Source organism: Saccoglossus kowalevskii, chromosome 4 (assembly GCF_978046115.1).
Source record: "Saccoglossus kowalevskii chromosome 4, keSacKowa6.1, whole genome shotgun sequence".
NCBI classification, from domain to species: Eukaryota; Metazoa; Hemichordata; class Enteropneusta; family Harrimaniidae; genus Saccoglossus; species Saccoglossus kowalevskii.
Window position 1 is genome coordinate 3,437,915 of NC_140644.1, and position 72,089 is coordinate 3,510,003.

Sequence of the window (72,089 nt, forward strand, 5' to 3'; positions counted from 1 at the left end):
TTCACTTTCGCGAACTTTTAACAATTGGACTTGATAATATCAGAGAATAGGTAACATGTCCATGTAAATCTGCCAACTTTGCACAAGCTTTTCACAACTTTGTAAGCACTTTGTTAATCACTTTGCGCTTGGGTCGTGGAACAATGTGCCAACATAAATAGCTGTTTTAGACTTTTACATAATTGTGTACTAAATTTAACTGCGGGGTTCTATATGAAATGACTTAGGGGGAATATACACGCAAATACACCAACTTTTCAATCCTTTTAACATTTTTAGTATGTGTTTGTTCATTTTACGGCCGGCTCATATGACAGTCTGCTAACAGGGGAGGTTTCAAATGGATTTTAGTCATTTTTCATACTTTATAACTGCATGGTTCGATATAACAACAACTTAGGTCAAATAAACAAACAAATCTAGCAACTTTGGAATCGATTTGGAGAACTTTGCACGCTGTTTTAACAGCTTGGACCAAATAGGTGCAGACTGCAAAAACTCAAAAAAGTGTCACCCGCTGGTTTTCCCAGGTTGTCTCCCATGCAAGTACTAACCATGACCGATTGAACTTTACTTCCATTATCGGTCGATCACCTGACCACACATCTATCAGTATCGTTTAAAAAGTATCGTAAATGGCGGCTATTTAATGTATGGAAATGTTTAAAAATTCTACATCTTTCGAGGGCCACTACGATATTCAAACGGCCTTTTATGACATATTCATTCACTTTCGCGAACTTTTAACAATTGGACTTGATAATATCAGAGAATAGGTAACATGTCCATGTAAATCTGCCAACTTTGCACAAGCTTTTCACAACTTTGTAAGCACTTTGTTAATCACTTTGCGCTTGGGTCGTGGAACAATGTGCCAACATAAATAGCTGTTTTAGACTTTTACATAATTGTGTACTAAATTTAACTGCGGGCTTCTATATGAAATGACTGAGGGGGAATATACACGCAAATCCACCAACTTTTCAATTCTTTTAACATTTTTAGTATGTGTTTGTTCATTTCCCGGCCGGCTCATATGACAGTCTGCTAACATGGGAGGTTTCAAATGGATTTTAGTCATTTTTCATACTTTATAACTGCATGGTTCGATATAACAACAACTTAGGTCAAATAAACAAACAAATCTAGCAACTTTGGAATCGATTTGGAGAACTTTGCACGCTGTTTTAACAGCTTGGACCAAATAGGTGCAGACTGCAAAAACTCAAAAATGTGTCACCCGCTGGTTTTCCCAGGTTGTCTCCCATGCAAGTACTAACCATGACCGATTGAACTTTACTTCCATTATCGGTCGATCACCTGACCACACATCTATCAGTATCGTTTAAAAAGTATCGTAAATGGCGGCTATTTAAGGTATGGAAATGTTTAAAAATTCTACATCTTTCGAGGGCCACTACGATATTCAAACGGCCTTTTATGACATATTCATTCACTTTCGCGAACTTTTAACAATTGGACTTGATAATATCAGAGAATAGGTAACATGTCCATGTAAATCTGCCAACTTTGCACAAGCTTTTCACAACTTTGTAAGCACTTTGTTAATCACTTTGCGCTTGGGTCGTGGAACAATGTGCCAACATAAATAGCTGTTTTAGACTTTTACATAATTGTGTACTAAATTTAACTGCGGGGTTCTATATGAAATGACTTAGGGGGAATATACACGCAAATACACCAACTTTTCAATCCTTTTAACATTTTTAGTATGTGTTTGTTCATTTTACGGCCGGCTCATATGACAGTCTGCTAACAGGGGAGGTTTCAAATGGATTTTAGTCATTTTTCATACTTTATAACTGCATGGTTCGATATAACAACAACTTAGGTCAAATAAGCAAACAAATCTAGCAACTTTGGAATCGATTTTGAGAACTTTGCACGCTGTTTTAACAGCTTGGACCAAATAGGTGCAGACTGCAAAAACTCAAAAAAGTGTCACCCGCTGGATTTCCCAGGTTGTCTCCCATGCAAGTACTAACCATGACCGATTGAACTTTACTTCCATTATCGGTCGGTCAACTGACCACTCATCTATAAGTGTCGTTTAAAAATTATCGTAAATGGCGGCTATTTAATGTATGGAAATGTTTAAAAATTCTACATCTTTCGAGGGCTACTACGATATTCAAACGGCCTTTTATGACATATTCATTCAGTTTCGCGAACTTTTAACAACTGAACTCGATAATATAAGAGAATAGGTAACATTTCTATGTAAATCTGCCATCTTTGCACAAGCTTTTCACAACTTTGTAATCACTTTGTTAATCACTTAGTGCATGGGTAGTGGAACAATGTGCCAACATAAATAGCTGTTTTAGACTTTTACATAATTTTGTACTAAATTTAACTACGGGCTTCTATATGAAATGACTGAGGGGGAATATACACGCAAATCCACCAACTTTTCAATCCTTTTAACATTTTTAGTATGTGTTTGTTCATTTCACGGCCGGCTCATATGACAGTCTGCTAACATGGGAGGTTTCAAATGGATTTTAGTCATTTTTAATACTTTATAAGTGCATGGTTCGATATAACAACAACTTAGGTCAAATAAACAACCAAATCTAGCAACTTTGGAATCGATTTGGAGAACATTGCACGCTATTTTAACAGCTTGAATCAAATAGGTGCAGACGGCAAAAGCTCAAAAAAGTGTCACCCGCTGGTTTTCCCAGGTTGTCTCCCATGCAAGTACTAACCACGACCGATTGAACTTTACTTCCATTATCGGTCGATCACCTGACCACTCATCTATCAGTGTCGTTTAAAAATTATCGTAAATGGTGGCCATTTTAATGTATGGAAATGTTTAAAAATTCTACATCTTTCGAGGGCCAATACGATATTCAAACGGCCTTTTATGACATATTCATTCACTTTCGCGAACTTTTAACAATTGGACTTGATAATATCAGAGAATAGGTAACATGTCCATGTAAATCTGCCAACTTTGAACAAGCTTTTCACAACTTTGTAAGCACTTTGTTAATCACTTTGCGCTTGGGTAGTGGAACAACGTGCCAACATAAATAGCTGTTTTAAACTTTTACATAATTTTGTACTAAATTTAACTGCGGGGTTCTATATGAAATGACTGAGGGGGAATATACACGAAAATACACCAACTTTTCAATCCTTTTAACATTTTTAGTATGTGTTTGTTCATTTTACGGCCGGCTCATATGACAGTCTGCTAACAGGGGAGGTTTCAAATGGATTTTAGTCATTTTTCATACTTTATAACTGCATGGATCGATATAACAACAACTTAGTTCAATAAACAAACAAATCTAGCAACTTTGGAATCGATTTGGAGAAATTTGCACGCTGTTTTAACAGGTTGGACCAAATAGGTGCAGACTGCAAAAAGTCAAAAAAGTGTCACCCGCTGGTTTTCCCAGGTTGTCTCCCATGCAAGTACTAACTCGACCGATTGAACTTTACTTCCATTATCGGTCGGCCAACTAACCACTCATCTATCAGTGTCGTTTAAAAATTATCGTAAATGGCGGCTATTTAACGTATGGAAATGTTTAAAAATTCTACATCTGTCGAGGGCCACTACGATATTCAAACGGCCTTTTTTGACATATTCATTCACTTTCGCGAACTTTTAACAACTGGACTCGATAATATAATAGAATAGGTAACATTTCCATGTAAATCTGCCATCTTTGCACAAGCTTTTCTCAACTTTGTAATCACTTTGTTAATCACTTTGCGCTTGGGTAGTGGAACAATGTGCCAACATAAATAGCTGTTTTAGACTTTTACATAATTTTGTACTAAATTTAACTGCGGGCTTCTATATGAAATGACTGAGGGGGAATATACACGCAAATACACCAACTTTTCAATCCTTTTAACATTTTTAGTATGTGTTTGTTCATTTTACGGCCGGCTCATATGACAGTCTGCTAACAGGGGAGGTTTCAAATGGATTTTAGTCATTTTTCATACTTTATAACTGCATGGTTCGATATAACAACAACTTAGGTCAAATAAGCAAACAAATCTAGCAACTTTGGAATCGATTTTGAGAACTTTGCACGCTGTTTTAACAGCTTGGACCAAATAGGTGCAGACTGCAAAAACTCAAAAAAGTGTCACCCGCTGGATTTCCCAGGTTGTCTCCCATGCAAGTACTAACCATGACCGATTGAACTTTACTTCCATTATCGGTCGGTCAACTGACCACTCATCTATAAGTGTCGTTTAAAAATTATCGTAAATGGCGGCTATTTAATGTATGGAAATGTTTAAAAATTCTACATCTTTCGAGGGCTACTACGATATTCAAACGGCCTTTTATGACATATTCATTCAGTTTCGCGAACTTTTAACAACTGAACTCGATAATATAAGAGAATAGGTAACATTTCTATGTAAATCTGCCATCTTTGCACAAGCTTTTCACAACTTTGTAATCACTTTGTTAATCACTTAGTGCATGGGTAGTGGAACAATGTGCCAACATAAATAGCTGTTTTAGACTTTTACATAATTTTGTACTAAATTTAACTACGGGCTTCTATATGAAATGACTGAGGGGGAATATACACGCAAATCCACCAACTTTTCAATCCTTTTAACATTTTTAGTATGTGTTTGTTCATTTCACGGCCGGCTCATATGACAGTCTGCTAACATGGGAGGTTTCAAATGGATTTTAGTCATTTTTAATACTTTATAAGTGCATGGTTCGATATAACAACAACTTAGGTCAAATAAACAACCAAATCTAGCAACTTTGGAATCGATTTGGAGAACATTGCACGCTATTTTAACAGCTTGAATCAAATAGGTGCAGACTGCAAAAGCTCAAGAAAGTGTCACCCGCTGGTTTTCCCAGGTTGTCTCCCATGCAAGTACTAACCACGACCGATTGAACTTTACTTCCATTATCGGTCGATCACCTGACCACTCATCTATCAGTGTCGTTTAAAAATTATCGTAAATGGTGGCCATTTTAATGTATGGAAATGTTTAAAAATTCTACATCTTTCGAGGGCCAATACGATATTCAAACGGCCTTTTATGACATATTCATTCACTTTCGCGAACTTTTAACAATTGGACTTGATAATATCAGAGAATAGGTAACATGTCCATGTAAATCTGCCAACTTTGAACAAGCTTTTCACAACTTTGTAAGCACTTTGTTAATCACTTTGCGCTTGGGTAGTGGAACAACGTGCCAACATAAATAGCTGTTTTAAACTTTTACATAATTTTGTACTAAATTTAACTGCGGGGTTCTATATGAAATGACTGAGGGGGAATATACACGAAAATACACCAACTTTTCAATCCTTTTAACATTTTTAGTATGTGTTTGTTCATTTTACGGCCGGCTCATATGACAGTCTGCTAACAGGGGAGGTTTCAAATGGATTTTAGTCATTTTTCATACTTTATAACTGCATGGATCGATATAACAACAACTTAGTTCAATAAACAAACAAACCTAGCAACTTTGGAATCGATTTGGAGAAATTTGCACGCTGTTTTAACAGGTTGGACCAAATAGGTGCAGACTGCAAAAAGTCAAAAAAGTGTCACCCGCTGGTTTTCCCAGGTTGTCTCCCATGCAAGTACTAACTCGACCGATTGAACTTTACTTCCATTATCGGTCGGCCAACTAACCACTCATCTATCAGTGTCGTTTAAAAATTATCGTAAATGGCGGCTATTTAACGTATGGAAATGTTTAAAAATTCTACATCTGTCGAGGGCCACTACGATATTCAAACGGCCTTTTTTGACATATTCATTCACTTTCGCGAACTTTTAACAACTGGACTCGATAATATAAGAGAATAGGTAACATTTCCATGTAAATCTGCCATCTTTGCACAAGCTTTTCTCAACTTTGTAATCACTTTGTTAATCACTTTGCGCTTGGGTAGTGGAACAATGTGCCAACATAAATAGCTGTTTTAGACTTTTACATAATTTTGTACTAAATTTAACTGCGGGCTTCTATATGAAATGACTGAGGGGGAATATACACGCAAATCCACCAACTTTTCAATTCTTTTAACATTTTTAGTATGTGTTTGTTCATTTCCCGGCCGGCTCATATGACAGTCTGCTAACATGGGAGGTTTCAAATGGATTTTAGTCATTTTTCATACTTTATAACTGCATGGTTCGATATAACAACAACTTAGGTCAAATAAACAAACAAATCTAGCAACTTTGGAATCGATTTGGAGAACTTTGCACGCTGTTTTAACAGCTTGGACCAAATAGGTGCAGACTGCAAAAACTCAAAAAAGTGTCACCCGCTGGTTTTCCCAGGTTGTCTCCCATGCAAGTACTAACTATGACCGATTGAACTTTACTTCCATTATCGGTCGATCACCTGACCACACATCTATCAGTATCGTTTAAAAAGTATCGTAAATGGCGGCTATTTAATGTATGGAAATGTTTAAAAATTCTACATCTTTCGAGGGCCACTACGATATTCAAACGGCCTTTTATGACATATTCATTCACTTTCGCGAACTTTTAACAATTGGACTTGATAATATCAGAGAATAGGTAACATGTCCATGTAAATCTGCCAACTTTGCACAAGCTTTTCACAACTTTGTAAGCACTTTGTTAATCACTTTGCGCTTGGGTCGTGGAACAATGTGCCAACATAAATAGCTGTTTTAGACTTTTACATAATTGTGTACTAAATTTAACTGCGGGCTTCTATATGAAATGACTGAGGGGGAATATACACGCAAATCCACCAACTTTTCAATTCTTTTAACATTTTTAGTATGTGTTTGTTCATTTCCCGGCCGGCTCATATGACAGTCTGCTAACATGGGAGGTTTCAAATGGATTTTAGTCATTTTTCATACTTTATAACTGCATGGTTCGATATAACAACAACTTAGGTCAAATAAACAAACAAATCTAGCAACTTTGGAATCGATTTGGAGAACTTTGCACGCTGTTTTAACAGCTTGGACCAAATAGGTGCAGACTGCAAAAACTCAAAAAAGTGTCACCCGCTGGTTTTCCCAGGTTGTCTCCCATGCAAGTACTAACTATGACCGATTGAACTTTACTTCCATTATCGGTCGATCACCTGACCACACATCTATCAGTATCGTTTAAAAAGTATCGTAAATGGCGGCTATTTAATGTATGGAAATGTTTAAAAATTCTACATCTTTCGAGGGCCACTACGATATTCAAACGGCCTTTTATGACATATTCATTCACTTTCGCGAACTTTTAACAATTGGACTTGATAATATCAGAGAATAGGTAACATGTCCATGTAAATCTGCCAACTTTGCACAAGCTTTTCACAACTTTGTAAGCACTTTGTTAATCACTTTGCGCTTGGGTCGTGGAACAATGTGCCAACATAAATAGCTGTTTTAGACTTTTACATAATTGTGTACTAAATTTAACTGCGAGCTTCTATATGAAATGACTGAGGGGGAATATACACGCAAATCCACCAACTTTTCAATTCTTTTAACATTTTTAGTATGTGTTTGTTCATTTCCCGGCCGGCTCATATGACAGTCTGCTAACATGGGAGGTTTCAAATGGATTTTAGTCATTTTTCATACTTTATAACTGCATGGTTCGATATAACAACAACTTAGGTCAAATAAACAAACAAATCTAGCAACTTTGGAATCGATTTTGAGAACTTTGCACGCTGTTTTAACAGCTTGGACCAAATAGGTGCAGACTGCAAAAACTCAAAAAAGTGTCACCCGCTGGATTTCCCAGGTTGTCTCCCATGCAAGTACTAACCATGACCGATTGAACTTTACTTCCATTATCGGTCGGTCAACTGACCACTCATCTATAAGTGTCGTTTAAAAATTATCGTAAATGGCGGCTATTTAATGTATGGAAATGTTTAAAAATTCTACATCTTTCGAGGGCTACTACGATATTCAAACGGCCTTTTATGACATATTCATTCAGTTTCGCGAACTTTTAACAACTGAACTCGATAATATAAGAGAATAGGTAACATTTCTATGTAAATCTGCCATCTTTGCACAAGCTTTTCACAACTTTGTAATCACTTTGTTAATCACTTAGTGCATGGGTAGTGGAACAATGTGCCAACATAAATAGCTGTTTTAGACATTTACATAATGTTGTACTAAATTTAACTGCGGGGTTCTATATGAAATGACTTAGGGGGGAATATACACGCAAATCCACCAACTTTTCAATCTCTTTTAACATTTTAGTATGTGTTTGTTCATTTCACGGTCGGCTCATATGATCGTCTGCTAACATGGGAGGTTTCAAATGGATTTTAGTCATTTTTCATACTTTATAACTGCATGGTTCGATATAACAACAACTTAGGTCAAATAAACAAACAAATCTAGCAACTTTGGAATCGATTTGGAGAACTTTGCACGCTGTTTTAACAGCTTGGACCAAATAGGTGCAGACTGCAAAAACTCAAAAAAGTATCACCAGCTGGTTTTCCCACGTTGTCTCCCATGCAAGTACTAACCACGACCGATTGAACTTTACTTCCATTATCAGTCGATCACCTGACCAATCATCTATCCGTGTCGATTAAAAATTATCGTAAATGGCGGCCATTTTAATGTATGGAAATGTTTAAAAATTCTACATCTTTCGAGGGCCACTACGATATTCAAACGGCCTTTTATGACATATTCATTCACTTTCGCGAACTTTTAACAACTGAACTCGATAATATAAGAGAACCGGTAACATTTCTCTGTAAATCTGCCATCTTTGCACAAGCTTTTCACAACTTTGTAATCACTTTGTTAATCACTTTGTGCGTGGGTAGTGGAACAATGTTCCAACATAAATAGCTGTTTTAGACTTTTACATAATTGTGTACTAAATTTAACTGCGGGGTTCTATATGAAATGACTTAGGGGAATATACACGCAAATACACCAACTTTTCAATCCTTTTAACATTTTTATTATGTGTTTGTTCATTTTACGGCCGGCTCATATGACAGTCTGCTAACAGGGGAGGTTTCAAATGGATTTTAGTCATTTTTCATACTTTATAACTGCATGGTTCGATATAACAACAACTTAGGTCAAATAAGCAAACAAATCTAGCAACTTTGGAATCGATTTTGAGAACTTTGCACGCTGTTTTAACAGCTTGGACCAAAGAGGTGCAGACTGCAAAAACTCAAAAAAGTGTCACCCGCTGGATTTCCCAGGTTGTCTCCCATGCAAGTACTAACCATGACCGATTGAACTTTACTTCCATTATCGGTCGGTCAACTGACCACTCATCTATAAGTGTCGTTTAAAAATTATCGTAAATGGCGGCTATTTAATGTATGGAAATGTTTAAAAATTCTACATCTTTCGAGGGCTACTACGATATTCAAACGGCCTTTTATGACATATTCATTCAGTTTCGCGAACTTTTAACAACTGAACTCGATAATATAAGAGAATAGGTAACATTTCTATGTAAATCTGCCATCTTTGCACAAGCTTTTCACAACTTTGTAATCACTTTGTTAATCACTTAGTGCATGGGTAGTGGAACAATGTGCCAACATAAATAGCTGTTTTAGACATTTACATAATGTTGTACTAAATTTAACTGCGGGGTTCTATATGAAATGACTTAGGGGGGAATATACACGCAAATCCACCAACTTTTCAATCTCTTTTAACATTTTAGTATGTGTTTGTTCATTTCACGGTCGGCTCATATGATCGTCTGCTAACATGGGAGGTTTCAAGTGGATTTTAGTCATTTTTCATACTTTATAACTGCATGGTTCGATATAACAACAACTTAGGTCAAATAAACAAACAAATCTAGCAACTTTGGAATCGATTTGGAGAACTTTGCACGCTGTTTTAACAGCTTGGACCAAATAGGTGCAGACTGCAAAAACTCAAAAAAGTATCACCAGCTGGTTTTCCCACGTTTTCTCCCATGCAAGTACTAACCACGACCGATTGAACTTTACTTCCATTATCAGTCGATCACCTGACCAATCATCTATCCGTGTCGATTAAAAATTATCGTAAATGGCGGCCATTTTAATGTATGGAAATGTTTAAAAATTCTACATCTTTCGAGGGCCACTACGATATTCAAACGGCCTTTTATGACATATTCATTCACTTTCGCGAACTTTTAACAACTGAACTCGATAATATAAGAGAACAGGTAACATTTCTCTGTAAATCTGCCATCTTTGCACAAGCTTTTCACAACTTTGTAATCACTTTGTTAATCACTTTGTGCGTGGGTAGTGGAACAATGTGCCAACATAAATAGCTGTTTTAGACTTTTACATAATGTTGTACTAAATTTAACTGCGGGGTTTTATCTGAAATGACTTAGGGGGGAATATACACGCAAATCCACCAACTTTTCAATCTCTTTTAACATTTTAAGTATGTGTTTGTTCATTTCATTGCAGGCTCATATGACAGTCTGCTAACATGGGAGGTTTCAAATGGATTTTAGTCATTTTTCATACTTTATAACTGCATGGTTCGATATAACAACAACTTAGGTCAAATAAACAAACAAATCTAGCAACTTTGGAATCGATTTGGAGAACTTTGCACGCTGTTTTAACAGCTTGGACCAAATAGGTGCAGACTGCAAAAACTCAAAAAAAGTATCACCCGCTGGTTTTCCCAGGTTGTCTCCCATGCAAGTACTAACCACGACCGATTGAACTTTACTTCCATTATCAGTCGATCACCTGGACACTCATCTATCAGTGTCGTTTAAAAATTATCGTAAATGGCGGCCATTTTATTGTATGGAAATGTTTAAAAATTCTACATCTTTCGAGGGCCACTACAATATTCAAACGGCCTTTTATGGCATATTCATTCAATTTCGCGAACTTTTAACAACTGGACTCGATAATATAAATGAATAGGTAACATTTCTATGTAAATCTGCCATCTTTGCACAAGCTTTTCGCAACTTTGTAATCACTTTGTTAATCACTTTGTGCTTGGGTAGTGGAACAATGTGCCAACATAAATAGCTGTTTTAGACTCTTACATAATGTTGTACTAAATTTAACTGCGGGGTTCTATATGAAATGACTTAGGGGGAATATACACGCAAATCCACCAACTTTTCAATCTCTTTTAACATTTTAGTATGTGTTTGTTCATTTCACGGCTGGCTCATATGACAGTCTGCTAACATGGGAGGTTTCAAATGGATTTTAGTCATTTTTCATACTTTATAACTGCATGGTTCGATATAACAACAACTTAGGTCAAATAAACAAACAAATCTAGCAACTTTGGAATCGATTTGGAGAACTTTGCACGCTGTTTTAACAGCTTGGACTAAATAGGTGCAGACTGCAAAAACTCAAAAAGTGTCACACGCTGGTTTTCCCAGGTTGTCTCCCATGCAAGTACTAACCACGACCGATTTAACTTTACTTCCATTATCGGTCGATCACCTGACCACTCATCTATCATTGTCGTTTAAAAATTATGGTAAATGGCGTCCCTTTTAATGGATGGAAATGTTTAAAAATTCTACATCTTTCTAGGGCCACTACGATATTCAAACGGCCTTTTATGACATATTCATTCACTTTCGCAAACTTTTAACAACTGAACTCGATAATATAAGAGAACAGGTAACATTTCTCTGTAAATCTGCCATCTTTGCACAAGCTTTTCACAACTTTGTAATCACTTTGTTAATCACTTTGTGCGTGGGTAGTGGAACAATGTGCCAACATAAATAGCTGTTTTAGACTTTTACATAATGTTGTACTAAATTTAACTGCGGGGTTTTATCTGAAATGACTTAGGGGGGAATATACACGCAAATCCACCAACTTTTCAATCTCTTTTAACATTTTAAGTATGTGTTTGTTCATTTCATTGCCGGCTCATATGACAGTCTGCTAACATGGGAGGTTTCAAATGGATTTTAGTCATTTTTCATACTTTATAACTGCATGGTTCGATATAACAACAACTTAGGTCAAATTAAATAAACAAATCTAGCAACTTTGGAATCGATTTGGAGAACTTTGCACGCTGTTTTAACAGCTTGGACCAAATAGGTGCAGACTGCAAAAACTCAAAAAAAGTATCACCCGCTGGTTTTCCCAGGTTGTCTCCCATGCAAGTACTAACCACGACCGATTGAACTTTACTTCCATTATCAGTCGATCACCTGAACACTCATCTATCAGTGTCGTTTAAAAATTATCGTAAATGGCGGCCATTTTATTGTATGGAAATGTTTAAAAATTCTACATCTTTCGAGGGCCACTACAATATTCAAACGGCCTTTTATGGCATATTCATTCACTTTCGCGAACTTTTAACAACTGGACTCGATAATATAAAAGAATAGGTAACATTTCTATGTAAATCTGCCATCTTTGCACAAGCTTTTCACAACTTTGTAATCACTTTGTTAATCACTTTGTGCTTGGGTAGTGGAACAATGTGCCAACATAAATAGCTGTTTTAGACTTTTACATAATGTTGTACTAAATTTAACTGCGGGGTTCTATATGAAATGACTTAGGGGGGAATATACACGCAAATCCACCAACTTTTCAATCTCTTTTAACATTTTAGTATGTGTTTGTTCATTTCACGGCTGGCTCATATGACAGTCTGCTAACATGGGAGGTTTCAAATGGATTTTAGTCATTTTTCATACTTTATAACTGCATGGTTCGATATAACAACAACTTAGGTCAAATAAACAAACAAATCTAGCAACTTTGGAATCGATTTGGAGAACTTTGCACGCTGTTTTAACAGCTTGGACCAAATAGGTGCAGACTGCAAAAACTCAAAAAAGTATCACCCGCTGGTTTTCCCAGGTTGTCTCCCATGCAAGTACTAACCACGACCGATTGAACTTTACTTCCATTATCAGTCGATCACCTGAACACTCATCTATCAGTGTCGTTTAAAAATTATCGTAAATGGCGGCCATTTTATTGTATGGAAATGTTTAAAAATTCTACATCTTTCGAGGGCCACTACAATATTCAAACGGCCTTTTATGGCATATTCATTCACTTTCGCGAACTTTTAACAACTGGACTCGATAATATAAAAGAATAGGTAACATTTCTATGTAAATCTGCCATCTTTGCACAAGCTTTTCACAACTTTGTAATCACTTTGTTAATCACTTTGTGCTTGGGTAGTGGAACAATGTGCCAACATAAATAGCTGTTTTAGACTTTTACATAATGTTGTACTAAATTTAACTGCGGGGTTCTATATGAAATGACTTAGGGGGGAATATACACGCAAATCCACCAACTTTTCAATCTCTTTTAACATTTTAGTATGTGTTTGTTCATTTCACGGCTGGCTCATATGACAGTCTGCTAACATGGGAGGTTTCAAATGGATTTTAGTCATTTTTCATACTTTATAACTGCATGGTTCGATATAACAACAACTTAGGTCAAATAAACAAACAAATCTAGCAACTTTGGAATCGATTTGGAGAACTTTGCACTCTGTTTTAACAGCTTGGACTAAATAGGTGCAGACTGCAAAAACTCAAAAAAGTGTCACACGCTGGTTTTCCCAGGTTGTCTCCCATGCAAGTACTAACCACGACTAATTGAACTTTACTTCCATTATCGGTCGATCACCTGACCACTCATCTATCATTGTCGTTTAAAAATTATCGTAAATGGCGGCCATTTTAATGTATGGAAATGTTTAAAAATTCTACATCTTTCGAGGGCCACTACGATATTTAAACGGCCTTTTATGACATATGCATTTGCTTTCGCGAACTTTTAACAACTGGACTCGATAATATAAGTGAATAGGTAACATTTCCATGTAAATCTGCCATCTTTGCACAAGCTTTTCACAACTTTGTAATCACTTTGTTAATCACTTTGTGCTTGGGTAGTGGAACAATGTGCCAACTTAAATAGCTGTTTTAGACTTTTACATAATGTTGTACTAAATTTAACTGCGGGGTTCTATATGAAATGACTTAGGGGGAAGATACACGCAAATCCACCAACTTTTCAATCTCTTTTAACATTTTAGTATGTGTTTGTTCATTTCACGACCGGCTCATATGACAGTCTGCTAACATGGGAGGTTGCAAATGGATTTTAGTCATTTTTCGTACTTTATAACTGCATGGTTCGATATAACAACAACTTAGGTCAAATAAACAAACAAATCTAGCAACTTTGGAATCGATTTGGAGAACTTTGCACGCTGTTTTAACAGCTTGGACTAAATAGGTGCAGACTGCAAAAACTCAAGAAAGTATCACCCGCTGGTTTTCCCTGATTGTCTCCCACACAAGTACTAACCACGACCGATTTAACTTTACTTCCATTATCGGTCGATCACCTGACCACTCATCTATCAGTGTCGTTTAAAAATGATCGTAAATGGCGGCCATTTTAATGTATGGAAATGTTTAAAAATTCTACATCTTTCTAGGGCCACTACGATATTCAAACGGCCTTTTATGACATATTCATTCACTTTCGCGAACTTTTAACAACTGGACTCGATAATATAAGAGAATAGGTAACATTTCTATGTAAATCTGCCATCTTTGCACAAGCTTTTCACAACTTTGTAATCACTTTGTTAATCACTTTGTGCTTGGGTAGTGGAACAATGTGTCAACTTAAATAGCTGTTTTAGACTTTTACATAATGTTGTACTAAATTTAACTGCGGGGTTCTATATGAAATGACTTAGGGGGAATACACACGCAAATCCACCAACTTTTCAATCTCTTTTAACATTTTAGTATGTGTTTGTTCATTTCACGGACGGTTCATATGACAGTCTGCTAACATGGGAGGTTTCAAGTGGATTTTAGTCATTTTTCATACTTTATAACTGCATGGTTCGATATAACAACAACTTAGGTCAAATAAACAAACAAATCTAGCAACTTTGGAATCGATTTGGAGAACTTTGCACGCTGTTTTAACAGCTTGGACTAAATAGGTGCAGACTGCAAAAACTCAAAAAAGTGTCACACGCTGGTTTTCCCAGGTTGTCTCCCATGCAAGTACTAACCACGACCGATTTAACTTTACTTCCATTATCGGTCGATCACCTGACCACTCATCTATCATTGTCGTTTAAAAATTATCGTAAATGGCGGCCATTTTAATGTATGGAAATGTTTAAAAATTCTACATCTTTCGAGGGCCACTACGATATTCAAACGGCCTTTTATGACATATTCATTTGCTTTCGCGAACTTTTAACAACTGGACTCGATAATATAAGAGAATAGGTAACATTTCCATGTAAATCTGCCATCTTTGCACAAGCTTTTCACAACTTTGTAATCACTTTGTTAATCACTTTGTGCTTGGGTAGTGGAACAGTGTGCCAACTTAAATAGCTGTTTTAGACTTTTACATTATGTTGTACTAAATTTAACTGCGGGGTTCTATATGAAATGACTTAGGCGGAAGATACACGCAAATCCACCAACTTTTCAATCTCTTTTAACATTTTATTATGTGTTTGTTCATTTCAGGGCCGGCTCATATGACAGTCTGCTAACATGGGAGGTTTCAAATGGATTTTAGTCATTTTTCATACTTTATAACTGCATGGTTCGATATAACAACAACTTAGGTCAAATAAACAAACAAATCTAGCAACTTTGGAATCGATTTGGAGAACTTTGCACGCTGTTTTAACAGCTTGGACCAAATAGGTGCAGACTGCAAAAACTCAAGAAAGTATCACCCGCTGGTTTTCCCAGATTGTCTCCCATGCAAGTACTAACCACAACCGATTTAACTTTACTTCCATTATCGGTCGATCACCTGACCACTCATCTATCAGTGTCGTTTAAAAATGATCGTAAATGGCGGCCATTTTAATGTATGGAAATGTTTAAAAATTCTACATCTTTCTAGGGCCACTACGATATTCAAACGGCCTTTTATGACATATTCATTCACTTTCGCGAACTTTTAACAACTGGACTCGATAATATAAGAGAATAGGTAACATTTCTATGTAAATCTGCCATCTTTGCACAAGCTTTTCACAACTTTGTAATCACTTTGTTAATCACTTTGTGCTTGGGTAGTGGAACAATGTGCCAACTTAAATAGCTGTTTTAGACTTTTACATAATGTTGTACTAAATTTAACTGCGGGGTTCTATATGAAATGACTTAGGGGGAATATACACGCAAATCCACCAACTTTTCAATCTCTTTTAACATTTTAGTATGTGTTTGTTCATTTCACGGCCGGTTCATATGACAGTCTGCTAACATGGGAGGTTTCAGATGGATTTTAGTCATTTTTCATACTTTATAACTGCATGGTTCGATATAACAACAACTTAGGTCAAATAAACAAACAAATCTAGCAACTTTGGAATCGATTTGGAGAACTTTGCACGCTGTTTTAACAGCTTGGACTAAATAGGTGCAGACTGCAAAAACTCAAAAAAGTGTCACACGCTGGTTTTCCCAGGTTGTCTCCCATGCAAGTACTAACCACGACCGATTTAACTTTACTTCCATTATCGGTCGATCACCTGACCACTCATCTATCATTGTCGTTTAAAAATTATCGTAAATGGCGGCCATTTTAATGTATGGAAATGTTTAAAAATTCTACATCTTTCGAGGGCCACTACGATATTCAAACGGCCTTTTATGACATATTCATTTGCTTTCGCGAACTTTTAACAACTGGACTCGATAATATAAGAGAATAGGTAACATTTCTATGTACATCTGCCATCTTTGCACAAGCTTTTCACAACTTTGTAATCACTTTGTTAATCACTTTGTGCTTGGGTAGTGGAACAATGTGCCAACTTAAATAGCTGTTTTAGACTTTTACATAATGTTGTACTAAATTTAACTGCGGGGTTCTATATGAAATGACTTAGGGGGAATATACACGCAAATCCACCAACTTTTCAATCTCTTTTAACATTTTAGTATGTGTTTGTTCATTTCACGGCCGGTTCATATGACAGTCTGCTAACATGGGAGGTTTCAAATGGATTTTAGTCATTTTTCATACTTTATAACTGCATGGTTCGATATAACAACAACTTAGGTCAAATAAACAAACAAATCTAGCAACTTTGGAATCGATTTGAAGAACTTTGCACGCTGTTTTAACAGCTTGGACCAAATAGGTGCAGACTGCAAAAACTCAAGAAAGTATCACCCGCTGGTTTTCCCAGATTGTCTCCCGTGCAAGTACTTACCACGACCGATTTAACTTTACTTCCATTATCGGTCGATCACCTGACCACTCTTCTATCAGTGTCGTTTAAAAATGATCGTAAATGGCGGCCATTTTAATGTATGGAAATGTTTAAAAATTCTACATCTTTCTAGGGCCACTACGATATTCAAACGGCCTTTTATGACATATTCATTCACTTTCGCGAACTTTTAACAACTGGACTCGATAATATAAGAGAATAGGTAACATTTCTATGTAAATCTGCCATCTTTGCACAAGCTTTTCACAACTTTGTAATCACTTTGTTAATCACTTTGTGCTTGGGTAGTGGAACAATGTGCCAACTTAAATAGCTGTTTTAGACTTTTACATAATGTTGTACTAAATTTAACTGCGGGGTTCTATATGAAATGACTTAGGGGGGAATATACACGCAAATCCACCAACTTTTCAATCTCTTTTAACATTTTAGTATGTGTTTGTTCATTTCACGGCTGGCTCATATGACAGTCTGCTAACATGGGAGGTTTCAAATGGATTTTAGTCATTTTTCATACTTTATAACTGCATGGTTCGATATAACAACAACTTAGGTCAAATAAACAAACAAATCTAGCAACTTTGGAATCGATATGGAGAACTTTGCACGCTGTTTTAACAGCTTGGACTAAATAGGTGCAGACTGCAAAAACTCAAAAAAGTGTCACACGCTGGTTTTCCCAGGTTGTCTCCCATGCAAGTACTAACCACGACCGATTTAACTTTACTTCCATTATCGGTCGATCACCTGACCACTCATCTATCATTGTCGTTTAAAAATTATCGTAAATGGCGGCCATTTTAATGTATGGAAATGTTTAAAAATTCTACATCTTTCGAGGGCCACTACGATATTCAAACGGCCTTTTATAACATATTCATTTGCTTTCGCGAACTTTTAACAACTGGACTCGATAATATAAGAGAATAGGTAACATTTCCATGTAAATCTGCCATCTTTGCACAAGCTTTTCACAACTTTGTAATCACTTTGTTAATCACTTTGTGCTTGGGTAGTGGAACAATGTGCCAACTTAAATAGCTGTTTTAGACTTTTACATTATGTTGTACTAAATTTAACTGCGGGGTTCTATATGAAATGACTTAGGGGGAAGATACACGCAAATCCACCAACTTTTCAATCTCTTTTAACATTTTATTATGTGTTTGTTCATTTCAGGGCCGGCTCATATGACAGTCTGCTAACATGGGAGGTTTCAAATGAATTTTAGTCATTTTTAATACTTTATAACTGCATGGTTCGATATAACAACAACTTAGGTCAAATAAACAAACAAATCTAGCAACTTTGGAATCGATTTGGAGAACTTTGCACGCTGTTTTAACAGCTTGGACCAAATAGGTGCAGACTGCAAAAACTCAAGAAAGTATCACCCGCTGGTTTTCCCAGATTGTCTCCCATGCAAGTACTTACCACGACCGATTTAACTTTACTTCCATTATCGGTCGATCACCTGACCACTCATCTATCATTGTCGTTTAAAAATTATCGTAAATGGCGGCCATTTTAATGTATGGAAATGTTTAAAAATTCTACATCTTTCGAGGGCCACTACGATATTCAAACGGCCTTTTATGACATATTCATTTGCTTTCGCGAACTTTTAACAACTGGACTCGATAATATAAGAGAATATGTAACATTTCCATGTAAATCTGCCATCTTTGCACAAGCTTTTCACAACTTTGTAATCACTTTGTTAATCACTTTGTGCTTGGGTAGTGGAACAATGTGCCAACTTAAATAGCTGTTTTAGACTTTTACATAATGTTGTACTAAATTTAACTGCGGGGTTCTATATGAAATGACTTAGGGGGGAATATACACGCAAATCCACCAACTTTTCAATCTCTTTTAACATTTTAGTATGTGTTTGTTCATTTCACGGCCGGTTCATATGACAGTCTGCTAACATGGGAGGTTTCAAATGGATTTTAGTCATTTTTCATACTTTATAACTGCATGGTTCGATATAACAACAACTTAGGTCAAATAAACAAACAAATCTAGCAACTTTGGAATCGATTTGGAGAACTTTGCACGCTGTTTTAACAGCTTGGACTAAATAGGTGCAGACTGCAAAAAACTCAAAAAAGTGTCACACGCTGGTTTTCCCAGGTTGTCTCCCATGCAAGTACTAACCACGACCGATTTAACTTTACTTCCATTATCGGTCGATCACCTGACCACTCATCTATCATTGTCGTTTAAAAATTATCGTAAATGGCGGCCATTTTAATGTATGGAAATGTTTAAAAATTCTACATCTTTCGAGGGCCACTACGATATTCAAACGGCCTTTTATGACATATTCATTTTCTTTCGCGATCTTTTAACAACTGGACTCGATAATATAAGAGAATAGGTAACATTTCCATGTAAATCTGCCATCTTTACACAAGCTTTTCACAACTTTGTAATCACTTTGTTAATCACTTTGTGCTTGGGTAGTGGAACAATGTGCCAACTTAAATAGCTGTTTTAGACTTTTACATAATGTTGTACTAAATTTAACTGCGGGGTTCTATATGAAATGACTTAGGGGGAATATACACGCAAATCCACCAACTTTTCAATCTCTTTTAACATTTTAGTATGTGTTTGTTCATTTCACGGCCGGTTCATATGACAGTCTGCTAACATGGGAGGTTTCAAATGGATTTTAGTCATTTTTCATACTTTATAACTGCATGGTTCGATATAACAACAACTTAGGTCAAATAAACAAACAAATCTAGCAACTTTGGAATCGATTTGGAGAACTTTGCACGCTGTTTTAACAGCTTGGACCAAATAGGTGCAGACTGCAAAAAACTCAAGAAAGTATCATCCGCTGGTTTTCCCAGATTGTCTCCCATGCAAGTACTAACCACGACCGATTTAACTTTACTTCCATTATCGGTCGATCACCTGACCACTCATCTATCAGTGTCGTTTAAAAATGATCGTAAATGGCGGCCATTTTAATGTATGGAAATGTTTAAAAATTCTACATCTTTCTAGGGCCACTACGATATTCAAACGGCCTTTTATGACATATTCATTCACTTTCGCGAACTTTTAACAACTGGACTCGATAATATAAGAGAATAGGTAACATTTCTATGTAAATCTGCCATCTTTGCACAAGCTTTTCACAACTTTGTAATCACTTTGTTAATCACTTTGTGCTTGGGTAGTGGAACAATGTGCCAACTTAAATAGCTGTTTTAGACTTTTACATAATGTTGTACTAAATTTAACTGCGGGGTTCTATATGAAATGACTTAGGGGGAAGATACACGCAAATCCACCAACTTTTCAATCTCTTTTAACATTTTATTATGTGTTTGTTCATTTCAGGGCCGGCTCATATGACAGTCTGCTAACATGGGAGGTTTCAAATGGATTTTAGTCATTTTTCATACTTTATAACTGCATGGTTCGATATAACAACAACTTAGGTCAATTAAACAAACAAATCTAGCAACTTTGGAATCGATTTGGAGAACTTTGCACGCTGTTTTAACAGCTTGGACTAAATAGGTGCAGACTGCAAAAACTCAAAAAAGTGTCACACGCTGGTTTTCCCAGGTTGTCTCCCATGCAAGTACTAACCACGACCGATTGAACTTTACTTCCATTATCGGTCGATCACCTGACCACTCATCTATCATTGTCGTTTAAAAATTATCGTAAATGGCGGCCATTTTAATGTATGGAAATGTTTAAAAATTCTACATCTTTCTAGGGCCACTACGATATTCAAACGGCCTTTTATGACATATTCATTCACTTTCGCGAACTTTTAACAACTGGACTCGATAATATAAGAGAAAAGGTAACATTTCTATGTAAATCTGCCATCTTTGCACAAGCTTTTCACAACTTTGTAATCACTTTGTTAATCACTTTGTGCTTGGGTAGTGGAACAATGTGCCAACTTAAATAGCTGTTTTAGACTTTTACATAATGTTGTACTAAATTTAACTGCGGGGTTCTATATGAAATGACTTAGGGGGAATATACACGCAAATCCACCAACTTTTCAATCTCTTTTAACATTTTAGTATGTGTTTGTTCATTTCACGGCCGGTTCATATGACAGTCTGCTAACATGGGAGGTTTCAAATGGATTTTATTCATTTTTCATACTTTATAACTGCATGGTTCGATATAACAACAACTTAGGTCAAATAAACAAACAAATCTAGCAACTTTGGAATCGATTTGGAGAACTTTGCACGCTGTTTTAACAGCTTGGACTAAATAGGTGCAGACTGCAAAAACTCAAAAAAGTGTCACACGCTGGTTTTCCCAGGTTGTCTCCCATGCAAGTACTAACCACGACCGATTGAACTTTACTTCCATTATCGGTCGATCACCTGACCACTCATCTATCATTGTCGTTTAAAAATTATCGTAAATGGCGGCCATTTTAATGTATGGAAATGTTTAAAAATTCTACATCTTTCTAGGGCCACTACGATATTCAAACGGCCTTTTATGACATATTCATTCACTTTCGCGAACTTTTAACAACTGGACTCGATAATATAAGAGAAAAGGTAACATTTCTATGTAAATCTGCCATCTTTGCACAAGCTTTTCACAACTTTGTAATCACTTTGTTAATCACTTTGTGCTTGGGTAGTGGAACAATGTGCCAACTTAAATAGCTGTTTTAGACTTTTACATAATGTTGTACTAAATTTAACTGCGGGGTTCTATATGAAATGACTTAGGGGGAATATACACGCAAATCCACCAACTTTTCAATCTCTTTTAACATTTTAGTATGTGTTTGTTCATTTCACGGCCGGTTCATATGACAGTCTGCTAACATGGGAGGTTTCAAATGGATTTTATTCATTTTTCATACTTTATAACTGCATGGTTCGATATAACAACAACTTAGGTCAAATAAACAAACAAATCTAGCAACTTTGGAATCGATTTGGAGAACTTTGCACGCTGTTTTAACAGCTTGGACTAAATAGGTGCAGACTGCAAAAACTCAAAAAAGTGTCACACGCTGGTTTTCCCAGGTTGTCTCCCATGCAAGTACTAACCACGACCGATTTAAGTTTACTTCCATTATCGGTCGATCACCTGACCACTCATCTATCATTGTCGTTTAAAAATTATCGTAAATGGCGGCCATTTTAATGTATGGAAATGTTTAAAAATTCTACATCTTTCGAGGGCCACTACGATATTCAAACGGCCTTTTATGACATATTCATTTGCTTTCGCGAACTTTTAACAACTGGACTCGATAATATAAGAGAATAGGTAACATTTCCATGTAAATCTGCCATCTTTACACAAGCTTTTCACAACTTTGTAATCACTTTGTTAATCACTTTGTGCTTGGGTAGTGGAACAATGTGCCAACTTAAATAGCTGTTTTAGACTTTTACATAATGTTGTACTAAATTTAACTGCGGGGTTCTATATGAAATGACTTAGGGGGAATATACACGCAAATCCACCAACTTTTCAATCTCTTTTAACATTTTAGTATGTGTTTGTTCATTTCACGGCCGGTTCATATGACAGTCTGCTAACATGGGAGGTTTCAAATGGATTTTAGTCATTTTTCATACTTTATAACTGCATGGTTCGATATAACAACAACTTAGGTCAAATAAACAAACAAATCTAGCAACTTTGGAATCGATTTGGAGAACTTTGCACGCTGTTTTAACAGCTTGGACTAAATAGGTGCAGACTGCAAAAACTCAAAAAAGTGTCACACGTTGGTTTTCCCAGGTTGTCTCCCATGCAAGTACTAACCACGACCGATTTAACTTTACTTCCATTATCGGTCGATCACTTGACCACTCATCTATCATTGTCGTTTAAAAATTATCGTAAATGGCGGCCATTTTAATGTATGGAAATGTTTAAAAATTCTACATCTTTCGAGGGCCACTACGATATTCAAACGGCCTTTTATGACATATTCATTTGCTTTCGCGAACTTTTAACAACTGGACTCGATAATATAAGAGAATAGGTAACATTTCCATGTAAATCTGCCATCTTTGCACAAGCTTTTCACAACTTTGTAATCACTTTGTTAATCACTTTGTGCTTGGGTAGTGGAACAATGTGCCAACTTAAATAGCTGTTATAGACTTTTACATAATGTTGTACTAAATTTAACTGCGGGGTTCTATATGAAATGACTTAGGGGGGAATATACACGCAAATCCACCAACTTTTCAATCTCTTTTAACATTTTAGTAATTGTTTGTTCATTTCACGGCCGGCTCATATGACAGTCTGCTAACATGGGAGGTTTCAAATGGATTTTAGTCATTTTTCATACTTTATAACTGCATGGTTCGATATAACAACAACTTAGGTCAAATAAACAAACAAATCTAGCAACTTTGGAATCGATTTGGAGAACTTTGCACGCTGTTTTAACAGCTTGGACTAAATAGGTGCAGACTGCAAAACCTCAAAAAAGTGTCACACGCTGGTTTTCCCAGGTTGTCTCCCATGCAAGTACTAACCACGACCGATTTAAGTTTACTTCCATTATCGGTCGATCACCTGACCACTCATCTATCATTGTCGTTTAAAAATTATCGTAAATGGCGGCCATTTTAATGTATGGAAATGTTTAAAAATTCTACATCTTTCGAGGGCCACTACGATATTCAAACGGCCTTTTATGACATATTCATTTGCTTTCGCGAACTTTTAACAACTGGACTCGATAATATAAGAGAATAGGTAACATTTCCATGTAAATCTGCCATCTTTACACAAGCTTTTCACAACTTTGTAATCACTTTGTTAATCACTTTGTGCTTGGGTAGTGGAACAATGTGCCAACTTAAATAGCTGTTTTAGACTTTTACATAATGTTGTACTAAATTTAACTGCGGGGTTCTATATGAAATGACTTAGGGGGAATATACACGCAAATCCACCAACTTTTCAATCTCTTTTAACATTTTAGTATGTGTTTGTTCATTTCACGGCCGGTTCATATGACAGTCTGCTAACATGGGAGGTTTCAAATGGATTTTAGTCATTTTTCATACTTTATAACTGCATGGTTCGATATAACAACAACTTAGGTCAAATAAACAAACAAATCTAGCAACTTTGGAATCGATTTGGAGAACTTTGCACGCTGTTTTAACAGCTTGGACTAAATAGGTGCAGACTGCAAAAACTCAAAAAAGTGTCACACGTTGGTTTTCCCAGGTTGTCTCCCATGCAAGTACTCACCACGACCGATTTAACTTTACTTCCATTATCGGTCGATCACTTGACCACTCATCTATCATTGTCGTTTAAAAATTATCGTAAATGGCGGCCATTTTAATGTATGGAAATGTTTAAAAATTCTACATCTTTCGAGGGCCACTACGATATTCAAACGGCCTTTTATGACATATTCATTTGCTTTCGCGAACTTTTAACAACTGGACTCGATAATATAAGAGAATAGGTAACATTTCCATGTAAATCTGCCATCTTTGCACAAGCTTTTCACAACTTTGTAATCACTTTGTTAATCACTTTGTGCTTGGGTAGTGGAACAATGTGCCAACTTAAATAGCTGTTTTAGACTTTTACATAATGTTGTACTAAATTTAACTGCGGGGTTCTATATGAAATGACTTAGGGGGGAATATACACGCAAATCCACCAACTTTTCAATCTCTTTTAACATTTTAGTATGTGTTTGTTCATTTCACGGCCGGTTCATATGACAGTCTGCTAACATGGGAGGTTTCAAATGGATTTTAGTCATTTTTCATACTTTATAACTGCATGGTTCGATATAACAACAACTTAGGTCAAATAAACAAACAAATCTAGCAACTTTGGAATCGATTTGGAGAACTTTGCACGCTGTTTTAACAGCTTGGAATAAATAGGTGCAGACTGCAAAAACTCAAAAAAGTGTCACACGCTGGTTTTCCCAGGTTGTCTCCCATGCAAGTACTAACCACGACCGATTTAACTTTACTTCCATTATCGGTCGATCACCTGACCACTCATCTATCATTGTCGTTTAAAAATTATCGTAAATGGCGGCCATTTTAATGTATGGAAATGTTTAAAAATTCTACATCTTTCTAGGGCCACTACGATATTCAAACGGCCTTTTATGACATATTCAGTCACTTTCGCGAACTTTTAACAACTGGACTCGATAATATAAGAGAAAAGGTAACATTTCTATGTAAATCTGCCATCTTTGCACAAGCTTTTCACAACTTTGTAATCACTTTGTTAATCACTTTGTGCTTGGGTAGTGGAACAATGTGCCAACTTAAATAGCTGTTTTAGACTTTTACATAATGTTGTACTAAATTTAACTGCGGGGTTCTATATGAAATGACTTAGGGGGAATATACATGCAAATCCACCAACTTTTCAATTTCTTTTAACATTTTAGTATGTGTTTGTTCATTTCACGGCCGGTTCATATGACAGTCTGCTAACATGGGAGGTTTCAAATGGATTTTAGTCATTTTTCATACTTTATAACTGCATGGTTCGATATAACAACAACTTAGGTCAAATAAACAAACAAATCTAGCAACTTTGGAATCGATTTGGAGAACTTTGCACGCTGTTTTAACAGCTTGGACTAAATAGGTGCAGACTGCAAAAACTCAAAAAAGTGTCACACGCTGGTTTTCCCAGGTTGTCTCCCATGCAAGTACTAACCACGACCGATTGAACTTTACTTCCATTATCGGTCGATCACCTGACCACTCATCTATCATTGTCGTTTAAAAATTATCGTAAATGGCGGCCATTTTAATGTATGGAAATGTTTAAAAATTCTACATCTTTCTAGGGCCACTACGATATTCAAACGGCCTTTTATGACATATTCATTCACTTTCGCGAACTTTTAACAACTGGACTCGATAATATAAGAGAAAAGGTAACATTTCTATGTAAATCTGCCATCTTTGCACAAGCTTTTCACAACTTTGTAATCACTTTGTTAATCACTTTGTGCTTGGGTAGTGGAACAATGTGCCAACTTAAATAGCTGTTTTAGACTTTTACATAATGTTGTACTAAATTTAACTGCGGGGTTCTATATGAAATGACTTAGGGGGAATATACACGCAAATCCACCAACTTTTCAATCTCTTTTAACATTTTAGTATGTGTTTGTTCATTTCACGGCCGGTTCATATGACAGTCTGCTAACATGGGAGGTTTCAAATGGATTTTATTCATTTTTCATACTTTATAACTGCATGGTTCGATATAACAACAACTTAGGTCAAATAAACAAACAAATCTAGCAACTTTGGAATCGATTTGGAGAACTTTGCACGCTGTTTTAACAGCTTGGACTAAATAGGTGCAGACTGCAAAAACTCAAAAAAGTGTCACACGCTGGTTTTCCCAGGTTGTCTCCCATGCAAGTACTAACCACGACCGATTTAACTTTACTTCCATTATCGGTCGATCACCTGACCACTCATCTATCATTGTCGTTTAAAAATTATCGTAAATGGCGGCCATTTTAATGTATGGAAATGTTTAAAAATTCTACATCTTTCTAGGGCCACTACGATATTCAAACGGCCTTTTATGACATATTCATTCACTTTCGCGAACTTTTAACAACTGGACTCGATAATATAAGAGAAAAGGTAACATTTCTATGTAAATCTGCCATCTTTGCACAAGCTTTTCACAACTTTGTAATCACTTTGTTAATCACTTTGTGCTTGGGTAGTGGAACAATGTGCCAACTTAAATAGCTGTTTTAGACTTTTACATAATGTTGTACTAAATTTAACTGCGGGGTTCTATATGAAATGACTTAGGGGGAATATACACGCAAATCCACCAACTTTTCAATCTCTTTTAACATTTTAGTATGTGTTTGTTCATTTCACGGCCGGTTCATATGACAGTCTGCTAACATGGGAGGTTTCAAATGGATTTTAGTCATTTTTCATACTTTATAACTGCATGGTTCGATATAACAACAACTTAGGTCAAATAAACAAACAAATCTAGCAACTTTGGAATCGATTTGGAGAACTTTGCACGCTGTTTTAACAGCTTGGACTAAATAGGTGCAGACTGCAAAAACTCAAAAAAGTGTCACACGCTGGTTTTCCCAGGTTGTCTCCCATGCAAGTACTAACCACGACCGATTTAACTTTACTTCCATTATCGGTCGATCACCTGACCACTCATCTATCATTGTCGTTTAAAAATTATCGTAAATGGCGGCCATTTTAATGTATGGAAATGTTTAAAAATTCTACATCTTTCTAGGGCCACTACGATATTCAAACGGCCTTTTATGACATATTCATTCACTTTCGCGAACTTTTAACAACTGGACTCGATAATATAAGAGAAAAGGTAACATTTCTATGTAAATCTGCCATCTTTGCACAAGCTTTTCACAACTTTGTAATCACTTTGTTAATCACTTTGTGCTTGGGTAGTGGAACAATGTGCCAACTTAAATAGCTGTTTTAGACTTTTACATAATGTTGTACTAAATTTAACTGCGGGGTTCTATATGAAATGACTTAGGGGGAATATACACGCAAATCCACCAACTTTTCAATCTCTTTTAACATTTTAGTATGTGTTTGTTCATTTCACGGCCGGTTCATATGACAGTCTGCTAACATGGGAGGTTTCAAATGGATTTTAGTCATTTTTCATACTTTATAACTGCATGGTTCGATATAACAACAACTTAGGTCAAATAAACAAACAAATCTAGCAACTTTGGAATCGATTTGGAGAACTTTGCACGCTGTTTTAACAGCTTGGACTAAATAGGTGCAGACTGCAAAAACTCAAAAAAGTGTCACACGCTGGTTTTCCCAGGTTGTCTCCCATGCAAGTACTAACCACGACCGATTTAACTTTACTTCCATTATCGGTCGATCACCTGACCACTCATCTATCATTGTCGTTTAAAAATTATCGTAAATGGCGGCCATTTTAATGTATGGAAATGTTTAAAAATTCTACATCTTTCGAGGGCCACTACGATATTCAAACGGCCTTTTATGACATATTCATTTGCTTTCGCGAACTTTTAACAACTGGACTCGATAATATAAGAGAATAGGTAACATTTCCATGTAAATCTGCCATCTTTGCACAAGCTTTTCACAACTTTGTAATCACTTTGTTAATCATTTTGTGCTTGGGTAGTGGAACAATGTGCCAACTTAAATAGCTGTTTTAGACTTTTACATTATGTTGTACTAAATTTAACTGCGGGGTTCTATATGAAATGACTTAGGGGGGAATATACACGCAAATCGACCAACTTTTCAATCTCTTTTAACATTTTAGTATGTGTTTGTTCATTTCACGGCCGGTTCATATGACAGTCTGCTAACATGGGAGGTTTCAAATGGATTTTAGTCATTTTTCATACTTTATAACTGCATGGTTCGATATAACAACAACTTAGGGCTAATAAACACACAAATCTAGCAACTTTGGAATCGATTTGGAGAACTTTGCACGCTGTTTTAACAGCTTGGACTAAATAGGTGCAGACTGCAAAAACTCAAAAAAGTGTCACACGCTGGTTTTCCCAGGTTGTCTCCCATGCAAGTACTAACCACGACCGATTTCACTTTACTTCCATTATCGGTCGATCACCTGACCACTCATCTATCATTGTCGTTTAAAAAGTATCGTAAATGGCGGCCATTTTAATGTATGGAAATGTTTAAAAATTCTACATCTTTCGAGGGCCACTACGATATTCAAACGGCCTTTTATGACATATTCATTTGCTTTCGCGAACTTTTAACAACTGGACTCGATAATATAAGAGAATAGGTAACATTTCCATGTAAATCTGCCATCTTTGCACAAGCTTTTCACAACTTTGTAATCACTTTGTTAATCATTTTGTGCTTGGGTAGTGGAACAATGTGCCAACTTAAATAGCTGTTTTAGACTTTTACATTATGTTGTACTAAATTTAACTGCGGGGTGCTATATGAAATGACTTAGGGGGGAATATACACGCAAATCCACCAACTTTTCAATCTCTTTGAACATTTTAGTATGTGTTTGTTCATTTCACGGCCGGCTCATATGACAGTCTGCTAACATGGGAGGTTTCAAATGGATTTTAGTCATTTTTCATACTTTATAACTGCATGGTTCGATATAACAACAACTTAGGTCAAATAAACAAACAAATCTAGCAACATTGAAATCGATTTGGAGAACTTTGCACGCTGTTTTAACAGCTTGGACTAAATAGGTGCAGACTGCAAAAACTCAAAAAAGTGTCACACGCTGGTTTTCCCAGGTTGTCTCCCATGCAAGTACTAACCACGACCGATTTAACTTTACTTCCATTATCGGTCGATCACCTGACCACTCATCTATCATTGTCGTTTAAAAATTATCGTAAATGGCGGCCATTTTAATGTATGGAAATGTTTAAAAATTCTACATCTTTCGAGGGCCACTACGATATTCAAACGACCTTTTATGACATATTCATTTTCTTTCGCGATCTTTTAACAACTGGACTCGATAATATAAGAGAATAGGTAACATTTCCATGTAAATCTGCCATCTTTACACAAGCTTTTCACAACTTTGTAATCACTTTGTTAATCACTTTGTGCTTGGGTAGTGGAACAATGTGCCAACTTAAATAGCTGTTTTAGACTTTTACATTATGTTGTACTAAATTTAACTGCGGGGTTCTATATGAAATGACTTAGGGGGGAAGATACACGCAAATCGACCAACTTTTCAATCTCTTTTAACATTTTATTATGTGTTTGTTCATTTCAGGGCCGGCTCATATGACAGTCTGCTAACATGGGAGGTTTCAAATGGATTTTAGTCATTTTTCATACTTTATAACTGCATGGTTCGATATAACAACAACTTAGGGCTAATAAACACACAAATCTAGCAACTTTGGAATCGATTTGGAGAACTTTGCACGCTGTTTTAACAGCTTGGACTAAATAGGTGCAGACTGCAAAAACTCAAAAAAGTGTCACACGCTGGTTTTCCCAGGTTGTCTCCCATGCAAGTACTAACCACGACCGATTTAACTTTACTTCCATTATCGGTCGATCACCTGACCACTCATCTATCATTGTCGTTTAAAAATTATCGTAAATGGCGGCCATTTTAATGTATGGAAATGTTTAAAAATTCTACATCTTTCGAGGGCCATACGATATTCAAACGGCCTTTTATGACATATTCATTTGCTTTCGCGAACTTTTAACAACTGGACTCGATAATATAAGAGAATAGGTAACATTTCCATGTAAATCTGCCATCTTTGCACAAGCTTTTCACAACTTTGTAATCACTTTGTTAATCATTTTGTGCTTGGGTAGTGGAACAATGTGCCAACTTAAATAGCTGTTTTAGACTTTTACATTATGTTGTACTAAATTTAACTGCGGGGTTATATATGAAATGACTTAGGGGGGAATATACACGCAAATCGACCAACTTTTCAATCTCTTTTAACATTTTAGTATGTGTTTGTTCATTTCACGGCCGGTTCATATGACAGTCTGCTAACATGGGAGGTTTCAAATGGATTTTAGTCATTTTTCATACTTTATAACTGCATGGTTCGATATAACAACAACTTAGGGCTAATAAACACACAAATCTAGCAACTTTGGAATCGATTTGGAGAACTTTGCACGCTGTTTTAACAGCTTGGACTAAATAGGTGCAGACTGCAAAAACTCAAAAAAGTGTCACACGCTGGTTTTCCCAGGTTGTCTCCCATGCAAGTACTAACCACGACCGATTTAACTTTACTTCCATTATCGGTCGATCACCTGACCACTCATCTATCATTGTCGTTTAAAAATTATCGTAAATGGCGGCCATTTTAATGTATGGAAATGTTTAAAAATTCTACATCTTTCGAGGGCCACTACGATATTCAAACGGCCTTTTATGACATATTCATTTGCTTTCGCGAACTTTTAACAACTGGACTCGATAATATAAGAGAATAGGTAACATTTCCATGTAAATCTGCCATCTTTGCACAAGCTTTTCACAACTTTGTAATCACTTTGTTAATCATTCTGTGCTTGGGTAGTGGAACAATGTGCCAACTTAAATAGCTGTTTTAGACTTTTACATTATGTTGTACTAAATTTAACTGCGGGGTTCTATATGAAATGACTTAGGGGGGAATATACACGCAAATCGACCAACTTTTCAATCTCTTTTAACGTTTTAGTATGTGTTTGTTCATTTCACGGCCGGTTCATATGACAGTCTGCTAACATGGGAGGTTTCAAATGGATTTTAGTCATTTTTCATACTTTATAACTGCATGGTTCGATATAACAACAACTTAGGGCTAATAAACACACAAATCTAGCAACTTTGGAATCGATTTGGAGAACTTTGCACGCTGTTTTAACAGCTTGGACTAAATAGGTGCAGACTGCAAAAACTCAAAAAAGTGTCACACGCTGGTTTTCCCAGGTTGTCTCCCATGCAAGTACTAACCACGACCGATTTAACTTTACTTCCATTATCGGTCGATCACCTGACCACTCATCTATCATTGTCGTTTAAAAATTATCGTAAATGGCGGCCATTTTAATGTATGGAAATGTTTAAAAATTCTACATCTTTCGAGGGCCACTACGATATTCAAACGGCCTTTTATGACATATTCATTTGCTTTCGCGAACTTTTAACAACTGGACTCGATAATATAAGAGAATAGGTAACATTTCCATGTAAATCTGCCATCTTTGCACAAGCTTTTCACAACTTTGTAATCACTTTGTTAATCATTCTGTGCTTGGGTAGTGGAACAATGTGCCAACTTAAATAGCTGTTTTAGACTTTTACATTATGTTGTACTAAATTTAACTGCGGGGTTCTATATGAAATGACTTAGGGGGGAATATACACGCAAATCGACCAACTTTTCAATCTCTTTTAACATTTTAGTATGTGTTTGTTCATTTCACGGCCGGTTCATATGACAGTCTGCTAACATGGGAGGTTTCAAATGGATTTTAGTCATTTTTCATACTTTATAACTGCATGGTTCGATATAACAACAACTTAGGGCTAATAAACACACAAATCTAGCAACTTTGGAATCGATTTGGAGAACTTTGCACGCTGTTTTAACAGCTTGGACTAAATAGGTGCAGACTGCAAAAACTCAAAAAAGTGTCACACGCTGGTTTTCCCAGGTTGTCTCCCATGCAAGTACTAACCACGACCGATTTAACTTTACTTCCATTATCGGTCGATCACCTGACCACTCATCTATCATTGTCGTTTAAAAATTATCGTAAATGGCGGCCATTTTAATGTATGGAAATGTTTAAAAATTCTACATCTTTCGAGGGCCACTACGATATTCAAACGGCCTTTTATGACATATTCATTTGCTTTCGCGAACTTTTAACAACTGGACTCGATAATATAAGAGAATAGGTAACATTTCCATGTAAATCTGCCATCTTTGCACAAGCTTTTCACAACTTTGTAATCACTTTGTTAATCATTCTGTGCTTGGGTAGTGGAACAATGTGCCAACTTAAATAGCTGTTTTAGACTTTTACATTATGTTGTACTAAATTTAACTGCGGGGTTCTATATGAAATGACTTAGGGGGGAATATACACGCAAATCGACCAACTTTTCAATCTCTTTTAACATTTTAGTATGTGTTTGTTCATTTCACGGCCGGTTCATATGACAGTCTGCTAACATGGGAGGTTTCAAATGGATTTTAGTCATTTTTCATACTTTATAACTGCATGGTTCGATATAACAACAACTTAGGGCTAATAAACACACAAATCTAGCAACTTTGGAATCGATTTGGAGAACTTTGCACGCTGTTTTAACAGCTTGGACTAAATAGGTGCAGACTGCAAAAACTCAAAAAAGTGTCACACGCTGGTTTTCCCAGGTTGTCTCCCATGCAAGTACTAACCACGACCGATTTAACTTTACTTCCATTATCGGTCGATCACCTGACCACTCATCTATCATTGTCGTTTAAAAATTATCGTAAATGGCGGCCATTTTAATGTATGGAAATGTTTAAAAATTCTACATCTTTCGAGGGCCACTACGATATTCAAACGGCCTTTTATGACATATTCATTTGCTTTCGCGAACTTTTAACAACTGGACTCGATAATATAAGAGAATAGGTAACATTTCCATGTAAATCTGCCATCTTTGCACAAGCTTTTCACAACTTTGTAATCACTTTGTTAATCATTCTGTGCTTGGGTAGTGGAACAATGTGCCAACTTAAATAGCTGTTTTAGACTTTTACATTATGTTGTACTAAATTTAACTGCGGGGTTCTATATGAAATGACTTAGGGGGGAATATACACGCAAATCGACCAACTTTTCAATCTCTTTTAACATTTTAGTATGTGTTTGTTCATTTCACGGCCGGTTCATATGACAGTCTGCTAACATGGGAGGTTTCAAATGGATTTTAGTCATTTTTCATACTTTATAACTGCATGGTTCGATATAACAACAACTTAGGGCTAATAAACACACAAATCTAGCAACTTTGGAATCGATTTGGAGAACTTTGCACGCTGTTTTAACAGCTTGGACTAAATAGGTGCAGACTGCAAAAACTCAAAAAAGTGTCACACGCTGGTTTTCCCAGGTTGTCTCCCATGCAAGTACTAACCACGACCGATTTAACTTTACTTCCATTATCGGTCGATCACCTGACCACTCATCTATCATTGTCGTTTAAAAATTATCGTAAATGGCGGCCATTTTAATGTATGGAAATGTTTAAAAATTCTACATCTTTCGAGGGCCACTACGATATTCAAACGGCCTTTTATGACATATTCATTTGCTTTCGCGAACTTTTAACAACTGGACTCGATAATATAAGAGAATAGGTAACATTTCCATGTAAATCTGCCATCTTTGCACAAGCTTTTCACAACTTTGTAATCACTTTGTTAATCATTCTGTGCTTGGGTAGTGGAACAATGTGCCAACTTAAATAGCTGTTTTAGACTTTTACATTATGTTGTACTAAATTTAACTGCGGGGTTCTATATGAAATGACTTAGGGGGGAATATACACGCAAATCGACCAACTTTTCAATCTCTTTTAACATTTTAGTATGTGTTTGTTCATTTCACGGCCGGTTCATATGACAGTCTGCTAACATGGGAGGTTTCAAATGGATTTTAGTCATTTTTCATACTTTATAACTGCATGGTTCGATATAACAACAACTTAGGGCTAATAAACACACAAATCTAGCAACTTTGGAATCGATTTGGAGAACTTTGCACGCTGTTTTAACAGCTTGGACTAAATAGGTGCAGACTGCAAAAACTCAAAAAAGTGTCACACGCTGGTTTTCCCAGGTTGTCTCCCATGCAAGTACTAACCACGACCGATTTAACTTTACTTCCATTATCGGTCGATCACCTGACCACTAATCTATCATTGTCGTTTAAAAATTATCGTAAATGGCGGCCATTTTAATGTATGGAAATGTTTAAAAATTCTACATCTTTCGAGGGCCACTACGATATTCAAACGGCCTTTTATGACATATTCATTTGCTTTCGCGAACTTTTAACAACTGGACTCGATAATATAAGAGAATAGGTAACATTTCCATGTAAATCTGCCATCTTTGCACAAGCTTTTCACAACTTTGTAATCACTTTGTTAATCACTTTGTGCTTGGGTAGTGGAACAGTGTGCCAACTTAAATAGCTGTTTTAGACTTTTACATTATGTTGTACTAAATTTAACTGCGGGGTTCTATATGAAATGACTTAGGGGGGAATATACACGCAAATCCACCAACTTTTCAATCTCTTTTAACATTTTAGTATGTGTTTGTTCATTTCACGGCCGGCTCATATGACAGTCTGCTAACATGGGAGGTTTCAAATGGATTTTAGTCATTTTTCATACTTTATAACTGCATGGTTCGATATAACAACAACTTAGGTCAAATAAACAAACAAATCTAACAACTTTGAAATCGATTTGGAGAACTTTGCACGCTGTTTTAACAGTTGGACTAAATAGGTGCAGACTGCAAAAACTCAAAAAAGTGTCACACGCTGGTTTTCCCAGGTTGTCTCCCATGCAAGTACTAACCACGACCGATTTAACTTTACTTCCATTATCGGTCGATCACCTGACCACTCATCTATCATTGTCGTTTAAAAATTATCGTAAATGGCGGCCATTTTAATGTATGGAAATGTTTAAAAATTCTACATCTTTCGAGGGCCACTACGATATTCAAACGGCCTTTTATGACATATTCATTTGCTTTCGCGAACTTTTAACAACTGGACTCGATAATATAAGAGAATAGGTAACATTTCCATGTAAATCTGCCATCTTTGCACAAGCTTTTCACAACTTTGTAATCACTTTGTTAATCATTTTGTGCTTGGGTAGTGGAACAATGTACCAACTTAAATAGCTGTTTTAGACTTTTACATTATGTTGTACTAAATTTAACTGCGGGGTTCTATATGAAATGACTTAGGGGGGAATATACACGCAAATCGACCAACTTTTCAATCTCTTTTAACATTTTAGTATGTGTTTGTTCATTTCACGGCCGGTTCATATGACAGTCAGCTAACATGGGAGGTTTCAAATGGATTTTAGTCATTTTTCATACTTTATAACTGCATGGTTCGATATAACAACAACTTAGGGCTAATAAACACACAAATCTAGCAACTTTGGAATCGATTTGGAGAACTTTGCACGCTGTTTTAACAGCTTGGACTAAATAGGTGCAGACTGCAAAAACTCAAAAAAGTGTCACACGCTGGTTTTCCCAGGTTGTCTCCCATGCAAGTACTAACCACGACCGATTTAACTTTACTTCCATTATCGGTCGATCACCTGACCACTCATCTATCATTGTCGTTTAAAAATTATCGTAAATGGCGGCCATTTTAATGTATGGAAATGTTTAAAAATTCTACATCTTTCGAGGGCCACTACGATATTCAAACGGCCTTTTATGACATATTCATTTGCTTTCGCGAACTTTTAACAACTGGACTCGATAATATAAGAGAATAGGTAACATTTCCATGTAAATCTGCCATCTTTGCACAAGCTTTTCACAACTTTGTAATCACTTTGTTAATCATTCTGTGCTTGGGTAGTGGAACAATGTGCCAACTTAAATAGCTGTTTTAGACTTTTACATTATGTTGTACTAAATTTAACTGCGGGGTTCTATATGAAATGACTTAGGGGGGAATATACACGCAAATCGACCAACTTTTCAATCTCTTTTAACATTTTAGTATGTGTTTGTTCATTTCACGGCCGGTTCATATGACAGTCTGCTAACATGGGAGGTTTCAAATGGATTTTAGTCATTTTTCATACTTTATAACTGCATGGTTCGATATAACAACAACTTAGGGCTAATAAACACACAAATCTAGCAACTTTGGAATCGATTTGGAGAACTTTGCACGCTGTTTTAACAGCTTGGACTAAATAGGTGCAGACTGCAAAAACTCAAAAAAGTGTCACACGCTGGTTTTCCCAGGTTGTCTCCCATGCAAGTACTAACCACGACCGATTTAACTTTACTTCCATTATCGGTCGATCACCTGACCACTCATCTATCATTGTCGTTTAAAAATTATCGTAAATGGCGGCCATTTTAATGTATGGAAATGTTTAAAAATTCTACATCTTTCGAGGGCCACTACGATATTCAAACGGCCTTTTATGACATATTCATTTGCTTTCGCGAACTTTTAACAACTGGACTCGATAATATAAGAGAATAGTTAACATTTCCATGTAAATCTGCCATCTTTGCACAAGCTTTTCACAACTTTGTAATCACTTTGTTAATCACTTTGTGCTTGGGTAGTGGAACAGTGTGCCAACTTAAATAGCTGTTTTAGACTTTTACATTATGTTGTACTAAATTTAACTGCGGGGTTCTATATGAAATGACTTAGGGGGGAATATACACGCAAATCCACCAACTTTTTAATCTCTTTTAACATTTTAGTATGTGTTTGTTCATTTCACGGCCGGCTCATATGACAGTCTGCTAACATGGGAGGTTTCAAATGGATTTTAGTCATTTTTCATACTTTATAACTGCATGGTTCGATATAACAACAACTTAGGTCAAATAAACAAACAAATCTAGCAACTTTGAAATCGATTTGGAGAACTTTGCACGCTGTTTTAACAGCTTGGACTAAATAGGTGCAGACTGCAAAAACTCAAAAAAGTGTCACACGCTGGTTTTCCCAGGTTGTCTCCCATGCAAGTACTAACCACGACCGATTTAACTTTGCTTCCATTATCGGTCGATCACCTGACCACTCATCTATCATTGTCGTTTAAAAATTATCGTAAATGGCGGCCATTTTAATGTATGGAAATGTTTAAAAATTCTACATCTTTCGAGGGCCACTACGATATTCAAACGGCCTTTCATGACATATTCATTTGCTTTCGCGAACTTTTAACAACTGGACTCGATAATATAAGAGAATAGGTAACATTTCCATGTAAATCTGCCATCTTTACACAAGCTTTTCACAACTTTGTAATCACTTTGTTAATCACTTTGTGCTTGGGTAGTGGAACAATGTGCCAACTTAAATAGCTCTTTTAGACTTTTACATTATGTTGTACTAAATTTAACTGCGGGGTTCTATATGAAATGACTTAGAGGGGAAGATACACGCAAATCGACCAACTTTTCAATCTCTTTTAACATTTTATTATGTGTTTGTTCATTTCAGGGCCGGCTCATATGACAGTCTGCTAACATGGGAGGTTTCAAATGGATTTTAGTCATTTTTCATACTTTATAACTGCATGGTTCGATATAACAACAACTTAGGGCTAATAAACACACAAATCTAGCAACTTTGGAATCGATTTGGAGAACTTTGCACGCTGTTTTAACAGCTTGGACTAAATAGGTGCAGACTGCAAAAACTCAAAAAAGTGTCACACGCTGGTTTTCCCAGGTTGTCTCCCATGCAAGTACTAACCACGACCGATTTAACTTTACTTCCATTATCGGTCGATCACCTGACCACTCATCTATCATTGTCGTTTAAAAATTATCGTAAATGGCGGCCATTTTAATGTATGGAAATGTTTAAAAATTCTACATCTTTCGAGGGCCACTACGATATTCAAACGGCCTTTTATGACATATTCATTTGCTTTCGCGAACTTTTAACAACTGGACTCGATAATATAAGAGAATAGGTAACATTTCCATGTAAATCTGCCATCTTTGCACAAGCTTTTCACAACTTTGTAATCACTTTGTTAATCATTTTGTGCTTGGGTAGTGGAACAATGTGCCAACTTAAATAGCTGTTTTAGACTTTTACATTATGTTGTACTAAATTTAACTGCGGGGTTCTATATGAAATGACTTAGGGGGGAATATACACGCAAATCCACCAACTTTTCAACCTCTTTTAACATTTTAGTATGTGTTTGTTCATTTCACGGCCGGCTCATATGACAGTCTGCTAACATGGGAGGTTTCAAATGGATTTTAGTCATTTTTCATACTTTATAACTGCATGGTTCGATATAACAACAACTTAGGTCAAATAAACAAACAAATCTAGCAACTTTGAAATCGATTTGGAGAACTTTGCACGCTGTTTTAACAGCTTGGACTAAATAGGTGCAGACTGCAAAAACTCAAAAAAGTGTCACACGCTGGTTTTCCCAGGTTGTCTCCCATGCAAGTACTAACCACGACCGATTTAACTTTACTTCCATTATCGGTCGATCACCTGACCACTCATCTATCATTGTCGTTTAAAAATTATCGTAAATGGCGGCCATTTTAATGTATGGAAATGTTTAAAAATTCTACATCTTTCGAGGGCCACTACGATATTCAAACGGCCTTTTATGACATATTCATTTGCTTTCGCGAACTTTTAACAACTGGACTCGATAATATAAGAGAATAGGTAACATTTCCATGTAAATCTGCCATCTTTGCACAAGCTTTTCACAACTTTGTAATCACTTTGTTAATCATTTTGTGCTTGGGTAGTGGAACAATGTGCCAACTTAAATAGCTGTTTTAGACTTTTACATTATGTTGTACTAAATTTAACTGCGGGGTTCTATATGAAATGACTTAGGGGGAATATACACGCAAATCCACCAACTTTTCAATCTCTTTTAACATTTTAGTATGTGTTTGTTCATTTCACGGCCGGTTCATATGACAGTCTGCTAACATGGGAGGTTTCAAATGGATTTTAGTCATTTTTCATACTTTATAACTGCATGGTTCGATATAACAACAACTTAGGTCAAATAAACAAACAAATCTAGCAACTTTGGAATCGATTTGGAGAACTTTGCACGCTGTTTTAACAGCTTGGACTAAATAGGTGCAGACTGCAAAAACTCAAAAAAGTGTCACACGCTGGTTTTCCCAGGTTGTCTCCCATGCAAGTACTAACCACGACCGATTTAACTTTACTTCCATTATCGGTCGATCACCTGACCACTCATCTATCATTGTCGTTTAAAAATTATCGTAAATGGCGGCCATTTTAATGTATGGAAATGTTTGAAAATTCTACATCTTTCGAGGGCCACTACGATATTCAAACGGCCTTTTATGACATATTCATTTGCTTTTGCGAACTTTTAACAACTGGACTCGATAATATAAGAGAATAGGTAACATTTCCATGTAAATCTGCCATCTTTGCACAAGCTTTTCACAACTTTGTAATCACTTTGTTAATCATTTTGTGCTTGGGTAGTGGAACAATGTGCCAACTTAAATAGCTGTTTTAGACTTTTACATTATGTTGTACTAAATTTAACTGCGGGGTTCTATATGAAATGACTTAGGGGGGAATATACACGCAAATCCACCAACTTTTCAATCTCTTTTAACATTTTAGTATGTGTTTGTTCATTTCACGGCCGGCTCATATGACAGTCTGCTAACATGGGAGGTTTCAAATGGATTTTAGTCATTTTTCATACTTTATAACTGCATGGTTCGATATAACAACAACTTAGGGCAAATAAACAAACAAATCTAGCAACTTTGGAATCGATTTGGAGAACTTTGCACGCTGTTTTAACAGCTTGGACCAAATAGGTGCAGACTGCAAAAACTCAAGAAAGTATCACCCGCTGGTTTTCCCAGATTGTCTCCCATGCAAGTAAAAACCACGACCGATTTAACTTTACTTCCATTATCGGTCGATCACCTGACCACTCATCTATCAGTGTCGTTTAAAAATGATCGTAAATGGCGGCCATTTTAATGTATGGAAATGTTTAAAAATTCTACATCTTTCTAGGGCCACTATGATATTCAAACGGCCTTTTATGACATATTCATTCACTTTCGCGAACTTTTAACAACTGGACTCGATAATATAAAAGAATAGGTAACATTTCCATGTAAATCTGCCATCTTTGCACAAGCTTTTCACAACTTTGTAATCACTTTGTTAATCACTTTGTGCTTGGGTAGTGGAACAATGTGCCAACTTAAATAGCTGTTTTAGACTTTTACATAATGTTGTACTACATTTTACTGCGGGGTTCTATATGAAATGACTTAGGGGGGAATATACACGCAAATCCACCAACTTTCCAATCTCTTTTAACATTTTAGTATGTGTTTGTTCATGTCACGGCTGGCTCATATGACAGTCTGCTAACATGGGAGGTTTCAAATGGATTTTAATCATTTTTCATACTTTATAACTGCATGGTTCGATATAACAACAACTTAGGTCAAATAAACAAACAAATCTAGCAACTTTGGAATCGATTTGGAGAACTTTGCACGCTGTTTTAACTGCTTGGACCAAATAGGTGCAGACTGCAAAAACTCAAAAAAAGTATCACCCGCTGGTTTTCCCAGGTTGTCTCCCATGCAAGTACTAACCACGACCGATTGAACTTTACTTCCATTATCGGTCGATCACCTGACCACTCATCTATCATTGTCGTTTAAAAATTGTCGTAAATGGCGGCCATTTTAATGTATGGAAATGTTTAAAAATTCTACATCTTTCGAGGGCCACTACGATATTCAAACGGCCTTTTATGACATATTCATTTGCTTTCGCGAACTTTTAACAACTCGACTCGATAATATAAGAGAATAGGTAACATTTCCATGTAAATCTGCCATCTTTACACAAGCTTTTCACAACTTTGTAATCACTTTGTTAATCACTTAGTGCTTGGGTAGTGGAACAATGTGCCAACATAAATAGCTGTTTTAGACTTTTACATAATTTTCTACTAAATTTAACTGCGGGGTTCTATATGAAATGACTTAGGGGGGAATATACACGCAAATCCACCACCTTTTCAATCTCTTTTAACATTTTAGTATGTGTTTGTTCATGTCACGGCCGGCTCATATGACAGTCTGCTAACATGGGAGGTTTCAAATGGATTTTAGTCATTTTTCATACTTTATAACTGCATGGTTCGATATAACAACAACTTAGGGCTAATAAACACACAAATCTAGCAACTTTGGAATCGATTTGGAGAACTTTGCACGCTGTTTTAACAGCTTGGACCAAATAGGTGCAGACTGCAAAAACTCAAAAAAGTATGACCCGCCGGTTTTCCCAGATTGTCTCCCATGCAAGTACTAACCACGACCGATTTAACTTTACTTCCATTATCGGTCGATCACCTGACCACTCATCTATCAGTGACGTTTAAAAATTATCGTAAATGGCGGCCATTTTAATGTATGGAAATGTTTAAAAATTCTACATCTTTCGAGGGCCACTACGATATTCAAACGGCCTTTTATGACATATTCATTTGCTTTCGCGAACTTTTAACAACTGGACTCGATAATATAAGAGAATAGGTAACATTTCCATGTAAATCTGCCATCTTTGCACAAGCTTTTCACAACTTTGTAATCACTTTGTTAATCACTTTGTGCTTGGGTAGTGGAACAATGTGCCAACATAAATAGCTGTTTTAGACTTTTACATAATGTTGTACTAAATTTAACTGCGGGGTTCTATATGAAACGACTTAGGGGGGAATATACACGCAAATCCACCAACTTTTCAATCTCTTTTAACATTTTAGTATGTGTTTGTTCATTTCACGGCCGGTTCATATGACAGTCTGCTAACATGGGAGGTTTCAAATGGATTTATTCATTTTTCATACTTTATAACTGCATGGTTCGATATAACAACAACTTAGGTCAAATAAACAAACAAATCTAGCAACTTTGGAATCGATTTGGAGAACTTTGCACGCTGTTTTAACAGCTTGGACTAAATAGGTGCAGACTGCAAAAACTCAAAAAAGTGTCACCCGCTGGTTTTCCCAGGTTGTCTCCCATGCAAGTACTAACCACGACCGATTTAACTTTACTTCCATTATCGGTCGATCACCTGACCACTCATCTATCATTGTCGTTTAAAAATTATCGTAAATGGCGGCCATTTTAATGTATGGAAATGTTTAAAAATTCTACATCTTTCGAGGGCCACTACGATATTCAAACGGCCTTTTATGACATATTCATTTGCTTTCGCAAACTTTTAACAACTGGACTCGATAATATAAGAGAATAGGTAACATTTCCATGTAAATCTGCCATCTTTACACAAGCTTTTCACAACTTTGTAATCACTTTGTTAATCACTTTGTGCTTGGGTAGTGGAACAATGTGCCAACTTAAATAGCTGTTTTAGACTTTTACATAATGTTGTACTAAATTTAACTGCGGGGTTCTATATGAAATGACTTAGGGGGAATATACACGCAAATCCACCAACTTTTCAATCTCTTTTAACATTTTAGTATGTGTTTGTTCATTTCACGGCCGGCTCATATGACAGTCTGCTAACATGGGAGGTTTCAAATGGATTTTAGTCATTTTTCATACTTTATAACTGCATGGTTCGATATAACAACAACTTAGGGCAAATAAACAAACAAATCTAGCAACTTTGGAATCGATATGGAGAACTTTGCACGCTGTTTTAACAGCTTGGACCAAATAGGTGCAGACTGCAAAAACTCAAGAAAGTATCACCCGCTGGTTTTCCCAGATTGTCTCCCATGCAAGTACTAACCACGACCGATTTAACTTTACTTCCATTATCGGTCGATCACCAGACCACTCATCTATTAGTGTCGTTTTAAAATGATCGTAAATGGCGGCCATTTTAATGTATGGAAATGTTTAAAAATTCTACATCTTTCTAGTGCCACTACGATATTCAAACGGCCTTTTATGACATATTCATTCACTTTCGCGAACTTTTAACAACTGGACTCGATAATATAAGAGAATAGGTAACATTTCCATGTAAATCTGCCATCTTTGCACAAGCTTTTCACAACTATGTAATCACTTTGTTAATCACTTTGTGCTTGGGTAGTGGAACAATGTGCCAACTTAAATAGCTGTTTTAGACTTTTACATAATGTTGTACTAAATTTAACTGCGGGGTTCTATATGAAATGACTTAGGGGGGAATATACACGCAAATCCACCAACTTTTCAATCTCTTTTAACATTTTAGTATGTGTTTGTTCATTTCACGGCCGGTTCATATGACAGTCTGCTAACATGGGAGGTTTCAAATGGATTTTAGTCATTTTTCATACTTTATAACTGCATGGTTCGATATAACAACAACTTAGGTCAAATAAACAAACAAATCTAGCAACTTTGGAATCGATTTGGAGAACTTTGCACGCTGTTTTAACAGCTTGGACTAAATAGGTGCAGACTGCAAAAACTCAAAAAAGTGTCACACGCTGGTTTTCCCAGGTTGTCTCCCACGCAAGTACTAACCACGACCGATTTAACTTTACTTCCATTATCGGTCGATCACCTGACCACTCATCTATCAGTGTCGTTTTAAAATTATCGTAAATGGCGGCCATTTTAATGTATGGAAATGTTTAAAAATTCTACATCTTTCGAGGGCCACTACGATATTCAAACGGCCTTTTATGACATATTCATTTGCTTTCGCGAACTTTTAACAACTGGACTCGATAATATAAGAGAATAGGTAACATTTCCATGTAAATCTGCCATCTTTGCACAAGCTTTTCACAACTTTGTAATCACTTTGTTAATCACTTTGTGCTTGGGTAGTGGAACAATGTGCCAACATAAATAGCTGTTTTAGACTTTTACATAATGTTGTACTAAATTTAACTGCGGGGTTCTATATGAAACGACTTAGGGGGGAATATACACGCAAATCCACCACCTTTTCAATCTCTTTTAACATTTTAGTATGTGTTTGTTCATTTCACGGCCGGCTCATATGACAGTCTGCTAACATGGGAGGTTTCAAATGGATTTTAGTCATTTTTCATACTTTATAACTGCATGGTTCGATATAACAACAACTTAGGTCAAATAAACAAACAAATCTAGCAACTTTTGAATCGATTTGGAGAACTTTGCACGCTGTTTTAACAGCTTGGACCAAATAGGTGCAGACTGCAAAAACTCAAAAATAGTATCACCCGCTGGTTTTCCCAGGTTGTCTCCCATGCAATTACTAACCACGACCGATTGAACTTTACGTCCATTATCGGTCGATCACCTGACCACTCATCTATCATTGTCGTTTTAAAATGATCGTAAATGGCGGCCATTTTAATGTATGGAAATGTTTAAAAATTCTACATCTTTCTAGTGCCACTACGATATTCAAACGGCCTTTTATGACATATTCATTCACTTTCGCGAACTTTTAACAACTGGACTCGATAATATAAGAGAATAGGTAACATTTCCATGTAAATCTGCCATCTTTGCACAAGCTTTTCACAACTATGTAATCACTTTGTTAATCACTTTGTGCTTGGGTAGTGGAACAATGTGCCAACTTAAATAGCTGTTTTAGACTTTTACATAATGTTGTACTAAATTTAACTGCGGGGTTCTATATGAAATGACTTAGGGGGGAATATACACGCAAATCCACCAACTTTTCAATCTCTTTTAACATTTTAGTATGTGTTTGTTCATTTCACGGCCGGTTCATATGACAGTCTGCTAACATGGGAGGTTTCAAATGGATTTTAGTCATTTTTCATACTTTATAACTGCATGGTTCGATATAACAACAACTTAGGTCAAATAAACAAACAAATCTAGCAACTTTGGAATCGATTTGGAGAACTTTGCACGCTGTTTTAACAGCTTGGACTAAAAAGGTGCAGACTGCAAAAACTCAAAAAAGTGTCACACGCTGGTTTTCCCAGGTTGTCTCCCATGCAAGTACTAACCACGACCGATTTAACTTTACTTCCATTATCGGTCGATCACCTGACCTCTCATCTATCATTGTCGTTTAAAAATTATCGTAAATGGCGGCCATTTTAATGTATGGAAATGTTTAAAAATTCTACATCTTTCGAGGGCCACTACGATATTCAAACGGCCTTTTATGACATATTCATTTGCTTTCGCGAACTTTTAACAACTGGACTCGATAATATAAGAGAATAGGTAACATTTCCATGTAAATCTGCCATCTTTACACAAGCTTTTCACAACTTTGTAATCACTTTGTTAATCACTTTGTGCTTGGGTAGTGGAACAATGTGCCAACTTAAATAGCTGTTTTAGACTTTTACATAATGTTGTACTAAATTTAACTGCGGGGTTCTATATGAAATGACTTAGGGGGGGATATACACGCAAATCCACCAACTTTTCAATCTCTTTTAACATTTTAGTATGTGTTTGTTCATTTCACGGCCGGCTCATATGACAGTCTGCTAACATGGGAGGTTTCAAATGGATTTTAGTCATTTTTCATACTTTATAACTGCATGGTTCGATATAACAACAACTTAGGGCAAATAAACAAACAAATCTAGCAACTTTGGAATCGATTTGGAGAACTTTGCACGTTGTTTTAACAGCTTGGACCAAAGAGGTGCAGACAGCAAAAACTCAAGAAAGTATCACCCGCTGGTTTTCCCAGGTTGTCTCCCATGCAAGTACTAACCACGACCGATTGAACTTTACGTCCATTATCGGTCGATCACCTGACCACTCATCTATCATTGTCGTTTTAAAATGATCGTAAATGGCGGCCATTTTAATGTATGGAAATGTTTAAAAATTCTACATCTTTCTAGTGCCACTACGATATTCAAACGGCCTTTTATGACATATTCATTCACTTTCGCGAACTTTTAACAACTGGACTCGATAATATAAGAGAATAGGTAACATTTCCATGTAAATCTGCCATCTTTGCACAAGCTTTTCACAACTATGTAATCACTTTGTTAATCACTTTGTGCTTGGGTAGTGGAACAATGTGCCAACTTAAATAGCTGTTTTAGACTTTTACATAATGTTGTACTAAATTTAACTGCGGGGTTCTATATGAAATGACTTAGGGGGGAATATACACGCAAATCCACCAACTTTTCAATCTCTTTTAACATTTTAGTATGTGTTTGTTCATTTCACGGCCGGTTCATATGACAGTCTGCTAACATGGGAGGTTTCAAATGGATTTTAGTCATTTTTCATACTTTATAACTGCATGGTTCGATATAACAACAACTTAGGTCAAATAAACAAACAAATCTAGCAACTTTGGAATCGATTTGGAGAACTTTGCACGCTGTTTTAACAGCTTGGACTAAAAAGGTGCAGACTGCAAAAACTCAAAAAAGTGTCACACGCTGGTTTTCCCAGGTTGTCTCCCATGCAAGTACTAACCACGACCGATTTAACTTTACTTCCATTATCGGTCGATCACCTGACCTCTCATCTATCATTGTCGTTTAAAAATTATCGTAAATGGCGGCCATTTTAATGTATGGAAATGTTTAAAAATTCTACATCTTTCGAGGGCCACTACGATATTCAAACGGCCTTTTATGACATATTCATTTGCTTTCGCGAACTTTTAACAACTGGACTCGATAATATAAGAGAATAGGTAACATTTCCATGTAAATCTGCCATCTTTACACAAGCTTTTCACAACTTTGTAATCACTTTGTTAATCACTTTGTGCTTGGGTAGAGGAACAATGTGCCAACTTAAATAGCTGTTTTAGACTTTTACATAATGTTGTACTAAATTTAACTGCGGGGTTCTATATGAAATGACTTAGGGGGGAATATACACGCAAATCCACCAACTTTTCAATCTCTTTTAACATTTTAGTATGTGTTTGTTCATTTCACGGCCGGCTCATATGACAGTCTGCTAACATGGGAGGTTTCAAATGGATTTTAGTCATTTTTCATACTTTATAACTGCATGGTTCGATATAACAACAACTTAGGGCAAATAAACAAACAAATCTAGCAACTTTGGAATCGATTTGGAGAACTTTGCACGTTGTTTTAACAGCTTGGACCAAAGAGGTGCAGACTGCAAAAACTCAAGAAAGTATCACCCGCTGGTTTTCCCAGATTGTCTCCCATGCAAGTACTAACCACGACCGATTTAACTTTACTTCCATTATCGGTTGATCACCTGACCACACATCTATCAGTGTCGTTTAAAAATGATCGTAAATGGCGGCCATTTTAATGTATGGAAATGTTTAAAAATTCTACATCTTTCTAGTGCCACTACGATATTCAAACGGCCTTTTATGACATATTCATTCACTTTCGCGAACTTTTAACAACTGGACTCGATAATATAAGAGAATAGGTAACATTTCCATGTAAATCTGCCATCTTTGCACAAGGTTTTCACAACTTGGTAATCACTTTGTTAATCACTTTGTGCTTGGGTAGTGGAACAATGTGCCAACTTAAATAGCTGTTTTAGACTTTTACATAATGTTGTACTAAATTTAACTGCGGGGTTCTATATGAAACGACTTAGGGGGGAATATACACGCAAATCCACCAACTTTTCAATCTCTTTTAACATTTTAGTATGTGTTTGTTCATTTCACGGCCGGTTCATATGACAGTCTGCTAACATGGGAGGTTTCAAATGGATTTTAGTCATTTTTCATACTTTATAACTGCATGGTTCGATATAACAACAACCTAGGTCAAATAAACAAACAAATCTAGCAACTTTGGAATCGATTTGGAGAACTTTGCACGCTGTTTTAACAGCTTGGACTAAATAGGTGCAGACTGCAAAAACTCAAAAAAGTGTCACACGCTGGTTTTCCCAGGTTGTCTCCCATGCAAGTACTAACCACGACCGATTTAACTTTACTTCCATTATCGGTCGATCACCTGACCACTCATCTAACATTGTCGTTTAAAACTTATCGTAAATGGCGGCCATTTTAATGTATGGAAATGTTTAAAAATTCTACATCTTTCGAGGGCCACTACGATATTCAAACGGCCTTTTATGACATATTCATTTGCTTTCGCGAACTTTTAACAACTGGACTCGATAATATAAGAGAATAGGTAACATTTCCATGTAAATCTGCCATCTTTACACAAGCTTTTCACAACTTTGTAATCTCTTTGTTAATCACTTTGTGCTTGGGTAGTGGAACAATGTGCCAACTTAAATAGCTGTTTTAGACTTTTACATTATGTTGTACTAAATTTAACTGCGGGGTTCTATATGAAATGACTCAGGGGGGAAGATACACGCAAATCCACCAACTTTTCAATCTCATTTAACATTTTATTATGTGTTTGTTCATTTCAGGGCCGGCTCATATGACAGTCTGCTAACATGGGAGGTTTCAAATGGATTTTAGTCATTTTTCATACTTTATAACTGCATGGTTCGATATAACAACAACTTAGGGCAAATAAACAAACAAATCTAGCAACTTTGGAATCGATTTGGAGAACTTTGCACGCTGTTTTAACAGCTTGGACCAAATAGGTGCAGACTGCAAAAACTCAAGAAAGTATCACCCGCTGGTTTTCCCAGATTGTCTCCCATGCAAGTACTAACCACGACCGATTTAACTTTACTTCCATTATCGGTCGATCACCTGACCACTCATCTATCAGTGTCGTTTAAAAATGATCGTAAATGGCGGCCATTTTAATGTATGGAAATGTTTAAAAATTCTACATCTTTCTAGTGCCACTACGATATTCAAACGGCCTTTTATGACATATTCATTCACTTTCGCGAACTTTTAACAACTGGACTCGATAATATAAGAGAATAGGTAACATTTCCATGTAAATCTGCCATCTTTGCACAAGCTTTTCACAACTTTGTAATCACTTTGTTAATCACTTTGTGCTTGGGTAGTGGAACAATGTGCCAACTTAAATAGCTGTTTTAGACTTTTACATAATGTTGTACTAAATTTAACTGCGGGGTTCTATATGAAATGACTTAGGGGGGAATATACACGCAAATCCACCAACTTTTCAATCTCTTTTAACATTTTAGAATGTGTTTGTTCATTTCACGGCCGGTTCATATGACAGTCTGCTAACATGGGAGGTTTCAAATGGATTTTAGTCATTTTTCATACTTTATAACTGCATGGTTCGATATAACAACAACTTAGGTCAAATAAACAAACAAATCTAGCAACTTTGGAATCGATTTGGAGAACTTTGCACGCTGTTTTAACAGCTTGGACTAAATAGGTGCAGACTGCAAAAACTCAAAAAAGTGTCACACGCTGGTTTTCCCAGGTTGTCTCCCATGCAAGTACTAACCACGACCGATTTAACTTTACTTCCATTATCGGTCGATCACCTGACCACTCATCTATCAGTGTCGTTTAAAAATTATCGTAAATGGCGGCCATATTAATGTATGGAAATGTTTAAAAATTCTACATCTTTCGAGGGCCACTGCGATATTCAAACGGCCTTTTATGACATATTCATTTGCTTTCGCGAACTTTTAACAACTGGACTCGATAATATAAAAGAATAGGTAACATTTCCATGTAAATCTGCCATCTTTGCACAAGCTTTTCACAACTTTGTAATCACTTTGTTAATCACTTTGTGCTTGGGTAGTGGAACAATGTGCCAACTTAAATAGCTGTTTTAGACTTTTACATAATGTTGTACTAAATTTAACTGCGGGGTTCTATATGAAATGACTTAGGGGGGAATATACACGAAAATCCACCAACTTTTCAATCTCTTTTAACATTTTAGTATGTGTTTGTTCATTTCACGGCCGGCTCATATGACAGTCTGCTAACATGGGAGGTTTCAAATGGATTTTAGTCATTTTTCATACTTTATAACTGCATGGTTCGATATAACAACAACTTAGGTCAAATAAACAAACAAATCTAGCATCTTTGGAATCGATTTGGAGAACTTTGCACGCTGTTTTAACAGCTTGGACCAAATAGGTGCAGACTGCAAAAACTCAAAAAAGTATCACCCGCTGGTTTTCCCAGATTGTCTCCCATGCAAGTACTAACCACGACCGATTTAACTTTACTTCCATTATCGGTCGATCACCTGACCACTCATCTATCAGTGTCGTTTAAAAATTATCGTACATGGCGGCCATTTTAATGTATGGAAATGTTTAAAAAATCTACATCTTTCGAGGGCCACTACAATGTTCAAACGGCCTTTAATGGCATATTCATTTGCTTTCGCGAACTTTTAACAACTGGACTCGATAATATAAAAGAATAGGTAACATTTCTATGTAAATCTGCCATCTTTGCACAAGCTTTTCGCAGCTTTGTAATCACTTTGTTAATCACTTTGTGCTTGGGTAGTGGAACAATGTGCCAACATAAATAGCTGTTTTAGACTTTTACATAATTTTCTACTAAATTTAACTGCGGGGTTCTATATGAAATGACTTAGGGGGGAATATACACGCAAATCCACCACCTTTTCAATCTCTTTTAACATTTTAGTATGTGATTGTTCATGTCACGGCCGGCACATATGACAGTCTGCTAACATGGGAGGTTTCAAATGGATTTTAGTCATTTTTCATACTTTATAACTACATGGTTCGATATAACAACAACTTAGGTCAAATAAACAAACAAATCTAGCAACTTTGGAATCGATTTGGAGAACTTTGCACGCTGTTTTAACAGCTTGGACCAAATAGGTGCAGACTGCAAAAACTCAAAAAAAGTATCGCCCGCTGGTTTTCCCAGGTTGTCTCCCATGCAAGTACTAACCACGACCGATTTAACTTTACTTCCATTATCGGTCGATCACCTGACCACTCATCTATCAGTGTCGTTTAAAAATTATCGTACATGGCGGCCATTTTAATGTATGGAAATGTTTAAAAAATCTACATCTTTCGAGGGCCACTACAATGTTCAAACGGCCTTTTATGGCATATTCATTTGCTTTCGCGAACTTTTAACAACTGGACTCGATAATATAAAAGAATAGGTAACATTTCTATGTAAATCTGCCATCTTTGCACAAGCTTTTCGCAGCTTTGTAATCACTTTGTTAATCACTTTGTGCTTGGGTAGTGGAACAATGTGCCAACATAAATAGCTGTTTTAGACTTTTACATAATTTTCTACTAAATTTAACTGCGGGGTTCTATATGAAATGACTTAGGGGGGAATATACACGCAAATCCACCACCTTTTCAATCTCTTTTAACATTTTAGTATGTGATTGTTCATGTCACGGCCGGCACATATGACAGTCTGCTAACATGGGAGGTTTCAAATGGATTTTAGTCATTTTTCATACTTTATAACTACATGGTTCGATATAACAACAACTTAGGTCAAATAAACAAACAAATCTAGCAACTTTGGAATCGATTTGGAGAACTTTGCACGCTGTTTTAACAGCTTGGACCAAATAGGTGCAGACTGCAAAAACTCAAAAAAAGTATCACCCGCTGGTTTTCCCAGGTTGTCTCCCATGCAAGTACTAACCACGACCGATTGAACTTTACTTCCATTATCGGTCGATCACCTGACCACTCATCTATCAGTGTCGTTTAAAAATTATCGTAAATGGCGGCCATTTTAATGTATGGAAATGTTTAAAAATTCTACATCTTTCGAGGGCCACTACGATATTCAAACGGCCTTTTATGACATATTCATTTGCTTTCGCGAACTTTTAACAACTGGACTCGATAATATAAAAGAATAGGTAACATTTCCATGTAAATCTGCCATCTTTGCACAAGCTTTTCACAAATTTGTAATCACTTTGTTATCACTTTGTGCTTGGGTAGTGGAACAATGTGCCAACTTAAATAGCTGTTTTAGACTTTTACATAATGTTGTACTAAATTTAACTGCGGGGTTCGATATGAAATGACTTAGGGGGGAATATACACGCAAATCCACCAACTTTTCAATCTCTTTTAACATTTTAGTATGTGTTTGTTCATTTCACGGCCGGCTCATATGACAGTCTGCTAACATGGTAGGTTTCAAATGGATTTTAGTCATTTTTCATACTTTATAACTGCATGGTTCGATATAATAACAACTTAGGTCAAATAAACAAACATATCTAGCAACTTTGGAATCGATTTGGAGAACTTTGCACGCTGTTTTAACAGCTTGGACCAAATAGGTGCAGACTGCAAAAACTCAAAAAAAGTATCACCCGCTGGTTTTCCCAGGTTGTCTCCCATGCAAGTACTAACCACGACCGATTGAACTTTACTTCCATTATCGGTCGATCACCTGACCACTCATCTATCAGTGTCGTTTAAAAATTATCGTACATGGCGGCCATTTTAATGTATGGAAATGTTTAAAAAATCTACATCTTTCGAGGGCCACTACAATGTTCAAACGGCCTTTTATGGCATATTCATTTGCTTTCGCGAACTTTTAACAACTGGACTCGATAATATAAAAGAATAGGTAACATTTCTATGTAAATCTGCCATCTTTGCACAAGCTTTTCGCAGCTTTGTAATCACTTTGTTAATCACTTTGTGCTTGGGTAGTGGAACAATGTGCCAACATAAATAGCTGTTTTAGACTTTTACATAATTTTCTACTAAATTTAACTGCGGGGTTCTATATGAAATGACTTAGGGGGGAATATACACGCAAATCCACCACCTTTTCAATCTCTTTTAACATTTTAGTATGTGATTGTTCATGTCACGGCCGGCACATATGACAGTCTGCTAACATGGGAGGTTTCAAATGGATTTTAGTCATTTTTCATACTTTATAACTACATGGTTCGATATAACAACAACTTAGGTCAAATAAACAAACAAATCTAGCAACTTTGGAATCGATTTGGAGAACTTTGCACGCTGTTTTAACAGCTTGGACCAAATAGGTGCAGACTGCAAAAACTCAAAAAAAGTATCACCCGCTGGTTTTCCCAGGTTGTCTCCCATGCAAGTACTAACCACGACCGATTGAACTTTACTTCCATTATCGGTCGATCACCTGACCACTCATCTATCAGTGTCGTTTAAAAATTATCGTAAATGGCGGCCATTTTAATGTATGGAAATGTTTAAAAATTCTACATCTTTCGAGGGCCACTACGATATTCAAACGGCCTTTTATGACATATTCATTTGCTTTCGCGAACTTTTAACAACTGGACTCGATAATATAAAAGAATAGGTAACATTTCCATGTAAATCTGCCATCTTTGCACAAGCTTTTCACAACTTTGTAATCACTTTGTTAATCACTTTGTGCTTGGGTAGTGGAACAATGTGCCAACTTAAATAGCTGTTTTAGACTTTTACATAATGTTGTACTAAATTTAACTGCGGGGTTCTATATGAAATGACTTAGGGGGGAATATACACGAAAATCCACCAACTTTTCAATCTCTTTTAACATTTTAGTATGTGTTTGTTCATTTCACGGCCGGCTCATATGACAGTCTGCTAACATGGGAGGTTTCAAATGGATTTTAGTCATTTTTCATACTTTATTATATTATAACTGCATGGTTCGATATAACAACAACTTAGGTCAAATAAACAAACAAATCTAGCAACTTTGGAATCGATTTGGAGAACTTTGCACGCTGTTTTAACAGCTTGAACCAAATAGGTGCAGACTGCAAAAACTCAAAAAAGTATCACCCGCTGGTTTTCCTAGATTGTCTCCCATGCAAGTACTAACCACGACCGATTGAACTTTACTTCCATTATCGGTCGATCACCTGACCACTCATCTATCAGTGTCGTTTAAAAATTATCGTAAATGGCGGCCATATTAATGTATGGAAATGTTTAAAAATTCTACATCTTTCGAGGGCCACTGCGATATTCAAACGGCCTTTTATGACATATTCATTTGCTTTCGCGAACTTTTAACAACTGGACTCGATAATATAAAAGAATAGGTAACATTTCTATGTAAATTTGCCATCTTTGCACAAGCTTTTCACAACTTTGTAATCACTTTGTTAATCACTTTGTGCTTGGGTAGTGGAACAATGTGCCAACTTAAATAGCTGTTTTAGACTTTTACATAATGTTGTACTAAATTTAACTGCGGGGTTCTATATGAAATGACTTAGGGGGGAATATACACGAAAATCCACCAACTTTTCAATCTCTTTTAACATTTTAGTATGTGTTTGTTCATTTCACGGCCGGCTCATATGACAGTCTGCTAACATGGGAGGTTTCAAATGGATTTTAGTCATTTTTCATACTTTATAACTGCATGGTTCGATATAACAACAACTTAGGTCAAATAAACAAACAAATCTAGCATCTTTGGAATCGACTTGGAGAACTTTACACGCTGTTTTAACAGCTTGGACCAAATAGGTGCAGACTGCAAAAACTCAAAAAAGTATCACCCGCTGGTTTTCCCAGATTGTCTCCAATGCAAGTACTAACCACGACCGATTTAACTTTACTTCCATTATCGGTCGATCACCTGACCACTCATCTATCAGTGTCGTTTAAAAATTATCGTACATGGCGGCCATTTTAATGTATGGAAATGTTTAAAAAATCTACATCTTTCGAGGGCCACTACAATGTTCAAACGGCCTTTTATGGCATATTCATTTGCTTTCGCGAACTTTTAACAACTGGACTCGATAATATAAAAGAATAGGTAACATTTCTATGTAAATCTGCCATCTTTGCACAAGCTTTTCGCAGCTTTGTAATCACTTTGTTAATCACTTTGTGCTTGGGTAGTGGAACAATGTGCCAACATAAATAGCTGTTTTAGACTTTTACATAATTTTCTACTAAATTTAACTGCGGGGTTCTATATGAAATGACTTAGGGGGGAATATACACGCAAATCCACCACCTTTTCAATCTCTTTTAACATTTTAGTATGTGATTGTTCATGTCACGGCCGGCACATATGACAGTCTGCTAACATGGGAGGTTTCAAATGGATTTTAGTCATTTTTCATACTTTATAACTACATGGTTCGATATAACAACAACTTAGGTCAAATAAACAAACAAATCTAGCAACTTTGGAATCGATTTGGAGAACTTTGCACGCTGTTTTAACAGCTTGGACCAAATAGGTGCAGACTGCAAAAACTCAAAAAAAGTATCACCCGCTGGTTTTCCCAGGTTGTCTCCCATGCAAGTACTAACCACGACCGATTGAACTTTACTTCCATTATCGGTCGATCACCTGACCACTCATCTATCAGTGTCGTTTAAAAATTATCGTAAATGGCGGCCATTTTAATGTATGGAAATGTTTAAAAATTCTACATCTTTCGAGGGCCACTACGATATTCAAACGGCCTTTTATGACATATTCATTTGCTTTCGCGAACTTTTAACAACTGGACTCGATAATATAAAAGAATAGGTAACATTTCCATGTAAATCTGCCATCTTTGCACAAGCTTTTCACAACTTTGTAATCACTTTGTTAATCACTTTGTGCTTGGGTAGTGGAACAATGTGCCAACTTAAATAGCTGTTTTAGACTTTTACATAATGTTGTACTAAATTTAACTGCGGGGTTCTATATGAAATGACTTAGGGGGGAATATACACGAAAATCCACCAACTTTTCAATCTCTTTTAACATTTTAGTATGTGTTTGTTCATTTCACGGCCGGCTCATATGACAGTCTGCTAACATGGGAGGTTTCAAATGGATTTTAGTCATTTTTCATACTTTATTATATTATAACTGCATGGTTCGATATAACAACAACTTAGGTCAAATAAACAAACAAATCTAGCAACTTTGGAATCGATTTGGAGAACTTTGCACGCTGTTTTAACAGCTTGAACCAAATAGGTGCAGACTGCAAAAACTCAAAAAAGTATCACCCGCTGGTTTTCCTAGATTGTCTCCCATGCAAGTACTAACCACGACCGATTGAACTTTACTTCCATTATCGGTCGATCACCTGACCACTCATCTATCAGTGTCGTTTAAAAATTATCGTAAATGGCGGCCATATTAATGTATGGAAATGTTTAAAAATTCTACATCTTTCGAGGGCCACTGCGATATTCAAACGGCCTTTTATGACATATTCATTTGCTTTCGCGAACTTTTAACAACTGGACTCGATAATATAAAAGAATAGGTAACATTTCTATGTAAATTTGCCATCTTTGCACAAGCTTTTCACAACTTTGTAATCACTTTGTTAATCACTTTGTGCTTGGGTAGTGGAACAATGTGCCAACTTAAATAGCTGTTTTAGACTTTTACATAATGTTGTACTAAATTTAACTGCGGGGTTCTATATGAAATGACTTAGGGGGGAATATACACGAAAATCCACCAACTTTTCAATCTCTTTTAACATTTTAGTATGTGTTTGTTCATTTCACGGCCGGCTCATATGACAGTCTGCTAACATGGGAGGTTTCAAATGGATTTTAGTCATTTTTCATACTTTATAACTGCATGGTTCGATATAACAACAACTTAGGTCAAATAAACAAACAAATCTAGCATCTTTGGAATCGACTTGGAGAACTTTACACGCTGTTTTAACAGCTTGGACCAAATAGGTGCAGACTGCAAAAACTCAAAAAAGTATCACCCGCTGGTTTTCCCAGATTGTCTCCAATGCAAGTACTAACCACGACCGATTTAACTTTACTTCCATTATCGGTCGATCACCTGACCACTCATCTATCAGTGTCGTTTAAAAATTATCGTACATGGCGGCCATTTTAATGTATGGAAATGTTTAAAAAATCTACATCTTTCGAGGGCCACTACAATGTTCAAACGGCCTTTTATGGCATATTCATTTGCTTTCGCGAACTTTTAACAACTGGACTCGATAATATAAAAGAATAGGTAACATTTCTATGTAAATCTGCCATCTTTGCACAAGCTTTTCGCAGCTTTGTAATCACTTTGTTAATCACTTTGTGCTTGGGTAGTGGAACAATGTGCCAACATAAATAGCTGTTTTAGACTTTTACATAATTTTCTACTAAATTTAACTGCGGGGTTCTATATGAAATGACTTAGGGGGGAATATACACGCAAATCCACCACCTTTTCAATCTCTTTTAACATTTTAGTATGTGATTGTTCATGTCACGGCCGGCACATATGACAGTCTGCTAACATGGGAGGTTTCAAATGGATTTTAGTCATTTTTCATACTTTATAACTACATGGTTCGATATAACAACAACTTAGGTCAAATAAACAAACAAATCTAGCAACTTTGGAATCGATTTGGAGAACTTTGCACGCTGTTTTAACAGCTTGGACTAAATAGGTGCAGACTGCAAAAACTCAAAAAAGTGTCACACGCTGGTTTTCCCAGGTTGTCTCCCATGCAAGTACTAACCACGACCGATTTAACTTTACTTCCATTATCGGTCGATCACCTGACCACTCATCTATCATTGTCGTTTAAAAATTATCGTAAATGGCGGCCATTTTAATGTATGGAAATGTTTAAAAATTCTACATCTTTCGAGGGCCACTACGATATTCAAACGGCCTTTTATGACATATTCATTTGCTTTCGCGAACTTTTAACAACTGGACTCGATAATATAAGAGAATAGGTAACATTTCCATGTAAATCTGCCATCTTTGCACAAGCTTTTCACAACTTTGTAATCACTTTGTTAATCATTCTGTGCTTGGGTAGTGGAACAATGTGCCAACTTAAATAGCTGTTTTAGACTTTTACATTATGTTGTACTAAATTTAACTGCGGGGTTCTATATGAAATGACTTAGGGGGGAATATACACGCAAATCGACCAACTTTTCAATCTCTTTTAACATTTTAGCATGTGTTTGTTCATTTCACGGCCGGTTCATATGACAGTCTGCTAACATGGGAGGTTTCAAATGGATTTTAGTCATTTTTCATACTTTATAACTGCATGGTTCGATATAACAACAACTTAGGGCTAATAAACACACAAATCTAGCAACTTTGGAATCGATTTGGAGAACTTTGCACGCTGTTTTAACAGCTTGGACTAAATAGGTGCAGACTGCAAAAACTCAAAAAAGTGTCACACGCTGGTTTTCCCAGGTTGTCTCCCATGCAAGTACTAACCACGACCGATTTAACTTTACTTCCATTATCGGTCGATCACCTGACCACTCATCTATCATTGTCGTTTAAAAATTATCGTAAATGGCGGCCATTTTAATGTATGGAAATGTTTAAAAATTCTACATCTTTCGAGGGCCACTACGATATTCAAACGGCCTTTTATGACATATTCATTTGCTTTCGCGAACTTTTAACAACTGGACTCGATAATATAAGAGAATAGGTAACATTTCCATGTAAATCTGCCATCTTTGCACAAGCTTTTCACAACTTTGTAATCACTTTGTTAATCATTCTGTGCTTGGGTAGTGGAACAATGTGCCAACTTAAATAGCTGTTTTAGACTTTTACATTATGTTGTACTAAATTTAACTGCGGGGTTCTATATGAAATGACTTAGGGGGGAATATACACGCAAATCGACCAACTTTTCAATCTCTTTTAACATTTTAGTATGTGTTTGTTCATTTCACGGCCGGTTCATATGACAGTCTGCTAACATGGGAGGTTTCAAATGGATTTTAGTCATTTTTCATACTTTATAACTGCATGGTTCGATATAACAACAACTTAGGGCTAATAAACACACAAATCTAGCAACTTTGGAATCGATTTGGAGAACTTTGCACGCTGTTTTAACAGCTTGGACTAAATAGGTGCAGACTGCAAAAACTCAAAAAAGTGTCACACGCTGGTTTTCCCAGGTTGTCTCCCATGCAAGTACTAACCACGACCGATTTAACTTTACTTCCATTATCGGTCGATCACCTGACCACTCATCTATCATTGTCGTTTAAAAATTATCGTAAATGGCGGCCATTTTAATGTATGGAAATGTTTAAAAATTCTACATCTTTCGAGGGCCACTACGATATTCAAACGGCCTTTTATGACATATTCATTTGCTTTCGCGAACTTTTAACAACTGGACTCGATAATATAAGAGAATAGGTAACATTTCCATGTAAATCTGCCATCTTTGCACAAGCTTTTCACAACTTTGTAATCACTTTGTTAATCATTCTGTGCTTGGGTAGTGGAACAATGTGCCAACTTAAATAGCTGTTTTAGACTTTTACATTATGTTGTACTAAATTTAACTGCGGGGTTCTATATGAAATGACTTAGGGGGGAATATACACGCAAATCGACCAACTTTTCAATCTCTTTTAACATTTTAGTATGTGTTTGTTCATTTCACGGCCGGTTCATATGACAGTCTGCTAACATGGGAGGTTTCAAATGGATTTTAGTCATTTTTCATACTTTATAACTGCATGGTTCGATATAACAACAACTTAGGGCTAATAAACACACAAATCTAGCAACTTTGGAATCGATTTGGAGAACTTTGCACGCTGTTTTAACAGCTTGGACTAAATAGGTGCAGACTGCAAAAACTCAAAAAAGTGTCACACGCTGGTTTTCCCAGGTTGTCTCCCATGCAAGTACTAACCACGACCGATTTAACTTTACTTCCATTATCGGTCGATCACCTGACCACTCATCTATCATTGTCGTTTAAAAATTATCGTAAATGGCGGCCATTTTAATGTATGGAAATGTTTAAAAATTCTACATCTTTCGAGGGCCACTACGATATTCAAACGGCCTTTTATGACATATTCATTTGCTTTCGCGAACTTTTAACAACTGGACTCGATAATATAAGAGAATAGGTAACATTTCCATGTAAATCTGCCATCTTTGCACAAGCTTTTCACAACTTTGTAATCACTTTGTTAATCATTCTGTGCTTGGGTAGTGGAACAATGTGCCAACTTAAATAGCTGTTTTAGACTTTTACATTATGTTGTACTAAATTTAACTGCGGGGTTCTATATGAAATGACTTAGGGGGGAATATACACGCAAATCGACCAACTTTTCAATCTCTTTTAACATTTTAGTATGTGTTTGTTCATTTCACGGCCGGTTCATATGACAGTCTGCTAACATGGGAGGTTTCAAATGGATTTTAGTCATTTTTCATACTTTATAACTGCATGGTTCGATATAACAACAACTTAGGGCTAATAAACACACAAATCTAGCAACTTTGGAATCGATTTGGAGAACTTTGCACGCTGTTTTAACAGCTTGGACTAAATAGGTGCAGACTGCAAAAACTCAAAAAAGTGTCACACGCTGGTTTTCCCAGGTTGTCTCCCATGCAAGTACTAACCACGACCGATTTAACTTTACTTCCATTATCGGTCGATCACCTGACCACTCATCTATCATTGTCGTTTAAAATTATCGTAAATGGCGGCCATTTTAATGTATGGAAATGTTTAAAAATTCTACATCTTTCGAGGGCCACTACGATATTCAAACGGCCTTTTATGACATATTCATTTGCTTTCGCGAACTTTTAACAACTGGACTCGATAATATAAGAGAATAGGTAACATTTCCATGTAAATCTGCCATCTTTGCACAAGCTTTTCACAACTTTGTAATCACTTTGTTAATCATTCTGTGCTTGGGTAGTGGAACAATGTGCCAACTTAAATAGCTGTTTTAGACTTTTACATTATGTTGTACTAAATTTAACTGCGGGGTTCTATATGAAATGACTTAGGGGGGAATATACACGCAAATCGACCAACTTTTCAATCTCTTTTAACATTTTAGTATGTGTTTGTTCATTTCACGGCCGGTTCATATGACAGTCTGCTAACATGGGAGGTTTCAAATGGATTTTAGTCATTTTTCATACTTTATAACTGCATGGTTCGATATAACAACAACTTAGGGCTAATAAACACACAAATCTAGCAACTTTGGAATCGATTTGGAGAACTTTGCACGCTGTTTTAACAGCTTGGACTAAATAGGTGCAGACTGCAAAAACTCAAAAAAGTGTCACACGCTGGTTTTCCCAGGTTGTCTCCCATGCAAGTACTAACCACGACCGATTTAACTTTACTTCCATTATCGGTCGATCACCTGACCACTAATCTATCATTGTCGTTTAAAAATTATCGTAAATGGCGGCCATTTTAATGTATGGAAATGTTTAAAAATTCTACATCTTTCGAGGGCCACTACGATATTCAAACGGCCTTTTATGACATATTCATTTGCTTTCGCGAACTTTTAACAACTGGACTCGATAATATAAGAGAATAGGTAACATTTCCATGTAAATCTGCCATCTTTGCACAAGCTTTTCACAACTTTGTAATCACTTTGTTAATCACTTTGTGCTTGGGTAGTGGAACAGTGTGCCAACTTAAATAGCTGTTTTAGACTTTTACATTATGTTGTACTAAATTTAACTGCGGGGTTCTATATGAAATGACTTAGGGGCGAATATACACGCAAATCCACCAACTTTTCAATCTCTTTTAACATTTTAGTATGTGTTTGTTCATTTCACGGCCGGCTCATATGACAGTCTGCTAACATGGGAGGTTTCAAATGGATTTTAGTCATTTTTCATACTTTATAACTGCATGGTTCGATATAACAACAACTTAGGTCAAATAAACAAACAAATCTAACAACTTTGAAATCGATTTGGAGAACTTTGCACGCTGTTTTAACAGTTGGACTAAATAGGTGCAGACTGCAAAAACTCAAAAAAGTGTCACACGCTGGTTTTCCCAGGTTGTCTCCCATGCAAGTACTAACCACGACCGATTTAACTTTACTTCCATTATCGGTCGATCACCTGACCACTCATCTATCATTGTCGTTTAAAAATTATCGTAAATGGCGGCCATTTTAATGTATGGAAATGTTTAAAAATTCTACATCTTTCGAGGGCCACTACGATATTCAAACGGCCTTTTATGACATATTCATTTGCTTTCGCGAACTTTTAACAACTGGACTCGATAATATAAGAGAATAGGTAACATTTCCATGTAAATCTGCCATCTTTGCACAAGCTTTTCACAACTTTGTAATCACTTTGTTAATCATTTTGTGCTTGGGTAGTGGAACAATGTACCAACTTAAATAGCTGTTTTAGACTTTTACATTATGTTGTACTAAATTTAACTGCGGGGTTCTATATGAAATGACTTAGGGGGGAATATACACGCAAATCGACCAACTTTTCAATCTCTTTTAACATTTTAGTATGTGTTTGTTCATTTCACGGCCGGTTCATATGACAGTCTGCTAACATGGGAGGTTTCAAATGGATTTTAGTCATTTTTCATACTTTATAACTGCATGGTTCGATATAACAACAACTTAGGGCTAATAAACACACAAATCTAGCAACTTTGGAATCGATTTGGAGAACTTTGCACGCTGTTTTAACAGCTTGGACTAAATAGGTGCAGACTGCAAAAACTCAAAAAAGTGTCACACGCTGGTTTTCCCAGGTTGTCTCCCATGCAAGTACTAACCACGACCGATTTAACTTTACTTCCATTATCGGTCGATCACCTGACCACTCATCTATCATTGTCGTTTAAAAATTATCGTAAATGGCGGCCATTTTAATGTATGGAAATGTTTAAAAATTCTACATCTTTCGAGGGCCACTACGATATTCAAACGGCCTTTTATGACATATTCATTTGCTTTCGCGAACTTTTAACAACTGGACTCGATAATATAAGAGAATAGGTAACATTTCCATGTAAATCTGCCATCTTTGCACAAGCTTTTCACAACTTTGTAATCACTTTGTTAATCATTCTGTGCTTGGGTAGTGGAACAATGTGCCAACTTAAATAGCTGTTTTAGACTTTTACATTATGTTGTACTAAATTTAACTGCGGGGTTCTATATGAAATGACTTAGCGGGGAATATACACGCAAATCGACCAACTTTTCAATCTCTTTTAACATTTTAGTATGTGTTTGTTCATTTCACGGCCGGTTCATATGACAGTCTGCTAACATGGGAGGTTTCAAATGGATTTTAGTCATTTTTCATACTTTATAACTGCATGGTTCGATATAACAACAACTTAGGGCTAATAAACACACAAATCTAGCAACTTTGGAATCGATTTGGAGAACTTTGCACGCTGTTTTAACAGCTTGGACTAAATAGGTGCAGACTGCAAAAACTCAAAAAAGTGTCACACGCTGGTTTTCCCAGGTTGTCTCCCATGCAAGTACTAACCACGACCGATTTAACTTTACTTCCATTATCGGTCGATCACCTGACCACTCATCTATCATTGTCGTTTAAAAATTATCGTAAATGGCGGCCATTTTAATGTATGGAAATGTTTAAAAATTCTACATCTTTCGAGGGCCACTACGATATTCAAACGGCCTTTTATGACATATTCATTTGCTTTCGCGAACTTTTAACAACTGGACTCGATAATATAAGAGAATAGTTAACATTTCCATGTAAATCTGCCATCTTTGCACAAGCTTTTCACAACTTTGTAATCACTTTGTTAATCACTTTGTGCTTGGGTAGTGGAACAGTGTGCCAACTTAAATAGCTGTTTTAGACTTTTACATTATGTTGTACTAAATTTAACTGCGGGGTTCTATATGAAATGACTTAGGGGGGAATATACACGCAAATCCACCAACTTTTCAATCTCTTTTAACATTTTAGTATGTGTTTGTTCATTTCACGGCCGGCTCATATGACAGTCTGCTAACATGGGAGGTTTCAAATGGATTTTAGTCATTTTTCATACTTTATAACTGCATGGTTCGATATAACAACAACTTAGGTCAAATAAACAAACAAATCTAGCAACTTTGAAATCGATTTGGAGAACTTTGCACGCTGTTTTAACAGCTTGGACTAAATAGGTGCAGACTGCAAAAACTCAAAAAAGTGTCACACGCTGGTTTTCCCAGGTTGTCTCCCATGCAAGTACTAACCACGACCGATTTAACTTTGCTTCCATTATCGGTCGATCACCTGACCACTCATCTATCATTGTCGTTTAAAAATTATCGTAAATGGCGGCCATTTTAATGTACGGAAATGTTTAAAAATTCTACATCTTTCGAGGGCCACTACGATATTCAAACGGCCTTTCATGACATATTCATTTGCTTTCGCGAACTTTTAACAACTGGACTCGATAATATAAGAGAATAGGTAACATTTCCATGTAAATCTGCCATCTTTACACAAGCTTTTCACAACTTTGTAATCACTTTGTTAATCACTTTGTGCTTGGGTAGTGGAACAATGTGCCAACTTAAATAGCTCTTTTAGACTTTTACATTATGTTGTACTAAATTTAACTGCGGGGTTCTATATGAAATGACTTAGAGGGGAAGATACACGCAAATCGACCAACTTTTCAATCTCTTTTAACATTTTATTATGTGTTTGTTCATTTCAGGGCCGGCTCATATGACAGTCTGCTAACATGGGAGGTTTCAAATGGATTTTAGTCATTTTTCATACTTTATAACTGCATGGTTCGATATAACAACAACTTAGGGCTAATAAACACACAAATCTAGCAACTTTGGAATCGATTTGGAGAACTTTGCACGCTGTTTTAACAGCTTGGACTAAATAGGTGCAGACTGCAAAAACTCAAAAAAGTGTCACACGCTGGTTTTCCCAGGTTGTCTCCCATGCAAGTACTAACCACGACCGATTTAACTTTACTTCCATTATCGGTCGATCACCTGACCACTCATCTATCATTGTCGTTTAAAAATTATCGTAAATGGCGGCCATTTTAATGTATGGAAATGTTTAAAAATTCTACATCTTTCGAGGGCCACTACGATATTCAAACGGCCTTTTATGACATATTCATTTGCTTTCGCGAACTTTTAACAACTGGACTCGATAATATAAGAGAATAGGTAACATTTCCATGTAAATCTGCCATCTTTGCACAAGCTTTTCACAACTTTGTAATCACTTTGTTAATCATTTTGTGCTTGGGTAGTGGAACAATGTGCCAACTTAAATAGCTGTTTTAGACTTTTACATTATGTTGTACTAAATTTAACTGCGGGGTTCTATATGAAATGACTTAGGGGGGAATATACACGCAAATCCACCAACTTTTCAACCTCTTTTAACATTTTAGTATGTGTTTGTTCATTTCACGGCCGGCTCATATGACAGTCTGCTAACATGGGAGGTTTCAAATGGATTTTAGTCATTTTTCATACTTTATAACTGCATGGTTCGATATAACAACAACTTAGGTCAAATAAACAAACAAATCTAGCAACTTTGAAATCGATTTGGAGAACTTTGCACGCTGTTTTAACAGCTTGGACTAAATAGGTGCAGACTGCAAAAACTCAAAAAAGTGTCACACGCTGGTTTTCCCAGGTTGTCTCCCATGCAAGTACTAACCACGACCGATTTAACTTTACTTCCATTATCGGTCGATCACCTGACCACTCATCTATCATTGTCGTTTAAAAATTATCGTAAATGGCGGCCATTTTAATGTATGGAAATGTTTAAAAATTCTACATCTTTCGAGGGCCACTACGATATTCAAACGGCCTTTTATGACATATTCATTTGCTTTCGCGAACTTTTAACAACTGGACTCGATAATATAAGAGAATAGGTAACATTTCCATGTAAATCTGCCATCTTTGCACAAGCTTTTCACAACTTTGTAATCACTTTGTTAATCATTTTGTGCTTGGGTAGTGGAACAATGTGCCAACTTAAATAGCTGTTTTAGACTTTTACATTATGTTGTACTAAATTTAACTGCGGGGTTCTATATGAAATGACTTAGGGGGAATATACACGCAAATCCACCAACTTTTCAATCTCTTTTAACATTTTAGTATGTGTTTGTTCATTTCACGGCCGGTTCATATGACAGTCTGCTAACATGGGAGGTTTCAAATGGATTTTAGTCATTTTTCATACTTTATAACTGCATGGTTCGATATAACAACAACTTAGGTCAAATAAACAAACAAATCTAGCAACTTTGGAATCGATTTGGAGAACTTTGCACGCTGTTTTAACAGCTTGGACTAAATAGGTGCAGACTGCAAAAACTCAAAAAAGTGTCACACGCTGGTTTTCCCAGGTTGTCTCCCATGCAAGTACTAACCACGACCGATTTAACTTTACTTCCATTATCGGTCGATCACCTGACCACTCATCTATCATTGTCGTTTAAAAATTATCGTAAATGGCGGCCATTTTAATGTATGGAAATGTTTAAAAATTCTACATCTTTCGAGGGCCACTACGATATTCAAACGGCCTTTTATGACATATTCATTTGCTTTTGCGAACTTTTAACAACTGGACTCGATAATATAAGAGAATAGGTAACATTTCCATGTAAATCTGCCATCTTTGCACAAGCTTTTCACAACTTTGTAATCACTTTGTTAATCATTTTGTGCTTGGGTAGTGGAACAATGTGCCAACTTAAATAGCTGTTTTAGACTTTTACATTATGTTGTACTAAATTTAACTGCGGGGTTCTATATGAAATGACTTAGGGGGGAATATACACGCAAATCCACCAACTTTTCAATCTCTTTTAACATTTTAGTATGTGTTTGTTCATTTCACGGCCGGCTCATATGACAGTCTGCTAACATGGGAGGTTTCAAATGGATTTTAGTCATTTTTCATACTTTATAACTGCATGGTTCGATATAACAACAACTTAGGGCAAATAAACAAACAAATCTAGCAACTTTGGAATCGATTTGGAGAACTTTGCACGCTGTTTTAACAGCTTGGACCAAATAGGTGCAGACTGCAAAAACTCAAGAAAGTATCACCCGCTGGTTTTCCCAGATTGTCTCCCATGCAAGTAAAAACCACGACCGATTTAACTTTACTTCCATTATCGGTCGATCACCTGACCACTCATCTATCAGTGTCGTTTAAAAATGATCGTAAATGGCGGCCATTTTAATGTATGGAAATGTTTAAAAATTCTACATCTTTCTAGGGCCACTATGATATTCAAACGGCCTTTTATGACATATTCATTCACTTTCGCGAACTTTTAACAACTGGACTCGATAATATAAAAGAATAGGTAACATTTCCATGTAAATCTGCCATCTTTGCACAAGCTTTTCACAACTTTGTAATCACTTTGTTAATCACTTTGTGCTTGGGTAGTGGAACAATGTGCCAACTTAAATAGCTGTTTTAGACTTTTACATAATGTTGTACTACATTTTACTGCGGGGTTCTATATGAAATGACTTAGGGGGGAATATACACGCAAATCCACCAACTTTCCAATCTCTTTTAACATTTTAGTATGTGTTTGTTCATGTCACGGCTGGCTCATATGACAGTCTGCTAACATGGGAGGTTTCAAATGGATTTTAATCATTTTTCATACTTTATAACTGCATGGTTCGATATAACAACAACTTAGGTCAAATAAACAAACAAATCTAGCAACTTTGGAATCGATTTGGAGAACTTTGCACGCTGTTTTAACTGCTTGGACCAAATAGGTGCAGACTGCAAAAACTCAAAAAAAGTATCACCCGCTGGTTTTCCCAGGTTGTCTCCCATGCAAGTACTAACCACGACCGATTGAACTTTACTTCCATTATCGGTCGATCACCTGACCACTCATCTATCATTGTCGTTTAAAAATTGTCGTAAATGGCGGCCATTTTAATGTATGGAAATGTTTAAAAATTCTACATCTTTCGAGGGCCACTACGATATTCAAACGGCCTTTTATGACATATTCATTTGCTTTCGCGAACTTTTAACAACTCGACTCGATAATATAAGAGAATAGGTAACATTTCCATGTAAATCTGCCATCTTTACACAAGCTTTTCACAACTTTGTAATCACTTTGTTAATCACTTAGTGCTTGGGTAGTGGAACAATGTGCCAACATAAATAGCTGTTTTAGACTTTTACATAATTTTCTACTAAATTTAACTGCGGGGTTCTATATGAAATGACTTAGGGGGGAATATACACGCAAATCCACCACCTTTTCAATCTCTTTTAACATTTTAGTATGTGTTTGTTCATGTCACGGCCGGCTCATATGACAGTCTGCTAACATGGGAGGTTTCAAATGGATTTTAGTCATTTTTCATACTTTATAACTGCATGGTTCGATATAACAACAACTTAGGGCTAATAAACACACAAATCTAGCAACTTTGGAATCGATTTGGAGAACTTTGCACGCTGTTTTAACAGCTTGGACCAAATAGGTGCAGACTGCAAAAACTCAAAAAAGTATGACCCGCCGGTTTTCCCAGATTGTCTCCCATGCAAGTACTAACCACGACCGATTTAACTTTACTTCCATTATCGGTCGATCACCTGACCACTCATCTATCAGTGACGTTTAAAAATTATCGTAAATGGCGGCCATTTTAATGTATGGAAATGTTTAAAAATTCTACATCTTTCGAGGGCCACTACGATATTCAAACGGCCTTTTATGACATATTCATTTGCTTTCGCGAACTTTTAACAACTGGACTCGATAATATAAGAGAATAGGTAACATTTCCATGTAAATCTGCCATCTTTGCACAAGCTTTTCACAACTTTGTAATCACTTTGTTAATCACTTTGTGCTTGGGTAGTGGAACAATGTGCCAACATAAATAGCTGTTTTAGACTTTTACATTATGTTGTACTAAATTTAACTGCGGGGTTCTATATGAAACGACTTAGGGGGGAATATACACGCAAATCCACCAACTTTTCAATCTCTTTTAACATTTTAGTATGTGTTTGTTCATTTCACGGCCGGTTCATATGACAGTCTGCTAACATGGGAGGTTTCAAATGGATTTATTCATTTTTCATACTTTATAACTGCATGGTTCGATATAACAACAACTTAGGTCAAATAAACAAACAAATCTAGCAACTTTGGAATCGATTTGGAGAACTTTGCACGCTGTTTTAACAGCTTGGACTAAATAGGTGCAGACTGCAAAAACTCAAAAAAGTGTCACCCGCTGGTTTTCCCAGGTTGTCTCCCATGCAAGTACTAACCACGACCGATTTAACTTTACTTCCATTATCGGTCGATCACCTGACCACTCATCTATCATTGTCGTTTAAAAATTATCGTAAATGGCGGCCATTTTAATGTATGGAAATGTTTAAAAATTCTACATCTTTCGAGGGCCACTACGATATTCAAACGGCCTTTTATGACATATTCATTTGCTTTCGCAAACTTTTAACAACTGGACTCGATAATATAAGAGAATAGGTAACATTTCCATGTAAATCTGCCATCTTTACACAAGCTTTCCACAACTTTGTAATCACTTTGTTAATCACTTTGTGCTTGGGTAGTGGAACAATGTGCCAACTTAAATAGCTGTTTTAGACTTTTACATAATGTTGTACTAAATTTAACTGCGGGGTTCTATATGAAATGACTTAGGGGGAATATACACGCAAATCCACCAACTTTTCAATCTCTTTTAACATTTTAGTATGTGTTTGTTCATTTCACGGCCGGCTCATATGACAGTCTGCTAACATGGGAGGTTTCAAATGGATTTTAGTCATTTTTCATACTTTATAACTGCATGGTTCGATATAACAACAACTTAGGGCAAATAAACAAACAAATCTAGCAACTTTGGAATCGATATGGAGAACTTTGCACGCTGTTTTAACAGCTTGGACCAAATAGGTGCAGACTGCAAAAACTCAAGAAAGTATCACCCGCTGGTTTTCCCAGATTGTCTCCCATGCAAGTACTAACCACGACCGATTTAACTTTACTTCCATTATCGGTCGATCACCAGACCACTCATCTATTAGTGTCGTTTTAAAATGATCGTAAATGGCGGCCATTTTAATGTATGGAAATGTTTAAAAATTCTACATCTTTCTAGTGCCACTACGATATTCAAACGGCCTTTTATGACATATTCATTCACTTTCGCGAACTTTTAACAACTGGACTCGATAATATAAGAGAATAGGTAACATTTCCATGTAAATCTGCCATCTTTGCACAAGCTTTTCACAACTATGTAATCACTTTGTTAATCACTTTGTGCTTGGGTAGTGGAACAATGTGCCAACTTAAATAGCTGTTTTAGACTTTTACATAATGTTGTACTAAATTTAACTGCGGGGTTCTATATGAAATGACTTAGGGGGGAATATACACGCAAATCCACCAACTTTTCAATCTCTTTTAACATTTTAGTATGTGTTTGTTCATTTCACGGCCGGTTCATATGACAGTCTGCTAACATGGGAGGTTTCAAATGGATTTTAGTCATTTTTCATACTTTATAACTGCATGGTTCGATATAACAACAACTTAGGTCAAATAAACAAACAAATCTAGCAACTTTGGAATCGATTTGGAGAACTTTGCACGCTGTTTTAACAGCTTGGACTAAATAGGTGCAGACTGCAAAAACTCAAAAAAGTGTCACACGCTGGTTTTCCCAGGTTGTCTCCCACGCAAGTACTAACCACGACCGATTTAACTTTACTTCCATTATCGGTCGATCACCTGACCACTCATCTATCAGTGTCGTTTTAAAATTATCGTAAATGGCGGCCATTTTAATGTATGGAAATGTTTAAAAATTCTACATCTTTCGAGGGCCACTACGATATTCAAACGGCCTTTTATGACATATTCATTTGCTTTCGCGAACTTTTAACAACTGGACTCGATAATATAAGAGAATAGGTAACATTTCCATGTAAATCTGCCATCTTTGCACAAGCTTTTCACAACTTTGTAATCACTTTGTTAATCACTTTGTGCTTGGGTAGTGGAACAATGTGCCAACATAAATAGCTGTTTTAGACTTTTACATAATGTTGTACTAAATTTAACTGCGGGGTTCTATATGAAACGACTTTGGGGGGAATATACACGCAAATCCACCACCTTTTCAATCTCTTTTAACATTTTAGTATGTGTTTGTTCATTTCACGGCCGGCTCATATGACAGTCTGCTAACATGGGAGGTTTCAAATGGATTTTAGTCATTTTTCATACTTTATAACTGCATGGTTCGATATAACAACAACTTAGGTCAAATAAACAAACAAATCTAGCAACTTTTGAATCGATTTGGAGAACTTTGCACGCTGTTTTAACAGCTTGGACCAAATAGGTGCAGACTGCAAAAACTCAAAAATAGTATCACCCGCTGGTTTTCCCAGGTTGTCTCCCATGCAATTACTAACCACGACCGATTGAACTTTACGTCCATTATCGGTCGATCACCTGACCACTCATCTATCATTGTCGTTTTAAAATGATCGTAAATGGCGGCCATTTTAATGTATGGAAATGTTTAAAAATTCTACATCTTTCTAGTGCCACTACGATATTCAAACGGCCTTTTATGACATATTCATTCACTTTCGCGAACTTTTAACAACTGGACTCGATAATATA